Genomic DNA, 72,089 nt, shown 5'->3' on the forward strand with positions numbered 1-72,089 from the left:
CTGGTGCTGAAAAGGCAAGCATCCCTGGAGAGGGCATTTAGCAGATGAGACATCAGCACCAAAATGGACATGGACTGTGGGGCAAAGCAGGATACAGAGGGGGAAGCCACGCAAGTTATTCATGTGTCTGCCCACTTCATATAGAGTGATAGCAACTTGCTGAAACTAACAGGTCGGAGTCCAGTCAATGCCTAGATGGAAGCTATCCTGGGAACATTATATATGTTGCCTTATATTTCATCATGGACTAACGGTAATACATCAACAAACCTATTGGATTTTCTGACAGAGGATTTTCCTCATCTCCTTCACCTTGTATGGCTCCTATGGGGAAGGTGTGCCACAGTTTGTATACCTTAGGATTTGAAGCCACCATAAATCAGCAAGATTGGCAACCTGTCCCTTTGGAACCCAAATCTGTCCCACCATCCCCTCCCTTGGCCAAAATGCACATCCGATGTACAGTATACATGAAAAAAAAAATGAAATAAATCGAAATACTTTGCTTTGTGGTTGCAGCACATTGTAACCCAAGATCAAATGACTCCATTCTGTTATTAGTCTGTTTTAACTTTGTGAGGTCATTTTATGAACTGTGGTCAGGCAGAATGAGTTCCTTGCATTCCTTATGGCTAACTGGAGAAGAGAGCTGATAGTCCCACACTAGACAGATAGCTTATGGAAATCTGGCCATGGAAAAACTGACTAGTCTTGAAAAACCTGCAGGAGACATGTCTTGCTACATGATTACTCTTTAAAACTGCAATAGGTGTCTGCGGTTACACAAGACTTCTGCAATTCTGCATTGTGAGGGAGCCAAGAAGTGAGCTTTTCCTGCATTTTCCAAGCCGAATGATATTTTGCTTCCTTTGAACTTTGCCAAAAGTTTATGGATGCCTTTTATCCTTGCTCTCCCTCCACCCCTGGCCTTCCAGGTCTGGGGTAAGCAGCAAAAAAACTACCAAGCACGGCACTTGGAAACTCTGGCTTCTTGGCGCTGAGAATTTTTTTGTCACTTAGATGATCTGACACGACTTCCGAAGAAATGTAAGTTCAGAAGCATAATTATTAATTTTCTTTACGGGGTGGGGCTTGCTAAAAAATTATGATGATAAGTAGGACACATCCTCATTAACAAATGATATTTGGAAAGCTGAGTAAGAAAACCCCTTATTAGGCTTGCCAATTTGTATGGCGGTCTCTTGCCAGCTTAACAGCTGTGCCAATCAGAGGTTCAGCAGCTAAAAATGTCTATCTTTGCAAGGGAAAGCTTCACCTGTTGAATTTCTCCTGCGAATTTTTAACATTTGCGGGGGGTGATACCCCCACCACTACCTTCAAAAATTGCTGGGCAGAAATACTTTGGCCCAGCATGATTTTTTAAAATTTCTATGGCCAGAGTGTAACACACAATGTGACCTTAATTCAGACTCCTAAATGCTTGTTGGATTAAATTGCTAATGAGCTCTGTAGGAAGACCCTGTGAACAACTGAGTAATGTTTTCCATGCCCCAAAGACCATGGCAAAGCATCCCTGAAGTCTCACATTTGCCCTCCATTGTATCATAAAATAAATAGACTTGCTGTCCTTGCAACTGATAAATGGGCCCGGGGGAGAAGGCTGTTAAAGAGGAGGACGTGTTGGTCCATTCTTAATGTTGAATGGAGAATATTTGTTTAGGAAAGACCAAATACTCCTGCTGTAAATTTAACTTCTTATTTTCCCTTTGATTTCGCAGTTAAGACCAGCGCACACGGTCTTCTGAAAACGGCCTACAGAAATCTGTGCAGAGGGAGGTCAGCAAAAAGGCAGTGGTTAAGTGTTTTCATTAGAGGGGATTCAAAACACACAGGGCGAGATAAGGGAGATTCATATGCTCAGTGGATTTCAAACAAGCACATGAGTCACCGGCCAGCCATTTGGTAAGCAAGTATCTTTCTCTTTCCCAGCAGTATGATAAAACTCCAAGGTGGGGGTGGGCAGTGATGCCTTGATGTTGGGAGGCCAAAAAAGATGTGTGTGTGAACCTAGAAAGTTCCCACTGAGCGGAGGGGGAGAAAGCCAGACAGCCATTTATTTCAACACACTGCTGGATTTACTTAAGTTTGTCATGCAGAATATCTAATATAGCTACTACTTGGATACTTAAAGAGAGAGGACGCATTTCAGGGATGTTCACGAGGTGTGTTTTGACAGACATGTCCCTAGTCAATAACATGGAAATTGGATCAGGGGGGATGAAAGGTTAGCTTGCTGTTTGGCTGCCCAGATACTAAATATAGACTCTTGACCTGGAGTGACACACATCGAGTTGTATCATAAATGGGCAAGACAACATGAGCGTGTGTTGCTCTGACACAGCTAATTTTCAAGCTGCAGGTTATTTGCAGCTTGGAGAATTAAACTTCACTTTGGCGCTCAAAATACTTACAAAGCAAATATAACCAAAATCCCTAATGTGAAATAAGAGTAGTAGATTTGGCTCCAGTCTAGGGTAGATTGCTGTTTCGAAGCTGCTACCCTTAAGAACAGGGATTTTGAATTTTGTGGGGAAGGGGTAGGGAATAGCATGTGAGTTGATCGTTACTTGGACAATGGCTACCTTGCTTAAAAGAAAGACAGTAAAGCGTGGAGTGTAGACTGGAAAGATATAGTTTAAAATTCCTACTTGAACAAGAAGCTCACAAAATGACCTTGAACGTGCTACCTCTGGCTCTTGGACAAACCTACCGAACATGTGGTTGTGACGATAGAGAGGGGATGATGACACAAATGCTGGGTGGGTTCAGGATTCATAGAATCATAGAATCATAGAGTTGGAATAGACCACAAGGGCTATCGAGTCCAACCCCCTGCCAAGCAGGAAACACCATCAGAGCACTCCTGACATATGGTTGTCAAGCCTCTGCTTAAAGACCTCCAAAGAAGGAGACTCCACCACACTCCTTGGCAGCAAATTCCACTGTCGAACAGCTCTTACTGTCAGGAAGTTCTTCCTAATGTTTAGGTGGAATCTTCTTTCTTGTAGTTTGGCTCCATTGCTCCGTGTCCGCTTCTCTGGAGCAACAGAAAACAACCTTTCTCCCTCCTCTATGTGACATCCTTTTATATATTTGAACATGGCTATCATATCGCCCCTTAACCTCCTCTTCTCCAGGCTAAACATGCCCAGCTCCCTTAGCCGTTCCTCATAAGGCATCGTTTCCAGGCCTTTGACCATTTTGGTTGCCCTCCTCTGGACACGTTCCAGTTTGTCAGTGTCCTTCTTGAACTGTGGTGCCCAGAACTGGACACAGTACTCCAGGTGAGGTCTGACCAGAGCAGAATACAGTGGCACTATTACTTCCCTTGATCTAGATGCTATACTCCTATTGATGCAGCTCAGAATTGCATTGGCTTTTTTAGCTGCCGCATCACACTGTTGGCTCATGTCAAGTTTGTGGTCACCAAGACTCCTACATCCTTTTCACATGTACTGCTCTCAAGCCAGGTGTCACCCATCTTGTATTTGTGCCTCTCATTTTTTTTGCCCAAGTGCAATAGTTTACATTTCTCCCTGTTAAAGTTCATCTTGTTTGTTTTGGCCCAGTTCTCTAATCTGTCAAGGTCGTTTTGAAGTGTGATCCTGTCCTCTGGGGTGTTAGCCACCCCTCCCAGTTTGGTGTCATCTGCAAATTTGATCAGGATGCCCTTGAGTCCATCATCCAAGTCGTTGATAAAGATGTTGAATAAGACCGGGCCCAAGACAGAACCCTGTGGCACCCCACTAGTCACTCTTCTCCAGGATGAAGAGGAACCATTGATGAGCACCCTTTGGGTTCGGTCAGTCAGCCAGTTACAAATCCACTGAGTGGTAGCATAGTCAAGACCGCATTTTACCAGCTTCTTTACAAGAATATTGTGGGGCACCTTGTCAAATGCCTTGCTGAAATCAAGGTAGGCTACATCCACTGCGTTCCCTTCATCTACTAGGCTTGTAATTCTGTCAAAAAACGAGATCAGGTTAGTCTGACATGACTTATTTTTCAGAAATCCATGCTGACTATTGGCGATCACAGCATTCCTTTCTAGGTGCTCACAGACTGTTTTCTTAATGATCTGCTCCAGAATCTTCCCTGGTATTGATGTCAGACTGACTGGGCGATAATTATTTGGGTCCTCTCTTTTCCCCTTTTTGAAAATAGGGACAACATTTGCCCTCCTCCAGTCTGCCGGGACTTCGCCTGTTCTCCAGGAATTCTCAAAGATGACTGCCAGTGGTGCTGAGATCGCATCTGCCAGTTCTTTTAATACTCTTGGATGCAGTTCATCTGGCCCTGGAGACTTGAATACATCTAAACTAGCCAAGTATTCTTGTACTATCTCCTTAGTTATTCTGGGCTGTGTTTCCTCTGCTGAATCATTTGCTCCAAATTCTTCAGGTCGGGCATTGTTTTCTTTATCGGAGAAGACTGAGGCAAAGAAGGCATTGAGGAGTTCAGCCCTTTCTGTGTCCCCTGTTTGCATTTCACCATCTTCTCCTCTGAGTGACCCCACTGTTTCTTTGTTCTTCCTTTTGCTACGGACATACCCATAAAAGCCTTTTTTGTTGCTTTTAACCTCTCTAGCAAGCCTGAGTTTATTCTGTGCTTTAGCTTTTCTGACTTTGTGTCTACATGGGCTGGCTATTTGTTTGAATTCCTCTTTGGTGGTTCCCCCCTTTTCCATTTTTTGTACACATCCTTTTTTAATCTTAACTCAGTTAAAAGTTCTTTAGATAGCCACCCTGGCTTCTTTAGGCACCTTCCATGTTTCCATCTCACTGGTATTGCCTGAAGTTGTGCTTTTACTATCTCCCTCTTAACAAACTCCCAGCCATCATGAACTCCCTTTCCTTTTAGTATTACTGTCCATGGGATCTCACCCAGCACTTCCCTAAGTTTTATGAAGTCGGCTTTCTTAAAGTCAAGAAATTGAGTCCTAGTATGCTTGGCTGCTCCTTTCCGCTGTATAGTAAACTTCAGAAGAGCATGATCACTCGCGCCTAATGATCCTTCCACTTCTACCCCACTAACCAGGTCATCAACATTGGTTAGGACCAGATCTAAAATGGCTGTTCCTCTTGTTGCTTCTCCCACTTTCTGGACAATGAAGTTGTCTGCAAGGCCAGTGAGGATACTGTTTGACCTTATGCTCTTAGCTGAGTTTGACATCCAACAAATATCCGGGTAATTGAAGTCCCCCATTACTACTATCTCCCTTCCTTTTGCATGCTTGGCCATCTGTTCCAGGAAGACATCATCTATGTCCTCCGTTTGGCTTGGGGATCTATAGTTAACTCCCACAATGAGGTCTCTGTTATTCTTCTCTCCCTTAATTTTGACCCAAATGCTCTCAATTTGGCTTTGAGGTTCTAAATCTTGGATCTCTTCACAGGTATACACATCCCTGACATATAACGCCACTCCTCCTCCTTTCTTGTCTGGTCTGTTTCTCTGAAATAGATTGTATCCCTCCATTATTACATTCCAATCGTGGGACTTATCCCACCAGGTTTCAGTGATGCCTATTATGTCATATTTAGTTTGCTGTACCAAGAGCTCAAGCTCATCTTGTTTATTTCCCATGCTTTGTGCATTAGTGTACAGACATTGAAGTCCATTAATCATTCCCCCATGTCTCTTATTTAAGGATTTTTTCCTCCCACCACTAGGTCTGCGTGCTGTTTGCTCCATTTGGTCTATGACATTTGGATGATCATCTTCATCAATTGATAGACTCCTACCTTCAGGAGCACTGTCTCCCTCCCCCACATCAGTCAGTTTAAAGCCCTCCTGATGAGGTTTCTGAGATTTTTGGCAAAAACATTCCTCCCAACTGTTGTGAGGTGCAGCCCATCGCTTGCCAGAAGTCCATCTTCAAGAAACTGCAGTCCGTGATCTAAGAATCCAAACCGTTCCTGTTTACACCATTTGCGAAGCCAGCTGTTCACTTCCACTATTTTCCCCTCTCTCCCTGGGCCACGTCATTCAACTGGGAGGACAGATGAGATGGCAATTTGTGAATTTAATTGCTTCAATTTCCTGCCCAGAGCCTTGTAGTCTCTTTTGATCTTCTGGAGGCTATTGCTTGCAGTGTCATTGGTTCCCACATGAACCAAGAGGAAGGGGTATTTGTCAGTGGGTTTTATGATTCCTTGCAGTCGTTCAGTTACATCTTGGATCTTAGCCCCGGGGAGACAGCACACCTCCTGAGACATCTTGTCAGGCCCACAGATCACTGCTTCTGTTCCCCTCAGTAGGGAAGCCCCTATCACCACTACACGCCTCCTCTTAGGTTTGGTCGGGGTTCTTCCATGAGCTGTCGGTTCCAAGGTCACCTGCACATTCCCTGAGGACTGATTCTGTGAACACTTCATTGCAGGATGGGCTGGGTCCCCACCAGTTTGAAGAAGGTCAGTGGGGTGGCCATTCTGGGGTGGGGGGAATGCCCTGGGCCCAGAGGTTTATGCCAAACACCTCCAGATCACCTATATACTTTTCTTGGGCAAGATGACTGAGAGGAAGATGGTTCAGCTGTAGACACTCTTTGAATTTCTTGATCCATTTCAGCCTGGGTTGTGGCCCAGTTTTGAGACAGAATTTGCCTTGGTTGCCCACATGGATTGCCTACTTTGGGAGAATGACGAGGGGATTGTGACCTTATTAATCCTCCTAGATTCCTCTCTTTGAAAAATGAAATTGGGGAAAACCAAATAAGTTGCTCTCTCAGCTTTAGCAAGTTATACTGCATAAAGGAGGGGATAAAAAAGCAAACTACTGTGTGTTCAAAACTGCAGAGGAATGGCAGGACAAACATTTTCAGAAGATATACAGAAGTACATTTAGACAAATATGAACAAATCTACAGCATCATTAACATTAACACACCTCATTAAAGTTATGGGTGAAATAGTATTTTAACCCTTTTAATGGTCTCTATAATGCACAATTCTACTAATGACAGTTGCTGGAAGTATGGGAAAGGCCAAGTGAATTTTATCCTCTGTTAGTAGGCCAGCCCAGAGGATATTCATGATGAGAACTCCTGTTCATGAAGCCGTGATCTAACCACCTGCACTCATCTGCAACGGTGGTCTTAAACACACACACTGGTCTTAAATATTAAGTGAATGAAACTTATGTTTTCTAGACAGATTGAAGCTGGTTTGTGAAAAAAATGTATCAAACACCAGCAGTGGCATAGCGTGGGTTGCCAGTGCCAGGGATGGGCAAGTGTGTGTTCCCTTGGTGGCCAGTGCAGCTGGGATAAATTCCACGAGGTACATGACTGCCTGTGCTGCCATAGCTGGTGGCAATGACTGCACACCTTCTTGGCTTGGCTTGACCAGCCCAGAGGTGGGGTGTTTGGACATCCCTTCACTGGCCATGAGGAGAAGGAGGCACTGCCTCAACCCCAAAGGCCTGGTCCGTGTGCAGCTTCCCTCCTTGTGGCTCCAGGAGGAAGCAGGAGTTCTGCCACGTGGCCTCGACAAGGGAGCCTGTTTTGGGGGCATCTGGTTGTGTCCCTCTCAGAATTTTATGCTCAGGGTCACCACCCCTCTGAGCCCCCTGACACTATGCTACTGACCACCAGAATTTCTCAAGAAACTACAGGATTGATAGGGATCAGGGCTAACATGTACACAGTTTCAAAAACTAGTAAGGGGAGTTTACTGCATTTGGAGTAAGTTGTAATGCATGCACACCCTAAGTGGATGGACAGCTGAAGTAGAATGCCATCAACTTCTTTAAAACTGTAGCTTATGCACTTTTCATTTTATTTTTAAAGAGCCCCAATCCTTCCTCTCCATCTCTTTCCTTCCTGTCATTGAAACCACCAGAGATGCTTCTCTTTGATTATTCTTCATGGAACACTTGTAACATTTGCAAGTGTTTTGCTTGCATGTTGTTCCCATCATGTAAACGGACTATCTACATCAGTGCAAGCTGCTTCCATGAATGACAGGACACATGATCTGGAAATGTTCTGCTGGTATGGAGAAGCTCTATGTGGTTAGAACAATATACAGTGGTACCTCGCAAGACGAATGCCTCGCAAGACGAATGCCTCGCAAGACGAAAGAGTTTTTCGTTTTTTGAGTTGCTTCACAAGACGAATTTCCCTATGGGCTTGCTTCGCAAGACGAAAACGTCTTGCAAGTTTGTTTCCTTTTTCTTAAAACCGTTTCCTATGGGAAACCGTGCTTCGCAAGACGAAAAATTCGCAAGACGAGAAAACTCGCAGAATGAATTAATTTCGCCTTGCGAGGCACCACTGTACAAGAGAAGCAAAAGAGGAGGCATGTTAGACAATTACCATAGGACTGGGGTAACATTTTGGGTCAAAGCTCAGCATAAACAGTTTTTCACAGAGGCTTAAATCCTGTGGTGTGGAGCATCTTCATTGTACTTGGTGGTACCGGTTGGTGGACTGTTAGAGCTATTTCCTTCATGGGCTTGCAAGAAGCATGTGGTTGGTCACAGGGGAAAACAGGACAATTTATATACACTTCCCTGGGAGGAAGCCCAGTGGAACCAAGTAGAACTTACTCCCTAATACAGTGGTACCTCGGGTTACAAACACCTTGGGTTACAAACACTTCGGATTACAGACTCCGCTAACCTGGAAGTAGTACCTCAGGTTAAGAACTTTACCTCAGGATGAGAACAGAAATCGTGCGGCGGCTGCAGAGATGGCAGCAATGGGAGGCCCCATTAGCTAAAGTGGTACCTCAGGTTAAGAACAGTTTCAGGTTAAGAACGGACCTCCAGAATGAATTAACTTCGTAGCCAGAGGTACCACTGTACAGATGTAATTAAGCAGCTATATATGCTGTCAGTGGACTCTGTGAGACTGATTCAACAGAGCTCTTACATTCTGTGCTCTTAGCACAGGCGGAACAGAGACGTTCCTCTGGTCAAGTGGTTGGGCAAGGCGGGTCTGTTCACAAAAAGGATTACCCAAGATTGCACAGGAGACTTGATGAGAAGGAGCTGTCAGGAAGAAATGTTTGTTTCTCTTCTGCAGGGTTGAGCTGTAACTTGGAAAGGTTATTTTTCTTCTGCATTTCCCCCCCCCTAATAATGCCTTGCAAGATTACATCTCTCTCCCAGCGGTCAGATGTACACGATGTCTGTGTGACCCTCCAGCTTATGAATAAAACCCATTTCCCCTTCTTAGTCTTCCCTGTCTTCTTCCTCTCACAAAACAATGGCACAATGTAAGGCTTAACCCATAACATCTGTAACTGGCTCAGCAAAGGCATCAACAACACTGAAACTGCGAGAAGAGAGAATAATGCTTGGGCACCTTTCTTGTCCTTTTACTCTTTCAAGAGTCATGCAAACGGCCTCTTGGCAAAAAGGTCTCTAGAATTTATATATCTATTATGATATCTATATAGAAATGAAACAAAACCCTCTTTTGATCACTGCTGGACTCTTATTCCTGCCCCTGCAAAACCTATTCAATGCTAAATTTTATTCAGGTTCCTTCATAAAATGTTGAATTGTCTTGGGAAGCTAATAAAGGCACACTGACGTCAAAATGAAACATAAAAGGCAGATGTTTCTTGTTACAATTATTTACCCACAGCCACTTTTCCTTGTTTTTAGACAGTGCAGGAGATTATTAAATGGGCCATGCTAACTTGCTAATTATTGTTTCCACCATCGTCCCTGCCAAAGGTTTTATAATAGACAAAGCTTTCTTCGACAATGTATGCATTATTAAATTCATTCCTTTTGTTTTTGTTAATGAAATTTAATTTATATAGATCCACAACACAGATGGTATTATTAGATGGCTAGATGACTTAGAAAGATCAGTCAGATGCATCTAATATTAGATCATTTCTTAGATTATATTGTGAACTTGCCAAAGGACCTGTGTTACGCAAGTATTGATTATCAAATTTATGTTTGTCCACATCACCTTATTGTTAATGGGATGCTATGCAATCACGTATCCAATTTGTCTAGATTTCTTTGATATCTAGATGCAGAAATGATGCAGAAATGAGATAGTTGCTTGAAGCAGTTCAGGAGATCAGTAGATTCAATAACTGGCCTTCTCAGAGGCTAGGAAATACCTGGACAGGGGCAAAAGGACCTCCTCCTGCCCCACTAAGCTGAGGATGTTGTAAATCAGGCATCTATGTAAAAAAAAACAAGAGAAAGACTGCAATTTGGGATAGGCAGGGAAAGACACAGGAGCTGAGTTAGGGCTCTGTAAGTATCTTACAGTGGTGCCCACTGGGAAGGGAAGGGAGGCCAACAGTAGGTGGAAAGGCAGAGTCAATGACAGGATTGTAAGTAAAGTACTGACTGGTTGTAAGTAAAACTGCAGGCAGGTGAGGGCTGGCTCAGGACAGATTGAGATGGGTAAGATATTGGCCCACCTGCCCTAAAGGACCAGCCTTCACTGCTTGGGGTGCTTCTTGTCCATTGTGGAAGCACTGTACTTCAGTCTGCTGGGCTATTTAAACGGTGCCCCCACCCACATTCACCCTGTATATGTGTAAATATCTGCAAACACTTCAAAATGCCTAAAGGCTCCAGGGACCTCCTTCTAAAGGACACCAAACCTGGGGAAGCACTGCATCCCTGGAACTTCTCTGACTTGAAGAAGTGGGTGAAGAAAAGAAGAGGATGCAGCCCAGTGCAGAACAGATGAGGCTGATCTCACCATCCATCCTTCACCCTGAGTATGTGCGCAGAGCTGGCCCAAGACCTTTTGCTGCCTGAGGTAAAGGGCATCAGAAGCTGATGGGGTTGGCAGTTGACTCTTATACCAATACTGTCAGTGGCCTAGTTTCGCCCTCTGGGAAGCTGGTAAGCAGTGAGGGTACAGAATGGGCTGTGTGGCACTCGCAGGTCTGTCTTCCAACAGGGACACAGGAGAAAGGGCTGTCTCTGGTGCCGCCTCCTCCCAACTGCTGCCTGAGGTGCTTACCTTACTCTGCCTCATGTTAGGGCTGGCCTTATACAACAACAACAACAACAGTCTACGGCCATACTACCCTGAACACGCCCGATCTCGTCTGATCTCGGAAGCTAAGCAGGGTCAGGCCTGGTTAGTACTTGGATGGGAGAACAACAACAACAACAACAACAATTTATTATTTCTACCCCGCCCATCTGGCTGAGTTTCCGCAGCCACTCTAGTCAGCTTTCAACAGAACATTAAAAACATAATAAAACTTCAAACATTAAAAGCTTCCCTAAACAGGGCTGCCTTCAGATGTCTTCTAAAAGTCAGATAGTTGTTTATTTCTTGACATCTGATGGGAGGGCGTTCCACAGAGTGGGTGCCACTACTGAGAAGGCCCTCTCCCTGGTTTCCTGTAACCTCACTTCTCGCAGGGAGGGAACCACCAGATAGCCCTCAGAGCTGGACCTCAGTGTCTGGGCTGAACGATGGGGGTGGAGACGCTCCTTCAGGTATACTGGGCCAAGGCTGTTTAGGGCTTTAAACCCCACACTTTGAATTGTGCTCGGAAACGTACTGGGAGCCAATGTAGGTCTTTCAGGACCGGTGTTATATGGTATACACATCTACACCGTCCTGGCCTTGCTCCCTCCACCATCCTCTTGCCCCACCCCCAAAAAAAGATATTAAGTGTATGCAACGCATTATTAAAAACAAAACAAACTAACTAGCTAACAAAGAAACAAAAGTTACTGAACTGCAGCAATAGAAGTCGTGTTTTTTTATTTTAAGAAATGCTTAGTCTTTCTGTCAACTTAAAAGCCTGCCATTTGCAGAGCTCCAGAATACAATTCATAAACCCTGCTAAGTGGCGGAACGGGCTTTACAGTATAGCTGTCGAGTCCACCCCCCCCTTTTCTTTACCCCTTTCCTCCCTAACATAATACATTTTTTTCCAACTCAGCAAGTTTTATTCCCTGCTGGCTGCTTTTGGCCTGCTATTATATTGCACCAATAACATGCCCACATGACACTGTAGTATCTTTTTACAGTATAATTGCATGTACATATTTTCATTCGTAGCCCGAAGCTTCATTTAAGGGCGCATGGTAAGAATCCGTGCTCCACCAGACACAGAACAAAATAATCAATAATTCCAGACAAATCTGTTTTTATAGCCATTTCTATAATAAAACAATATAAAGTTACAGCGTATAAGGAGACATATTAATGTGACTTTCCATATGTAGTGTAGCTTTTAGGTCTCTTAAACCTTCAAGTTAATAATGCCTAAGGATCCCACTGTGAGTTCAACTACACTTTTAAAGGCATGCATGCCTTAAAGTGTGCTTTAATAGTAATATATTGCTCTGCACACAGTCAAAGAAGCAATAGGCTGGATGTCACTAGGCTTCTTTATGATGAATACATGTAGAATATATATCGAGGACAGGATCCAATGGACTGTAGCCAGAGCTTCTGCATGAATTGGGATCTGGGAGGCCGGTCCCAACCTCTGACATCCTGTACATCCCCCACCCAATATATTCAAAGGAGAAGATTCTGCAGATTTGTGTTTGATGCAGAACAAGAAGCTGAGGAGATGTATCATATATTTTTCAGATGACTAGGGAAGAGGCCATAGAGCGCATGCTTCATGTGGAAGGTCCCATATTCCATACTGGCATCTTCATTTAAAAAGATTACATGGAAGGTTATGGGAAAGGCATGGCTGAAACCAAATGCAACCTGGTGGGCTCATGATGCCTCTGCAGCCCCCAATATCTGCTGGTTGCTTCCTGGCAGGCGAACTGGTGCAGGCAGGCAGCGGTAGACAGCAGCAGTGCCATCATGGGCAAGCCACCTGCCATTTTACTTTCATTTACTTCATTTAAGAGATCTGGAGTCCACCCTTCACCCAAGGGCATGAGGGTGGCAACAGTTCCTGCAGTGCCCCAACATCAGGGCTGGCCCACCTATGAGGCAAGGTGAGTTGACCTCCTCAGGCGGCAGGATCCACAGGGGCAGCAGGTCTGGCCTCCCAGGAATGCATCACCTGGTGCCACTGCCATAGTGGCAGCAAAAGCTGCAGCACACTCCTTGGGCAGCCTCCCGCCTCCCCATGCCGCCTCTGCAGTGTCTTGGAGAATAGGAGGCCTTGCTGGTCTCCCCCAACCCTTGTTTCTGTATCCCCCGCTTGATCTTCACTTATCCCATCTTCCCAGCTGGGGCTGGGAGCGCCATTTTGCAGTACCAAAATGTATTGGGCTGGCCCGTTCTAGGTGTTGTCAGCAACTTAAAAGGGCAGAGCAATTAAAACTCATAATAGAAGCAGAAATCTATTTCAAAATGCCCACTGCAACAGGGAAGTCATTGGAAAGGAGCCTGTTTAATATCAGCCAGGAAGGAAACTGGAGATTCCCTGCCTACTGTATTATGGCTGTTCCCACTGGGACTAATAGCAGCTTTAGCGAAGGAGGGGCAAATTTGTATCAGAAATGCGCCCTGGGAGGAAACTCAGCTTTACTGCTCCAATCCAAATCTGATTGCAGATCCTTTTCTTGCATCACATCTGCTCTGAGAGGCCCACACAAATAATTTCTTATCTTCCTCTTTTTCACACGTGAAGGGAGCTTCAGAGCTGTGACCTGCTGATATGAGGTTGCCCCACATGCTTGGAAAAAGGGAATGCTTTGTTGTTATTTGGCCTTCAGTACTGGAATACCCAAAGTGTGAAGTAGTTTGCTTTTTTATCAGTGAGATAACTGGCGATATTTTAGGTTGCCAATTAGCAGATTACCAATTTCAATTCAGTGGAGGCAGCTCATGGGAATTGCCTCATGTTATGAACCTTGGAAGCAGAATTGCCTTATCGCACTCATTGCAGTGGCAGGTTCTAATAGGCCTGTAAATATAATCTCCCAATACCTTGATGGCGATCTTTTCCTTAATTGCTATTCGGTGTGAGACTTCTTCTTTTTTGACACAACCTTTCCTTCATCAGTAGTCTAATTTTGGGATCCTAATCTACACGTACTGTATTACCAAAGGTGGGCTTTGTGGCATCTCAGACAGAGCAGTGTAAAGGCTCCCTGGCTATAGATCCTGTTCTTGAGCATGACTCCCCCTAGTGAAAACACAAAGCTTTGCATTACCCAAGTGTAATGTTCAAACGCCCCAAACCAACACCATGCCAAATTATTATTTTAAATCAGGCTTCCTCAACCTTGGCCCTCCAGATGTTTTTGGCCTACAACTCCCATGGTCCCTAGCTAGCAGGACCAGTGGTCAGGGATGATGGGAATTGTAGTCTCAAAACATCTGGAGGGCTGAGGTTGCGGAAGCCTGTTTTAAATCATAGCCTTGTTCATGAGTTCATTCTTTAAACAACTTGTCCAAGAAATGCAAACATCTGCACAACTGATACTGTGAGAAATTCAAATTGTTTGGGTTGTCCAATAGGTAATCAAGGTAGGAGATATCGCAAGATCTCTTTACCTTGCCCCTTGACTACCAAAAGAGATACTTTTAGGATTCTGTCCCAGTCCTTTTCTTCTAGAAAAAAAAAGTGCAGGTACTGTGTACCCTTGACTACCCCCAGAAACAAAGCACTGCCCCCATGATCTTGACTGCAATTTGCTTTAATGTATTTAATGCTCACTTTAAGGCAATGTCCTAAGTTCTTAGGTGCCCTATCTATAAGACTTCATTGCAAACAATAAACAGACCAGTCATTTTGAGTACACTGCCTGCCTTAAGTAGTGTACTCCTGGATGAGAAAATGTGCAACCTGCACTATAGGAATCAAAGGCAGAACTCTTCATAATACAAAACAATTAGATACTTTACCCTGTGATGGAAGATATGTATAGCCTTTGCAGAAGTATCCCAAGGCCTATGGAGTTGTATGAAATATTTTTGAGTAGCCAGACATTTTAATGATTGCTCTGTACTGCTTCTAAAGATCTTTCATGTTGCTGTTCACCAGCATAATGTTCTGTGAGAGGACATTATATAAAATGTGTGTGTGTGTGTGTTTCAAAATTAAAATTCCACCTTCAAAAAAAGGTAGGGAAACGGCATGTGGAAATCTCACAGAAATGCCAGCGGTTCCAGCAGATCTGGAACTGTAGTTTTCTTTCCTGTGGTTGGTTTGTCTCCGAATCCTCCCGGCTGGAATTTTGCCTGAGGTGGCCGGTGGGGTGGTGTGGGGGTAGGGGAGTGTGAATGTCACCACCTCCACAGACCTCACATGTTCTGTTGTAAAATGACACTTCTCAAAGTGTTTCATAACTTGTGTGCTGCTTCCATTTGGGCTCTCGCACACATTTGACTTCTCTCTCCCCCCCCCCGCTTCCTTTCAATTTTTAATCGGGGCAGTCATATGTTGTTAGCTGCTTTATCTCAAGGGCAGCAAGCTGGCTCAGGAAGGAAGGAAGGATGGATGGAAGGGAGGCGAGGTGACTAGACTGGAGGGTGGGCCTTGTCCATAATAATAATAACAATAGTATTAGTAGTAATAAAAATAATAATCAGCCCCAAGAAGTCAAGGAGGGCTTCCTACGATTGCAAAGCGGGATGCTGTTCCAAACAACAGACATTGGCTTTGCAGCGTTCAAGCAATCTGAGAAATACATAAAGTATTGTTATGAGTTTGAAGTGTTAAGCTGTGTGCCAGACCCCTCTAGTCCCTGGATCCAACAAGTGTTAGAATTTAATCAAGGCTTCTAATTCTTGGAATAGCCTGACTAGCCTCCTGCAGAGGTGATAGCCTGGGTGAGGGGGAATTAATGGGCTCAGTGTAAGATGGCAAATGGGTGGGACCATCTCCCTCAACAAGATCCATTTGAGTATTAATGCTGTGAACCCCTCCATCTTAGGCTCAGGTTGTATATATGTATAAATAAACCATATGTCATAAAGACACCACAGTCTCCGCTGTGCCTCATTCCCAAAAGGAAACACGAACCCTGGATAGCATGCCTGGAACCCCCTGGAATCTCTCACGACTCAGAGATTGGATGGTGGGCAACAGCACTGTATGTAAATTATGTATCCCTTCTAAAAAAAAACCCTCATTTAAGATTTAGAGCTGTGCGAAACATCCACAGACAGAAAGCTGGCTGCAGGAGACCTAGGATATATATGTATGCAATTTGTATAAGATGGTTAGACTAACACTCTTATGCCAACCATAAAAGAAAATAAAAAATACATTCAGTGGCAAAGTGAATTATTTGCCCCAGTTCAAGACCCCAGATCAATCCAGACAGAGCAAAAGAGTTGTAATTCTAGAGGACTGGGTTCATGACCAGTCGAAGGTGAACGAATCTTATGGAACAAATGAGCAACTGTGTGTGCTCATTGCTTGAAAAGCTGATAATGTGTAAATGTCCTGATTTCCCAGACAAGAAACCGAGGTTAATAGCTAATGCTGTTTTCCAAGGCATCCAATGAGTTACAATTTAAGAGAGGGTCAAGAAGATTTTCTAGCCTGTATCTGCTCCAGCAGTTAGTTGCGGCATGTGCAGCATATTCCTGAATTCATTTACTATGGAGTACCGTATTTTTCGCCCCATAGGACGCACCGCCCCATAAGACGCACCTAGTTTTTTTTTTGGGGGGGGGAAATAAAGAATTTTTTTTTATCCCCCAGCCCCCAGAACAGGCTGCTGCCTGCAAGCCTTACGAGCCCGGCGGGACCTCCCGCCGGGCGCACGAGGCTTGCGGACACCTTCCCGAAGCACGGGCGTCCTCCAGAGTGTGCCCCGTGCTTCGGGATGCAGGCTGCCACCCCAAGCCTCGCGCGCCCAGCTTGCGGACACTCTGTGCTCCAGGTTGCAGGCTGCTGCCCGCAAGCCTTGCGAGCCCGCGGGAACTCCCCCGGGCTCGCAAGGCTTGCGGATAGCTTCCTGAAGCCTGGAGAGCGAGAGGGGTCGGTGCGCACTGATGCCTCTCGCTCTCCAGGCTTCAGCGAAAGCCTGCATTCGCCCCATAGGACGCACACACATTTCCCCTTCATTTTTGGAGGGGGAAAAGTGCATCCTCTAGGGCGAAAAATATGGTAGTTCTTTTGAAGTTGGTGAAAGTTTTCCATATATTTTAAGGAGGAAAGCGGGACTCTTAATGTGATTAAACTGGAGCTCAGCATGTACTGAACTTGCTGCTCCTGGCATTCCACATTAAAGACACACACTGATTGGAGGACTAATCTTCATTCTAACACCTACCCTTAAAAACTCATGCCGTGGTGGAAGGAAAGGAAAAAAACACACACATGCATATTTAGAAGAATTTGCTCGTTGTACCAATGGAAAATTGAACTGCAGCAGCACAGTGAAATCCAAGATTTAATCTGGGTTTGGAAAACGGAGAAAGCACAATTGCTGAAGAAAATGCACTGGTTACATAACTGACCAAGCCCAGGCTTAAATCATTAACATGTGATCATGTGCGGTACACTTTCTGTTTCCAACAAACCGTTCTGGGATGCTTTGGAAAGGAAAGCACAACAGACCCCCATCTTTGTGGCCTGTTAATCTTCCTGAATGCATTTGTTTGGTTTCATTTAGTGTAGCAACTTGATGTATTTAGAGCATGAAAGGTGGTTGACCGAGCATGACTTGCAAGATCACAGCAAACAATGTTTTTCTAGTATTAAGCAAAATCCATAGTAAAGACATGAGACCATCTGATCTCAGGTTACTCAGCTAAGGAGAGGGGAAAAAACCCCTCTCCCTCTGCTCCCTGCTGATGCTGCAGATGCCAAGATGGGACTGGATCTCTTGCTACTTATTTGTGGGATGAAGTTGCGTACGGCTGCAACCATATTCACGTCTCTGCTGCAGAGGGTGGTGCTAGCACTCAGCAGGGGTCATCTTTGGATCTGGAATCGGTTTCCAACTCCAGGGCTGAGAAACTAAGCACTGGATGTGTACTGAATAAAACATATTGGAAACATTAAAACATAACTTGAAACCATGATATAAAAAAAGACAAAATATTGAAGAAGGGCGGGGGAGGGAAAAACCTTATCAAAAATAACTCATCTGCTCTCAAAAGCCTAGGCAAAGAGGTGCGTCGTTGCTAACTGGTGAAAAGAGCACAATGGTGGTGTCAGAAGCACCACCAAAAGAAGGAAGTTCCTTAAGCAGGGGGCCACCACTGAGAAAGCCTTACCACAGACCTCAGCAGTAACCAGCAGTACCAGCAGAGCCTCTTTTTCTGATCTAACATTCAGTCAGATCTATATGGACTTGGGATCCAAGTTGTTTAGGGCTTCATATGTTAACATAAGCACCTTGCGTTGTGTTATGAGAGAGGGAGAAAAGGAATTATTTCATTTTTCTCTAACTTGCTTTGTATTGTTGTATTGTACAGTGAAAGACAAGTAAGAAACCTTACAGATAAATAACTAAAGCAGAAGCCTAAACCTATATTCTTTTAAAAGTGTTTGTGGGAGGGGAGGGTTATTGGTCTGTTTTGTTCTTGTTTTTATTACGTATTTTGAGTTTTTATTTTTTATTTTTATGCTGTGAACCCCCCATCATCCGAAAATCTCAGTTCAAACAAATAAAAAACCCTAAGAGATCCAATAAAACAATAAAACCATTTGAAAGACTGAGCACATTGAAAGACTGAGGAAAGATGAGCAATTGCAAGATTGACTACTCCCTCACATAAAAACACCTATGCACTTCAGGGCAAAGACTATAAGCTGGCCTCTTCTTCTTAAACTAGCTTTCTGTTTTCAGAGGCTTCTGATGTGGGGAGCATTGGTGGTGAATGGTGGGGAAGTACAGCAGATTGTAAACCACATAAAGGGGAGTGGGCCTCTTGCCCCCACATAATACACAGTGGTGTTATTGGAGTCAGGGGGCGCTGCAACCGTATTGTGCAGGCAGATGGCAGCTGACTGGTTAGCAGTGACCCATCATCAGTCTGTGCTGCTGATGTCATCAATTCATGCCACACCTCACTTGCTGCTGCTATTTATTAATCCGCTCTAAATTTATTGTTAAGCTGCTGATGCTGGGAAACATTTGCACAATCCCCCAGAGAATAATTATTTGATCCTTTCTTTCCCCCTTTCGTCTACTTACTGACATAAAATGCATGGACACCCAGAATGAGGTCATGAAGAGAAAGTTAATGCAGTTCAGATGGATGTTTTGAGAAGCTGGTGGTTTACACAGCATGCAGGGCCCTCTAAGTTTGGCATGTTAAAATTCCCCAAATGTGCACCGGGATAATAAGGAAACTAAAACAATATTTTATGCAAACATCCCCTAATCTGAACAGTTCTGGCTCTAGGAGGTTATTGCGTTCCCAGAGAATTTGAATATGTTATCCAAAATGAGATGCTAGTTGCAAATAGAGAAAAACGGAGGTCTGACAAAGTGCAGAGCTCCGGAAACACAACTATAACAAGCAAATAATCAGCTCCAATTTAGCTGCAGGAGGCTATAGACTTGGTGTTTATGGTAGGCCTTGTCAATGCAGCACTGGCCCCATCAGCTATCAAAGCTTTAAATTTAGAATTTAGGGCTTATCTACACTCCCCTTTTACCCTGCTCTTTCCACGCAGAGGTCCACACTTTTACATTCCGTGTCCAAGCATTTTTCCTTGAACTTTCCCTGTGGAAAACTGCTCTTTAAAGCAAACGTCAGTTTGGGTTTTCTGTGGATTAACGTTTGCTCCGATGGAGCTTTAAAGAGTGGGTTTTCGTGAGGAAAGCTCGAGAGAGAGAGAGAGAGAGAGAGAGAGAGAGAGAGGTGCTCAGGCACAGAGACACAGACTGTGCCTGGAAAGAGCAGAGGAAAGGTTAAGTGTGGATAAACCCTAAGCAAATTGTTGTGCTATCTAACCCAAACAAAAGAATGCTGAAATTACATTGCTCAGTATTTCTTTATTGTATATCCCTGCCCACCTGCAACATGCCTTCCGCAATACACTTCAGATTTTATCTGGACACAGGTATGGCCAATATCAAGAAAGGGGATGGATCATTAACAGGTCCAGGGGAACTTGTGTGGTGTAAGAGGTGGTGCTCTTGCCATATCTTCTCACTAGAAGGTGTATTGTGCAGGTATTGTAAAACAACAACAACAACAACGTTTGTGGGCTGAACTCACCCTTGCTGTGTACAGTTTGTGCTCTGATCAGTGCTGCAGTTTTGGCTAACTCAACACTGCATGACTAATATTATTAGACATTCTTAAAACAACAACAATGTGCTGCAGCCAAAGGACAATGTCGCAGTGCTAATGCCGCCTAGGCTGATTAATTGAGCAGTTGATGCATAATTTGTCAATATTAAGACTGAATGTTCTGTCGACATCTGTTCCTCATTCCCCTTTGCCTGTGGTGTAAGTACATTAATAGTGGATGTAATACTGCCACCTTCTGGTTGCAGACAGTGGTAGGAGGCCTATAGCGAATAAAAAGTTTGCAATAGCAATAGGATTTGAAATGTCTTACATGTCACCACAGGGAACCCCAGCGAAACCCAGGGCGAGAATCAGAAAATTTTCCAGGATGTTGCATTGGATCCTATTTTTTTGTTCATGGTCCTTTTATTTACAAGACCATGTAGCTTCCATGTTACAGTGATTTATTGCACTTATCTATTTATTTATCCCAATGTATCCCACGGTATCACAAAGGAAATCTTTTTGGGTTAGAAGAACAGTAGTTCAAAAAGAACAGTGTCCAGTGGCAGCTGGTAGAAATTCTGGCAAGGCGAGTTTCAAATTATGCTGTGGTTGACCACTTGTGAATACTCATGCTTACATAAACACTGATGGCTACATGTGGCTTGTAATGTTGGAAGAGGCCTTGAACTGAACATACTAATTTTCTTCAGTCTTTCTTTTTATATTTTCAATGGTTTCCTTTAATCCATCTACTGGTGTAGATCCTAATCCCTCGCTGCTGACCTATTTTTGAATCTTCTCAAATACGCCTATATGTCATCAACAAAAATAAAGCTACAATGTCAGAATCAGGCCCTTTTAACTAGACACGGTTTTGTTTCATTTTTTCAAATTAACCTCAGCCTTCAATTTTTTTGGGGGGGTGTTATGTACTGAGTTGAATAGGATCCAAACTGCAGCAGTCTGATTGGTCCTAGAACAATAGGATCCAAAAGGCAGCAGTCTGATTGGTCCTAGAACAATAGGATTCAGAATGCAGCAGTCTGATTGGTCCTAGAACAATGCAGCACTATGATTGGTTGGCAGGAACCACCCAATCATGCTCCAGATAGAAGTGAATCCACAACCTGATTGGCTTACAGTAGAATTCCGGAATTAGCCAATCATGTGCAGCCCATTGTATAAATAATGTATATAAAGCAGATACTTTGAGGGGACATTCATTCATTCCTCCTCACCACTATGAGCTGAATAAAGAGCATGAAATCACTTTGCGACTCTGAGTATATTTCAGGGGGTGAGGTGGGTGAACAGGATCATCTTCCTCTTCTCTATTTCAACACAGCGATGGCAGCAAAAATTTATTTTCATGCGCCTATCTGTGAATCTAAAAGTCCCTCGGCAAGCTTTCACACTCAAGAAAGGATGTGAATTTATGACATCTCCCAGAGGATTCCGGCTCCATAAATTTAATAGGTTGGAACAGCTTTAATCCTTGCTTCCATATGTTTTCTGAAGCATGGGATGATATTGTAGCCGTTTCCCTCCTCATGGGCAGAGCAAAAATTCAAACTAAGGAAAGGAAGAGTTTTCCTCTGACAGCATTTGGCACTGTCCTTCGGTTTTTACCATTCTTTGAACCACAAAATGAGCAGCCATTACTAGTCTCATACCATTGTTGCTGTTGTTATAGTCACGTAGAACCATGTATACAGTTATGTATGCACAGTAACAAACAAAAAGACAGGTCCTTTCTTCATCCGAGGAGGGATGCCAACAGAGAGATGACAGGAAGATGGAGATACTGGCAATGGTTTCAGTTGTCGATACTCAATACGAGTTGCAGTGTGGAATAGGAACCAAGGGGTGAAGTGAAAGGTTCTGCAGAAATGGTGGGTTTTGAAGGGGCAGCATCACGCAGTTGCCATGGAAGGAAGTTCAAGGGATACAGAGCAGCTAGGAAGAAAGGGTAGAGTTTTTTGAGAAAGCAAGAAGGCCATTGAAAGCTTTGAAAATAAGGGTGATGACAAGTTGTGTACTGGGAAGGATGACATATGGTTTCAGAATGATAGAGAGGAATATCAGGCTTCTGAATGGAAGTGAGAGGACCAATGGCGTGGCAATGGAAAGTCCTATTAGGCAAAATTGGGCATTGCTTCACCCCAGTTCCATCTTACTGTCTCTGTCCTTCTCTATTTGATGGTCCCCCACACTCATCAATTGAACATGTGTTCCCCGCAGATGAATTGCAAAATTCGGCAAACTGCTATGACAATTAAGAAACGTGGATGCTTTTTGTCAAAGGTCATAAGGACTATTTCACAGGGTTCAGGCCAGTCAAACTCAGAATAGGATTTTTATTTTATTTTTCCGTATCAAAGATAGAGAGTAGTTGTTGAGGATTAGTCACATGCATATTGATTAGGGAATTTGATATGCTTGCCTGGCTAGGAAGGTGGCAGAGGAGCAGCAGGAGAGCTTGCATTTAGAGTTTGCAAAGCCAAGATTTCAAGAGGATTGGAAGAAATTTAAAATTTATCTTAAGAACTATTATAAAATTGATGAATGCTAAAATGCCGAGGTGTTGAGAGAAAAAGAGATACAGTGACATAAGATTAAGTTAAAGAAAGGACTAAATGGACACATACTTGATAAAATTGCTTAGAAGCTGCTGAAATAATTATGCAAATTGGGATGCAGAAAGGGGAGGTATGGGGGAGTCCGAGAAATGAGGGTTATGGAAAAAAGGTTATGAAATTATACATGTTTGTTTGTCTGTTTATTTGTTTGTATTGTTTAAAAAATGTTGTAAAACCAATAAAAATTTATATATATAAAAAAAAGATTTCATTCCTCTGGAGGGTCTTGTACTAGGCACAAAAACAGTTAAATGTGAACAAATCCTTAATATTTGCTGAACTGGCAGTTATGACCAGGATGCCTTAAAGGCTTTCCTCCTCCAGTTTCAAACATGAATTACAAACCACTTGAACAACGTTGAGTGTTGTCATTTGTCCCAAAACCTCAAAAGCCTCAGCCAAAGCCTATCCATCTTGCAAATTATGGAGGGAGAATTGGAAGAACCGAGTGGAGCCAGGGTATTGGCTATTACTTTCCCATCCTCCGCTCAACTATTTGTGATCCACAGCCAACATTAGTTATAGCTTGGTACAGACTGATTCCTATGGAGAGCGTTTGGAGAATAGGCACCTGGAAAGGGATCCCTATGCCGTTTTCTGTTTCCACCTCAATCATCTTACAGACCTGTGGGGTCTCTCCCAAAAGCTTGTCTTCAGAATTTCAGTTCAGCATAAAGGAGAGAGGAAAAGGTTTCAGTGTATGGATGTTCTGAATGTTATCATAATGATATAGTCATACACTATATGAAAAACAACCACTCAACAGTTGGACCTTGGTTTAAAAGGACATATGAGATTCACATTTTGAATATGTGATCTTTTTCTTTTGTTTTGCTCCTTTGCATAGTCATATGAGGCACAATATTTTCTTTCTGTGCTGTCTTAAGCTTATTTCACAGCTGAGATCAAGTGTGTTCTTTGCAAAACCCTTATGTATCATAGGCACAGACAAAGGTCTGATGGACACTGTTCATGCCCAGCCCACTGGGGTTGATTGTGGTGCTAAATCCATTTCTTCCAATGAGGGAGCAAACTTTGTTATGAGCACATTTGACACTTGAAATATGGCGACCAAGAGAGAAAATAAACAGCTAACCATGTATCTCAGAATTGTGTAAAATGGTCCTAAGAGGGTTTGACTTACACCGTGGGGGCTGCTGTGCATTTGAGCTGCTGGAGCAGGGGACCCAGCAGCTAACAGGAGGCGGAACCAGGGGTAGCAAAAGGCTGAGTTATCAGTGCTAAGAATCCTCCCAAACATTACCTTCTTCCATACTCAATATCCTTTTTCACAAGGACCACTGTTCCTAAACTGTTTTTCAAACCAGCAAATTTTCAGCTCCCGTACTTTTAATTCAGGCTGCGTACATGCTCCCCTTTGCTCTGTGTTCAGTGTGCTCCCAGCATTGGTTCCGGAAGCAGTATACACAAAATATTAGTCACAATCCATTTCTATACTGTATCTATCCTGTCATTTATTATGTTTTAACGTGTGTTTCCCCCACATTTTTGAACTGAGAAGCAGATGGAAGCTAGCAGGATTGGCACAGGTAACAAAGGCAAGAAGAGGAGTTGTTGCTAAAACCCCAACTTCCTGAAAATATACTATATGGCTGCTATCACTTATTCCTCTACTTTTTATTATGCATTGCAGAGCAAAATCATCAACCATGGAGGAAGCTTCATCTGAGCAAGCTTTAAGAACACAAAATTATGTGATCATCTTGTTTCCAGGATCCTATCTTCCCCACTTAGAGACATCCCACAAGAAAACCCAGCCCAAGAGTTATTAAGTCAACCCAACACATGGTACTATTAGTAGATGACTGGGTGCCTGCCAACAATAATGTCTAAATTGGTTATTTGAGTATAGCCCTGCACTGTTTAAGTAGTGGCTCATTGATAACCACTTGGAGTTTGCCTTTCCTTCTAAGCGGTTTCCAAGAAAGCAGGGAAAAAATGACTTACGACAAGAGAAAGTTCAGGGAGGAAAGTGTTCTTTGCAATGGAACAAATGTTACATGATTCAGAGAGTTTGGGGAGCCAATTCTTCTTGCATTTTAGAGGCAATTTTGATTTTTTAAAAAAATAAATATTAGAATAGACATAGCACATATCCAGGACACACAAAAGTATTTTGGGTGCTTACTTTTTATTTTTAAATATTCATATTTAATATTCATACTATGGCATCACTCAGTTTTAACACATTTCTCATATTTATCCTGAGCTATATTTTTTCTCCATGAATATTTTATACATTTTGAAACAATTTGTATAGCCATAGCATATATTCCTACGATCAACTTGCAGAATGTAGTATCTTACTGTGGTGAGTTGGTGGTGATTGCTTTTGAATAGGGCGGTCCAACTTTTCATGCCAAGTGGGCCACATGAGTACTTTGACATGGAACCCATGGGACACACCCTGCCTTGCCATGCTGGGGGGAGGCCAAAATTTGATGCCCCCCTCAGCCCTTGCACTGCCTTCCGAAAGCTGGGTAAGCAAGTTGCGGGGCTTTGGGAAGGAGGTGTAGGGCTCTGGCAGGGTCATAGAATTTGTCAGCCTCCTTCCCAAAACTGGGAAAGCACTAACGGGGCTTCGGAAAGGAGGAAGGAGGACTCCAGGACACTGTCGGAGAACTTATGCCTCCTTCCCAAAGCCCAGCACCTCACTTACCCACTTACTTTTTTTGGGAAAGCAGCACGAAGGCTGGAGGGGGATTGTCATGGGCCAGGAGATGGCTTCACCTGCTGAGCAGCAGCCTGAAGGAGCAGAAAGCAAAGTGACTCCACCTGCTGCTGATCAGCCTTCTTGCTCCTGATGTGAACCAGCTGGTTCCAGCTTTCTTAAGCAGGGTTTCCAGCCTCAGTTAGTTGCTGGAATGAACATTTGTCATGCCTGGCCAGATCTTGCTTCTTCTTGCTTCTTGTGACCTTGGACCCTCTGCTTTCCTGACCCCCGGATCGTCTCACTACATGAACTGAGATACTCCTGCCCTTAGGACTGGACTGAGCCTTGCATATGGCCTCTGCCTCCAGGCCAAGAGTCCCTGAAACTTGGCTGGTTGGCTGGCTACTACCTCCACTGAGCTCTGCCGTGGCTGGCAGCACAGGACTACGGCAGGCATCAAATGTTGCCAACAGCCACCAAAAAAGGCATTGAGGGTCACATGTTGGACCTCATGTTGGAGAACCATTCTTTTTAGAAGTTGTCTTCACTTTCCCAGGGTTCTCAATGATCACCTTAAAATTCTATAATACAGAAGCCTCCCAAACACTCCTTGCCAATGGCATTATGTAAAAAATTAAAGTAGAGCAAGTAGCAACAACCAGTTTGCATAGAAGGGATCTGCCACTGGGAGGATGCAGTCTGGATAAGGCCCTCAAAGTTGGGTGGCACAAACAAATAATGGTTTCCAGTTGTAAAAAAAGGGGTGGGGTGGGAGAAAGGGTGTGTGCAAAGAGATTCCATACGCTACCAACAATGGCCCTGCGACACAAAAAAATGAAAATGCTGAATAGATGAGGCAAGTTACAGTGGTACCTCGGGTTAAGTACTTAATTCGTTCCAGAGGTCCATACTTAACCTGAAACTGTTCTTAACCTGAAGCACCACTTTAGCTAATGGGGCCTCCTGCTGCCGCTGCGCCGCTGGAGCACGATTTTTGTTCTCATCCTGAAGCAAAGTTATTAACCTGAAGCACTATTTCTGGGTTAGCGGAGTGTCTAACCTGAAGTGTATGTAACCTGAAGCGTATGTAACCCGAGGTACCACTGTATATCCAATCAATCCCTTGCTTATCCTACTACTCTTTCTTTCAATTCCAGTTGCCAGTATCCACCACTAGTCACAGTGCTTGTTACCTGGGTAGCAGGAGCATGATTCAAACTGCTTCATTCAGAGGATGTCCTGGGCCATCTTGCAATGCCATCATATAGAGATTGCCAGAGCCACCCTATTTGCTCGATAGTGTGATTCAGCTTCATAATGAAACCAGCACCATTGTGCAGTAAGGCCTTCACAGCCATAGAGTGTGTGTGTTCAGGCAGAGCACAACAGACAATTAGATAAACATTGTGTACTTTTAAGTACAAAACCAAAAAGAGATATATAACCTCAGCTATGGGGAACTGCTGGCCCTTCAGATGTTTCTGAACCACACCTACAATCACCCCTGGCCACTGGCCATGCTTGCTAGGGCTGATGGGAGGTGTAGTTTAGAAACATCTGGAGGGCCAAAGGTGCCCCAGCTCTGCTTTAAATCCTAGGGGAGATAATCATTGAAAAGTGTGTGCTACTTCTGCCCAAGCTCATGAACTGGGGGATAGCCATAGAAGAAGAGTTTGGATTTGATATCCTGCTTTATCACTACCCAAAGGAGTCTCAAAGCGGCTAACATTCTCCTTTTCCCTTCCTCCCCCACAACAAACACTCTGTGCGGTGAGTGGGGCTGAGAGACTTCAGAGAAGTGTCACTAGCCCAAGGTCACCCAGCAGCTGCATGTGGAGGAGCGGGGATGCGAACACGGTTCCCCAGATTACGAGTCTACTGCTCTTAACCACTACACCACACTGGCTCTCAGAGGGCTGAAGCTGAGCAACACACGAGCTGTTCCCCAACTGGAGGGAAAGGTGCCCTTTCCTTTTGCTCTCTTCCCCAAATACAACACAAGCAATTACTCGTGCAAGATAAATTAAGACCCAGGATGGAGTTTATCCATTGCTGCCTCTCTGAGCACCCTGTTTTGAAACGTGGCTCACATGGGAGTTCTCCTTGCTTGATTTGGCTCCTTAATTTATGGCATAACGGCATGCGGTAGATAAGAGAATTCCCATTAGGACTTCACAGAGCCCCTCTCCCAATTTTTCTCTGTATATTCCAAGTTAAGGTGGAGAGGGCAAAGCTTTGATGAATAAGGCATATTTTCTCACTAGCTTCTTTCCTTAACTAGCTCAGGTTTTTGAAATAACATGGAATGACCACCGAAAACACTTCTTTGATAGTAGTGAGGAACTTAAGATAAAAAGCAGCTGGGTAGGAGGGTTCCTTTCCTTTTTTTTCTAAGACAAAAGGAAACAACTTTGAACTTGGTAGACAATGTAGTTTAAACCCAAACAGATGTGGCGTAATCTCCTTTTTTGATCCTCTTGTAGGTTTCCTTTTAAAATGCGTACATGTGCGTTGAAATGATGACTTTCAGATGTCTCAACGTAATTTGTCTCTGTTGGAGTATCACCTTGGTACATAGATCATATGTGCCGAATGCTTAAAGTCTTTGAACATGAACTGAAGGGAACCGAGTAGAATTTATGTTGGTCTTTTAGCTCCTTTTTGGTGACCATGTAACAGAAGCAGTATAATCACACTAATGCAGAAAGTTTGAACAATGACACCCACACCCACGTCAATAAATCCTTTTACCTTAAGGCTTTCAGATGTAACTAAGCTAAACTGATCTAAGTTAGAAAATATGACGTTTGAGACCATGAAATGGTAGACTAATGTGCCGTAAACACCCTAGCTTTTCTTGCTTGATTGACATTAGTTAACATGAGGTTTTCCTGTGTGCATGGCTATGCTATTACCACCCTAGCTACCCCAGTGAGATACCACAATTAGGAATCAACAATGGAACAGATTTCCTTTCAATAGCCATTCCAATGCACTTACATGATAAATGTGGCAATGACACCGTCCTTCTGCGTGTGCATAAATCTACTTCCAACTTCAAAGAGTTGTAGATTCATGGCCTAACCACCTTCTGCAGGGGAGAATATAAAAGGCTGGATATACAGAGGAAGTGGCAACAGAAATATGTGGTGCCCAGGTGTGAATAACAATTATAATATCAGAACTGCATGTCTGGGAATGATAAAGTGAAGGAGGAAGTATGAACCCAAACTGGTGGGAAGACTGCAATCAAATTCTCTCTCTCCTAGCACTGATATGATGCTGCCTTCAGGCCCAAAGACATCCTTGCTTGAGTTCCAAATACGCTGAGGATCTTTCTTCTGACCTTGGCTTAGCTCCACCAAATTTTCTGTTCTGCAAAATGTGAGTTATGATCTTTAACACCTGTGGCTAAGATTTAGTTAATGCAAGTATAGGAGAATCTTGGAGCCTTTAGAAAACGTTGTTTATATCTCTGAACATTCCTCTTTCTTGAAAAATTGCTGGTTCACTAGCCATTTCTCTGCTCCAAATCCATTCAGAGCACGCCTAGTCAAAAATTTACATCCTTAGTATTTCAGTACTTGCTCGAAAATCTCTTATGCAAAAATACTGTCACCCTACAATTCTCCTCTCCCTTAATTTTTGACTTGCCATCTTTCTGAAGAAACATGTACTTGTTGAAGAACATCTCCCATGAAATCATTCCTTCAAAGACCAGTCTGGCAAGAAAAAGGACCATTTCAGTGTGTTTTGTTCTTTTTTTTTCTTTAAAAAATGGCCAACCTAGCTTTTGGTCACTAAACTTCTCAGTGCTCATGATGAACGATTCAGTTGACTGATTCACCGCACACAAATTCAACTTGTGCTTGGGGAGAAAAGTTAATAGACCATTCATGGAAGTGTGTGACTCAATAGCCAGTACCCAGCATTCTTATTTACATTTTTATCCCACCCTTCCTTCAAGGAGTCCATTGTTCTCCCCTCCTCATCCATTTTATCATTACAACAAACTTGTTAAGTAGATTAGGTTTAGGGTGTGTGACTAGCCATGATGTCTATGCTCTGTCTCCACAGTTGGAGGCAGCAATGTTTATGAATACCAGTTTCTGGAAACCAAAGGAGAGGGGAGTGCTCTAATCCAGCTTCCCTGTTTCCCACAGGCATGTGGTTGGGCAGTGTGAGAACAGGATGTTGGACTACATGAGCCATTGGCCTGATCCAAGAGGCGCTTCTTAATGTCCTTGTGTTCTAATAACACAAGCCCAAGGTTATCCTGTGATCTTTGGGGCTCAGGAGGGATTTGAACCCAGGTGTCCTGGTTCTGGACTGACATTCTGACCACTACACCACCTTGGCTCTCACTGAATGTGGTAGCAGACTTCTAGGAAAACATCATAACATAGACTAAAACAAAAAACCAGCCAGGTTGTATTCTTGGGGTTTGTGTTCTGCTGCATAACTTCTCTTTGCCTAAATGAAGCCAAAAGCAACATACTGAAGCTGGAGGAAAGATGAAGCTGACACATTTCTATAAATCACAGAAGTTGTACCTTGACAGAATTCTGTGATACTGTCCTATGTCATTCTAGGGCAAATATCTATTTCCAGCTGTCTGAGAGTTCTACATTAATTTCCTAGATGGTGTGTGTGTGTGTGTGTGTGTGTGTGTGTGTGTGTGTGTGTGTGTTTTAATCCTGTATATGGGTGGAGTTCTGAAATAAACCAGATATTTCCTGCTTTCTCTTACATGTCTAGGTCAAAACTTTAATATCTTTGCCAACACTGTCACTCCAAGCACAGCAAACTGATGCTGAGATTTAAGGGGGGGAAACACACCCCAACCCCTCCAAAAAGAAAATCTCCAGATAATGCTTTCACATGATTCATTGTGAGATAAGAATGTAGTATCTAATAAAGTAAATACAGCCGTACCCAAAAATGTGATTTAAACAGCTGTTGGCTTAGAAGGGGGGGGGCAGAAAACCAAAGGCCGTTATTTCTCAGGATCTTGTGGTAGAAAGTTTTGCATTCATGAAGCTTTAGAACATCTCTTCCACCCACCCAGTGAAGCTCAGCTGTAATTTCAAGTTTTCTACTCTTCAAGTTTTATTTAAGCAGCTATAGTTAATGTCCTTCAGATGTTAAGGAACAATACAAGATGTGCTGCTTATAACATGTCTTAGCATATTGCTTAACCAACCACTATGCTAAATATTCCTTAACATAGATTTCCTCCTACTCCAAGGAGGAATCTTACACATCCTGCCTATTTCCTTGGGCTAGGTGGTCTGTGTGCCCTGCCCTGTTTCCTGTAATCAGAATAGGTTGGCATCTTACCCATCACATGACTGAGGAGAGTGGTCTTATAACCAGGAGCTATATTTGCAATTTTCCAGGACATTTTGCCGATTTCTGCTTGCGGCTGCAGTATTCTGGATATGTCTGGGAAATTCCAGGCGTATGGCAATCCTACTATAAACAATGCATGTACAGAGAGCAGTGGGGTCTTTCCCATGGCCCCCACCACTATGCACAGTCAGGATAATGTATTGGGATGCCCCATCTTGGCCTTCAGGCTTGACCACCTCCTGAACATGCTGCCTAGATACCACAACAATAGCATCCCGTGTGGCCCCAGAAGTGATGGGGAGGAAGTTCCAGGTGTATTTGCTGCCAAGGAGTGTGGTGGAGTCTCCTACTTTGGAGGTCTTTAAGCAGAGGCTTGACAACCATATGTCAGGAGTGCTCTGATGGTGTTTCCTGCTTGGCAGGGGGTTGGACTCGATGGCCCTTGTGGTCTCTTCCAACTCTATGATTCTATGATTCTATGATTCTATGATTCTAAGTTAAGATCTACCTGTGTTTTTGTCTTCCACTCCAGCAATAGAGTAAAGGCACTTGCAGCTTTTTCAATGGTCTCTCGTCTCCTTCTGCCCCATATACTGGACATCCTTAGGTGGGAACAGAGAGATGCAGAAAGGAAGCTATAATTTGTAGCAGCTGGATGAGGCTACAGCATCCTTGAAATACCGTTCCTGTTGGGTGATCTCATCAGATACAGTACAAGCACCACCACACCTCGTGAAAGAGGGCTTATTCCTGTACAGTGGTGCCCCGCAAGACAAATGCCTTGCAAGACGGAAAACTCACTAGATGAAAGAGTTTTCCGTTTTGGAGGTGCTTCGCAAAACGAATCTCCTATGGGCTTGCTTCGCAAGATTAAAATGTCTTGCGAGTTCCTGCTGGTTTCCCCCCCTTTCCCCCCCTTTTCTAAGCCGCTAAGCCACTTATCAGCTGATCCGATAAGCTGATAAGCCGCTAAAAGCCACTAAAAGCCGCTAATAGCGCTAATCCTCTAATCCATCAATGGGCTTGCTTCGCAAGACAAAAAAAACCATAGACGAAGAGAATCACAGAACGGATTCTTTTCGTCTTGCGAGGCACCACTGTAATTCGTTCTTTGTGTATATTTGTAAACAGATACAGCAAACTGTATGCCTGTTGCCTTTGTCCATGGAGTTTTCTTGGCAGGGATACTGGAGTGGCTTGCCGGTTCCTGCTCCAGGTGGATCACGTTTGGTCAAAACTCTCCACTATGACCTGTCCGTCTTGGGTGGCCCTGCACGGCATAGCTCATAGCTTCTCTGAGTTATTCAAGCCCCTTCACCATGGCAAGGCAGTGATCCATGAAGGGGAGAGAAGACTCCCTGGAAAAGACCCTGATGTTGGGAAAGGTGGAGGGCACAAGGAGAAGGGGACGACAGAGGACGAGATGGTTGGACAGTGTTCTCGAAGCTACAAACATGAGTCTGACCAAACTGCGGGAGGCAGTGGAAGACAGGAGTGCCTGGCGTGCTCTGGTCCATGGGGTCATGAAGAGTCGGACACGACTAAACAACTAAACAACAACAACAACAGCAGCAAACTGTGTTAAGTCTCTGGTAGCATCTCTTACCACCCTCAAATTTTGATGACTCCTCACATTTTGTTCTTCTCAGAGTGAGCTCGTTAACATTTGTAAATTTTTATTACTTATTTCCTAGCCAGAACATGGTTAGAAATCCTCCATGGAAGCGAAGAAAGCAGTTTCAGCATGTGAGTCTCATCACTCATGAGTATTTCTTATGCTCGCCCCAACAATTTCCTGATAATAATTGTTTCTACTAAAGTTCAGATATTTGGTTTCAATTAAGCTTCTATTGGTTCCAGCCAGATAATCTTCTCCATCACTCTGCATTCTGTGTGATGAAAGAAGTACACCGAATTGCACTTCATCAGCAGCTGAATGTTTAGTTTTAACAGAGCCCCAGGCTACACTATGGTTAATCTAAACATACACATTTTGGACGAGTCAAGTGCTTTATTGTAAGCAATGTGGAAGTGGATGTGTTTGCAGCTGTTCTTCCAAATGGGACCCCAAAGGTGGGCCTGGTGCGCTGCAGGTGTCTCACAGACATCTGCCAACAGTTATAGCTGTTGGAGTCAATGTTACATAAAGGCCTAAGTGGGTTTCATTTCTGGGTGATAACATTATAGCTGGCAGCTCAGTCTTGAAGAAAGATGAAATTCAGTTTGAACAGGTCACTGAAATAGATGTCCAAATGAAGATTCTCTGCCATTACGTCTTCTACTGGTCACTACTGCCTCATAGAATACTTAGGTGTTTTGTTGCTTCAAGAAAATAAAAATTGGTGGTGCTGTGGCTTCAGAAGACCATTTGTGGGTACGTGGAGTCCACCTGGCCTATATAGTCTAATTTTAGAAAGTTCACAAGTTTCAGACAAGAGACTTTCCAGGTCCTAACTGACCTTTTGCATGCAAAACTGAGCTACAACTCTTCCTCTGAGCATGGTGTGGATTCTTAAAAACTCCCAGTATATTAGTTATATTTTGCATAATACAAAGAAGAGACAAGAGTTGTGCTTTGAAAACCACCTGAATTAGTTACAAAAGCTGTGCATAGACCTGAATCAAATTTATTTCTGGCTAGCTTGTCACCCTAAACTTTACCTGCTTCACTAGAAAGAAAAGTAGAAGCAGCTACCTTCAATTTGGCACTGCCTTGAAACCTGGATAGCTTGTCCATTAAAAGCACAGGGTGTTCATTGCTGCTCTGTTGATTTATATTGGGAAGCTGGGCATGGAAAGAAGATGTATGAGCAGTGTAAAAGTAAGCAATACTCTTTGGCAGTAAGACAAATACCTGTTGAAGTGTATGCATGAAAGTGTAAAGGTGCTTCTCGTGCACAGAAGAAATGTTTTAGGTGAATGCACCACATCATCTTTCCATTCTTTTCGAGTGGATCAATATGTAACATCAAATGAGGTTTATTTCATGCGAGTAAATTTTTACACTCTTTGGTAACTAGGCTCTGTTGGACCTGAATAAGGCAATTTGAGCTCTTGGTAAGCCCATCTGCATGCAAGCTTGACAAACGCTAACCTTTATTAAATGGACACTCCTAAATTCAGGCTAACATAATTGAAACCAGTAGGAGAATTAAATTATAACTAACCTCATAAAAACGTGTCTTCAAGCAAGGCATGATGCTGAAGAAATTGAAAAATGAAACATGTTGCAAGGTACTCCAGCTACTGCAAGTCTCATTGTTATTTTAGAAATTTGTAGGTGTCAGCCTTCAACTGTAAAAGAATGACATCTTAGGGTGGTATCAATGCTAGTCTTATCCAGTTTTGGGAAACACTTGCCTGTGAGTGCTCCAATTGGAGAACAGCCTCTACCAAAGGTACCATGTGCTTTGAAGACACTCAAACTCAGGACGCAAGGGAGAAACGTGCTAAGAGGAAGGCACGCTTGGCAAATCCACAGCATGATCAACTCCCACCCGGAAACCAATGTCCCCACTGTGGAAGGACGTGTGGATCCAGAATTGGCCTCCACAGTCACTTACGGACTCATTGTTAAAACCCTGTTTATGGAAGACAATCTTACTTGGCTACGAGTGATCGAAGAAGAAGAAGAAGACCCAGTTTAAGTCAACAGACATGACTAACTATTCTAAGTAGGACTTAGCTGATCCTACACACAATAAACTGGCATAAAGCAAGATTGTGCAAGTAAAGTTATGCCAGATCCAAGCTCCATTAAACAGCAAGGCTACTGCTTGCTGAAAACCAGCCTTTAAAATAGTATTTGTGTTACTTCATCTTCAACCCATGTTGGGTTGCCCTGTCATGTGACTGAGCTCAATGATCTTGGAGTCCAGTCTGACTCTTGCTTCTTTGCCACACCCCTGGAATGCTCTTTCCTCCAGGGATTACACTGGCTTAAGAGCCACCAGGGTCAGCTCTGGGCCCGAGCTGAACCAGGATGGAGGCATATCTCCAGCTGAGCATGGGTTGAGGGAATGAAGGCAGTGTAGCCCAGTTGCGCCAAGATCCTTTTGGCTCAGCTGAAGATCCACTGGTTCCTAACCTGCTCATCCTGGTGGATCTTTTCGGTAGTGGCGCCCGCCCTGTGGAACGCCCTCCCATCAGATGTCAAAACGATAAACAACTACCTGACATTCAGAAGACATCTTAAGGCAGCCCTGTTCAGGGAAGTTTTTAATGTATGATATTTTAGTGTTTTTTGGGTTTCTATGGAAGCCGCCCAGAGTGGCTGGGGAAACCCAGCCAGATGGGCAGGGTATAAATAATAAATTATTATTATTATTATTATTATTATTATTATTATTATTATTATTATTATCTTGCTATTGGGTTGCTCCCTACCACCCTTAATTCTGTGACGGTTTAAAACGAAGCCTGGAACATCATGAATGTAACAGCTACCTGTTTCCCCACCTCAAAATGCCAAAATTTTAAGTCAGGTCATGAAATTAAGTTGTTGTTGTTAAATGTCTTAGTCACCTTTCGCAAAACAACCCACGGCAACTTACAGAAATGTAAAAGATATGAAAGAAATGTAAACCTGATAAATGTACAGAAGTTAAAACCAAAACGTACACCACAATGAATCCATGTCATACTAAAAACACCCTGCATAAAAATGAGCAAAATCAAAACCAGCAGGATATGCAATTACCTAAAAGTAAATAAAAAACTAATGATCTGTAAAAACAGACCATCACATGCCATCAAATGCCTGAGTGCAGAGGCAAGTTTTAACCCATTATCCGTGTCAAACAGGTCTCACTGGGTAGAGCATTCCGTAGACACGAGGGCAACAGCTTAAAAGTCCCTCTCCCATGAAAATGTCCAGCACTGAAAAGACTAATCAGTTTGCAAAATCTAGGGCTGTAGGGGAAGAGTTTGTTGGCAGTGGAAGAGAAATTAAAGGATAGAAATACTACATTTTAAATCCACTCTGGAGAAGAATCCAGAGTTACATGACGTATTAATTTATGCTTAAAAAAATTACAGAAAAGTCCCCCTGGCCCCACTCATTGCTTTCTATTTCTTCTTAAAGTGTTCGGATTTGTAAATTGGAAATGAGTTCCCTTCCCAGACTAGATAATGTATTTTTCATAATTAAGATTCTAGTCTTGAGAATTCATGCAAAGAACAAGATATGAAGTTCCACATTACATGCTGTTTTATGTTCATTCAAAAACGTGATATTGAAATCTTCCAGAGGGTCTGGCTGTAATATGTAGAGGCAGACAACTAAACCAAGCATCTTAATTCCCATGAGATTTCAAAGTCTTCAAAGTCACGATGTAAGAAATAGAGGACCACTATTTTCCAGGGGCAGCTATTATTAGCAATCTTGCAGCCATTAAAACATTTCCTTAAAAAAATACACTGCATTATATAAACTGTTGCTTTAATAGTGTCCAGAATAATAATCTAGTGAGCAGTCCAAAGTTTTTGTTTACTTTTATGCAGATTAACTTCCATTATTTTTGATATATATATATATATACACACACACACACACACCACACTATTTCTAAAAATCTAAAAAAATCTCCCAAAACTTTGAAAACTTCATTGGAACCAATCGACATGTCATAAAAATGTGCCAAGCTTTTTTTTTTTTTAAAAGAGTCATTCTTGATTGAATTGTGCAGTTTCATTTTTTACATTCATTGAGTGAAGTTCTACCACAGTCCAAATGAAGGTTATAGCTCACAGCCATAGAAATATGTGCTGAAGCTTCCATAAATTTTTATGAGATTAGGATTCCCATCCACATTTTACTCATAACAACCATTTCTCACCCCTTTTCAAACTTCAACTCTCTTCAAAAGCAAACGTGGAAGTATTTATGGATACATATTCCAAAAGAAAATGGACGAAGCAATTTTTCCATCGTCTCTGTCGTGAGATGTGGAAAATCTTTTCAAATAGTTTCAGTTTGCCCTTTGATCACTTTTCCTTTTTTTTTTAATGGCATGATGCCCGGTGTGTTTTATTTCGTTGATTTCCACCTGCTTTGCGTTAGCAACTGTTGAAAGCTGGAGCATGATTTTGATCGTGACTTGGGAAAGTTAGGAAGTTGATCCATCATACATGGATGGGTTCAGTCAGCAGATCAAACAATTCCTAGGCACATCACTTGTTGCTGAAAGTGAGTTCAGTTCCCATAGATTTCCAGATGGATGGAGAAACGCAACAGTGTTCCCTTGTTGAAAGCAATACAGTGGCCCATTAGCAAATATATGTGTGGGTGGCTTCCGTGAACTGTTCTCCCTTTTCTCTTAAATCTCCTTTGTTTTTCTAACTCATGGGGGCAGTAAGATTACCTCAGACGCAGCCTGGAATATTCCCTGAGGGTTGCCTTGGGAGACGGGCACCTTTGTAAAAATAACAGGTGTATCTAGATAGTTTTGGTCCTGGTATCTTCAAAGGGAAACCTGCAAAGCAGAGAGGGAAAATGGCAAATCCTGACTGCTGTTAATTGTTCTCCTTCAATAAAAAAAGCATGGCTTGTCTATAGATTCCGTCTAGTATCTCTTTCCAAATTAGGGACTGGCCCTCTGTGCTTTATTATCTGATGTAGATAAAGCCGCCCGTATCTCCAACTTCAAAGAAGAAACCTTTGGCACTGTCCATTTCAATTAATCACGAGAGAAAAGAGTTTTTAAGTAACTGGAAACATTTATTCTAATGTATGAGAAGATTTCTTACAACTAAGCATTTCTTTTAAAACGCAAGGCCAGCACAAGTGCTTAGCAAAAAGACTTTCTTATCTTTATACACTTTCATTCTCGCTAATCAGCAGTAACAAAGACGTGGCTAATTTTAGAAGATTTGTATTTGATGTCCCCCTCTCTCTGTGCTATCCTTCATTTCCTTTTTTTTTTTGGTTAAGAAGAAGGAAAAATAAATAAAGGTAGAAAACTGCAGGATACAAAACAGGAAAATAAAACCCCAGAATTATTGTGTGTAGCGTATGCTCACAGAACTATGCAGTGGTGTATGGGATGTTAGGGGACGGGTAGTACCTCTTTTGCCCCCACCTGGCACCCAGCTCTCACCTGTGACTCCTAGAAGCTGTCAGCATGCGACAGTGGCCACGCCCCAACTAAATCAGATGAGGATAGCCAATGGGTCTCAAACCCTCAGTGAGTTAGGGAGTTCCCCTGCAGGCAAAGACAGGCTCCAGCAGATTGAGCAGATGAGAGAAATAGTGGGTCCATTGGTTAAGAAGGTGGTTTCTGCACTTGCTGTAGAGGGAAGTGAAGGGCAGAGGGCAGAGGGAAGTGAAGGGGCTCATCAGCCTGGGAAGGTAGTCCTTCTAGGACAGGGGTCAGCAAACTTTTTCAGCAGGGGGCCAGTCCACTGTCCCTCAGACCTGGTGGGAGGCCAGACTATTTTTTTTGGGGGGGGGAATGAATGAATTCCTATGCCCCACAAAGATGCATTTTAAATAAAAACACATATTCTACTCATGTAAAAACATCAGGCAGGTCCCACAAATAACCCATAGATGCATTTTAAATAAAAGGACACATTCTACTCATGTAAAAACATGCTGATTCCCGGAGCGTCCGCAGGCTGGATTTAGAAGGCGATTGGGCCAGATCCGGACCCCGGGCCTTAGTTTGCCTACCCATGCCTTAGCCTTTCCTTCTCCTGCAGATATCCCAAAAAGCAGTGGCGGTTTAGCAGGCCAGATTTAGAAGGTGATTGGGCTGGATCCAGCTATGGGCCTTAGTTTGCCTACCCATGTTCTAGGAGAAGGAAAACATGATCCTAAACCTCCACTGCTTTGTGGGATATCTGCAGGAGAAGGAAAGGCTAGTGGAAAGCTGATTTAGATAAGAAAAAGTGAGTTAAGTATGCTTCCTCAGCACCTCTGTTCCAATGCTGTTCAGAAAGCGCCCCCTCCAAAGGCTACTTTGGAATAAATATTATAACATGGTGGAGGGATCAAATCCCAGGTATTGATCATAGCAATCCCACATCATTAAGAGAGGCCTGTTTTATCAAACTCCTGGTGCCATTACTTTTAGGGCAGGTTTACACATTACCCAGTAAAATGCTAGCTGCTGGAAAATGACACCAAGTGGTTCAGATGGGAGGGCAATAGACACTTTTCATGTTTATCCTTCTAATTGTGTGTAGTCTCTCCATGCCAGAAACATCATGTTCCAAGGCTGTCATGGAGACTTCTTTTTGGGGCAGAGTCTCTTTGCCAACACTAGCCACCTCAAGAATGTATGGCTCGGGCATGGAAAATCGGCACAAGATTTTGGAGATTACCGAAGATCACTGGCATGCTTTTTCACATGCTAAAAATGATAGGATTCCTTTCAGATTGTCATAGACTAGTATTAGATCAGTCTATGGTAGAAAGCTAAAAGTTCCATGTAACATTATACACCACTGACAGGCTTTACTGTTTGCTAAAGTTTCCTGAACCTCTGTACTGCTGCTGTTTTCCCCATTTAGAGAGTGATATACACGAAAATGCTTATTCCAGAAGTGGTAGGACATTTTTTTTTTGTCACTAAGGTATTGAAATTAAATTAGAACAGAAGAGAAATGGTCATTGGCCTGCTAAAGAAGGACCACATACACATGGCTAGAAGATTAGTTAAAAACTGGTTTGGCTGCATTACGCATTAGAGACAGAATGCCATCATTTCACTCCTGAGCAATGATACTTTTTCCAGATTGTCAGAGGGGCAGAGGTGTTCTGGGGAAATTGCTTCCTTGACAATGCAACTAGTATCTATGTGAGACATATTCCATTCTTTTGCCATATATGTGCAAGCAGCTATCTTTCTGGGCCTGAGAAGTATAGTGTGCCAACTTGAAATTGCTTTAATTAAATAACTTCCATCATTATGATGAGCAAAAGAAAAGCAAAAAATATCCAATTTAATGTTGTTTAATTTCAAAGCAGTTAAAAAACCCCTCCAAACAGTAAGAACTTGAAATCTAATCAGTTACTTTTCAGGCATCAGTCCCTGAAAATATATTCTTAAGATTCAACTGTCATGATATATTTGCTTGGCACGAGAAGGTGCTTGGATAAGGAACCAGAAATTATGGGGGTCCCTGAATGACATTCACAAGCCCCACCCACTGACTCCTTCCAATTTTAGCTAAATTATACCCCTCCCAAGTATGCTTCTAAAAATAGTAATTAAGGAGGCTGGAACAAGAGGAAGACAGACCCTCCAAGTGTCCCTATTTTCCAGGGACGTCCCTGATTTAGAGAAGCCATCCTGGTTTCTGATTTGATCCTGGAATGTCCCATTTTTCCTTAGGATGTCCCTAATCATGGTTCGTTGAGTGATTAGCATCATGGACTGATGAAGATTGCTGCAAAACCTGGATAATAAGAACAGGTCTCATCTGTTTGGCTTCAATTGATCATTTGGCTTTGCGCTTCCAGCTAACGACCACTTGAAGAATGCTTTTTGGTAACCACTCCTACATTTATTGCTTTGTGCTTCCAGTGTACAACTATTTGTTCCAGCTGTGTTATGACATATTTATCACATACATAACCAGTACAGCAACGAGAGAGACACTGGTGTTAGAATTCCTGCTCTGTGATTGCAGTCATAGGATTGTTGTCCATCACATGACGGTGTATGTTTTGACTCCACAGAGTGGGAAGTGACGGAGACAGGATGTTTGTGTTTCTGTGTTCTGTGAAGTGGGACTATTGTCCTTTGTTCTTTTCCTCTCTGCTGTCTGATGCTAGAGAGAGAGGGAGCCATGTTGCAGTGCTCTGTGTGTGTTTATATGTAAAGAAAGTAGATTAGCCAAAATGCTGAGGTCTGTTACGCAAACTGCGAACACTCTGTGGATCCCTAAGTGTGCCGGTGTCTGTTGGCATCGGTTGCTGTGGTGTTCGGGCTGAAGAAAGCTTTTGAAGCTCCCGAACGAATGACCAGGAGGGAGAGAACATGCCAGTCGGGCATGTGTCTCTACCAGGGTCCTACTCGAGTGTAGGATGAGCTCCTGACAACTGGTACATTCTATGTTCATGAGTATCTCCAGGCACTTTAGTTTGCTCATTGTCTAGTTGGTTTATGAAGGTATATATTTACGTATTCCAGTAAAATTGTTCTTTATATTCATAAGCCAGTTCTGGTGTTGTTGGTTTGTTGTTCAATTATTGTTATAACACCTGATATTTTTGTGTATACTTTGTAGACATGACTGTTCATAAGCACAATCTCTCGAATTGTAGAGCTAGCTCAGCTCCTTGGCTTTCTGAGAGCCAGGAACTGCAAGGCGAAAGTGGTGCCAATGAGGTCAAAACCTGATGAATGAAGCCAAGAATCAGAGCCGAAGACACCAAAAACACACCAAGGCCCAGAAGATTCTGCTTGTTCAAACAAAGTCTCAGGGGAATCCTTTTATAGTCTGTTCTGTCTAGCAGGGCCCTGTCACCAGCCTGAATGGGCAGGGCAAGTTCAGAGCATGAAAATCCTTCATTGCCCTGGAAGATACTCCAAACTGCAGTTGTGATGATTCATTGCAGCTACATAAAGAGCTAAAGGTTCCTATTCTAGCTGACATGTGGGGGTTTTCTGACACAGAAGGAGTAGTTGGTAAAGTTGCTTTCCTCCTGCAGAAAAAGCAGATTCTGGACCAGATAAATGCCAGCAGAAACAAAGAATGGGTGTGTCTACTTAATTTTTGGTGCACATTCCATTTGTTTCAAAGTATGTCTGACATCAGATTTCTGGCAATCCACACTATTTTTAAAGGGGGAAATATATATGTTGACCCAGATTTATTTTGCAGCAAATCTTCATGATATGAGGTTTTCTGAAAGCCTTATATAACCTGTGTTGAATATTACGAAATAACCTCCACTGATTCTATTAAATTGACTTGAATAGTATATTAAGCCCAGTGTTCAGGGGCTTAGGAAGAGGGGTGTGGGGGTGTGGGCCACTCTGGGTGTTATCCTGAAGGGGTGTGGCATTCGCCCCCCCCCCCCACGAAATCCCCAAGCCCAGTGAGTGGCAAAGCGGCAAGCGGCAAAGCAGCTGCTACAGCTCTCCCTCTTTCCCCGGTTTGCTGTAGGCTTGGGGTGCCAGAACACCTAGCTCCGCCACTGCCAGTGTTTACATGTTGAAACGATATGTGGCATGGCACCATTTGCCTTTTCCATTAATGTTTACTGTCCCCCCTCCCATCCTAGTTAAAGCACAGACAAGAGGAGAAGAGTTAACTCCCATAATCTGCTGCAACATCAGAAAGTTAGATACATCATGGCCGTATTCCAGTAGAATATGTATTAGTTTTAAAATCATGGGGAACATTAGCTCTGCCATAGACCATAATGGCTACTGAGGAACTCCATCAACCAATCCTGTGCCAGCTAATGAGTCTGAAAGTCTACGGAGGATGCATCAGAAAGAGTCTTGTGGTACAGCAGGACACAACTCATTTGATGTAATATTATCTTTAACAGACGCTGGGTAGTTAAATTTAGAACCAGTGGAGAAACTGATTCATTCTTTTCAGCCATCGTCTGATTTACTTTACATCCCTTGCCAGTGAGGTGTGGCCACAAACTCTGAGAAGCTTAAAGCAATATATTTAGATTTTTACATCAGACATAATAGAAAGCTAAATTAGTTAGTGAGTTGAAAGTCAAAGACCAAAAGTGCATGAATTTGATTAACCAATTAGCCCCCTTCGAAGAGTTTCTTTGTAAAAGAAACCCTTTGGCTTATTCATCCTGATAAAATGTAACCTGGGAAAAGATTTGAGGCAAAGAACTACTTGATTAATAGTTACCCAGATGACAATTAGGAACATGAATATAGGTGGTCAGGCCTCAAACATTCTTCCCCATTGAGTATTAAAGTAAGCTGCTGAGTTTGCTGTATCTAGGTCAGCTCACCATATGTTTCCTGATTTGGATCAACGTTCTGAACAGCTGTAAGATTGCAGGTCTTCAGTTTTTAAGTATTGGGTATTTCTTGAGACCGATCCAACTGACTGATGAAACTCACTGCCACAGGACATGAGACTGCACAATGTAATTATTAAAATTGTTTACAAAATGAAGGATTGCTCATCTGAGTTGCCTGTATTGGGGCCAAACTAGATGTGATGGTGTGGAGATGTCTTTTCATTTTCCAAGTAAGTTTAGGTTTACTGAAGTTATGACTCGCTTCCCACAACACAAAGAACTGAAGCAATTTGAAACATGAATAAAATGCAGACATAAAAACGGGGCACCAACTTTAGAGGGTTCTGGGTGCCTGAGCACCCACACCACAGGGCCCCTAAAAGCACTTCTGTTGCCTTGCAAAGCACTGGAAGTCATGTCCAAGGCCTTGCGAGACCTCAGAGATGCTTTCGGACGTCATGATGTGACGTCATGATGTCATGTCACGCACACTGGGCACCCATGACCTGGAGCCCAAGTCAGCTCCCCTGCATAAAAATGCATTAAAACATTAAAAACATAGATTAAAAGCACCCAAAACAATTGCAATATTGGCAGCAGGGCATTGGGCAGACCTCTCTGAGGAATGCATTCCATGGATGCAGGATTACTACAGAAAAGGCCCGTTCTTTCTTGTGCATGCACGCATATGTGTTCCAATCCAGACTGGGAGTGTGGCACAGAATTAAGGTATTGTGGTTGAGGTGACCTCAGATGATATGAAAGCGCCGTCTGCAATGTTTGATCTTCGATAGCTTATTCACACATGCATATAATGGTTTCAAACTGCTGTTACCAAGTTACCAAAACATTCTGCTGTATAAGCTTATACACCAATATAATCAGTAACAGCTACTATTACATTGTTGAGAAGGCATGTATAACTCAAATTAAGCATTTCCTAATCATGCCCCTGATCTAAAAGCCCTTAACCTTAATTCCAGATGTGTGCAAGCTGATCGTGATTACTCAGTGGCATGGAAAATATGCATGTGAGCTATTATAATTTCTTATTTCTGGGGCTAAGCCGTAGTACTGCATGCCATTCAATACTTAATTTGTTTAAATCCTGCCTTTCTTCCAAGGTGCTCAAGGAAGCATTCCTCGGTTCCCTGATTTTTTTACTTATTCCCTGGAATCAAGTGCCATATCTAATGCAGGTGACACCTCTATTTTGGCCATCGAGAGCAATGGCGTCCCTGCAGTGAACGTGTCCTTTCCTAATTAAAACAAGCACTGGGAAGTTCAAGGTCAAGCCCTCTCATGGTTACAGGAATACCTCTTAAAACACAGTGGTGAACCTCCAATCCACAAGAACTATTTGACCCCAGCACGTGTTCCACTTTGGCCCACAGTCATTTCCCCAAACCAGGCCCTCCTCCCTTGCTACTGATGTCGTATGTGATGTTAGCTGCTGGGCCAGTAAATGTGCTGCTAAAAGTGAACTCCCAGTTGTTCTTCTACAAGCAGTGCTTACTGATGGTGCTGATCTGCAGACTGGTGCTCCACTGAGATCGGCTGCACAAGAGAGTTTCCCATTGGGAACTTCCTAGTGCGGCTGAAGGGGCTTGCTGTCAGCGTCAATCGTTACAGTCAGTGAGCCCCTTTGAAGGTACGCTCCATTGACAGCGCAAATTCAAAGGAGCTCACGGCAAGCTCTGCTTTGCCCACTTGCAGGAAAAGTGTTTGAATGTGAAGTGTACCCGCAAGCAAAACTCCAAAGGGGCTCAGCTGGATCATACATGACAGATGGCCACCCAACCTCTGCTTGAAAACTTCCAAGGAAGGGAGAGTCTACCACCTTCTGAAGGGGTTGGTTCAATGGTTGAACAGCTCTTACTGAATCCCAATAAGAGTCGAATCAATCCTGGCACCCACATCTTCTGGTTCTTTCTGTCCTGCTCTACTACGCAGTAAAAGTGTAATGTGGAGACACTTTTCTGTCTTGCTCTTTTGTAATGCATTAGAATAGGCGCCTGCAACACATTGTAGACTGGGGAAAACACGCCACCTTCAGGTAAACGACTCTATATTTTTCTTGAAATATAAAGAGGAAAAAGGCAGACGAAAGTGTCAAAGACAGTGTAAGATTGTGTAATGGGGATTAATTATACATGCAAATTTTGTATCTTATCAGGTTTATTGTTGCAGTTTTTAATTAAAATTTAATTAATTATGAAACTTTGACATACGATCTTAGGATCATATCAGAGGACCTGGTGTGGTGGGTGGTAACTGGGCAGACCCACTTTTAAATCCCCACTGAGCCAGGAAGTTTGCTGCCTTACCTTGGGCTAGTCTCAGAACCTAACTTACCTCACAGAGCTGTTGTAAGAATAAAGTGGGGGAGGAGAGCCACATACATGGTCACAAATTCCTTGGGGTTACAGTTTGAGTGTAATAAATGATAATAGGGCAACAGGAAACACAAGGTTGAATGACTTTTGATGAACACTGCGATACCAACCAAGACTGGGACAATTAGGAGCCCAACCTTCATAGCCATGACACTAGCATTAAAATTGCTTTCTAAATATTAAAACAAATGGCAGAAACTTAATTTTCCTCAAAAATATTTACTGAGTCTTTTCATGTCTGCGCAGATGTGAGGATCAGATAACTGAACACTATAACACTTCCTTCCAAGTAGGACTAGACTGCGTAATAGTTATTAACCGTGTAATCCTACACAGGTATGTTCAGATGAAAGTCCTGTTGACTTCAGTGAGGCTTACTCCAGGAAAATAAATATTTCACTGCAGCTAGGAATGAATGAAAACAAAGATTGCCATGTGCACCACAGTTCGGTTTAGAAACCTTCTAAGTTTAATGAGGTACAGTGGTACCTCAGTTTCAAACGTCACTGTTGATGAACATTCCAGTTTTTGAACACCATAAACCCAGAAGTAAATGCTTTGGTTTTCAAATAGGCCTCAGAAGTAGAACATGCCACATGTATTCCGTATTGAGTTTTCGGTTTTCGAACATTTCAGAACTCGAACGGTCTTCCAGAACGGATTACGTTCGAAAACCCAGGTACCACTGTACTTTTAAAATTATATCTTATCTAGTTTATATTATGTTCCCAGCTAATTTAACTGTGCTTATTTAAGATCACTGGTTTTAATTAAGGAACTGTTTTGGCACTTTTATTCTGTAAACTGCTTTTAACTCAGAAAAGCACTGGCAATCATGTACGAGTCTTCTGTTCCCATGTATGGGATTTAAAAAATATTTATATTTTATTTAGAATTAGAAGCATTTGCTAATTTTCTCTGATAAGTCCCCTCCTGCCACTGGTATTCTTCCTCACTGGTCCCCTCCTCTGGGTATAGATTCAGAGCAGGCCTTGCACAAGTCTTGCACATACATACATACATACATACTTTAGAACACAAGGCATGAACTAGAATGGGTCCACCAATAAGAATTGCATGCACCTAAGAGGTGGTTGTGGCAGATCTTTGGGTGCCTCCTGCTCAAGTGAAATGCCAGGGAAACATTCACCAGTTTTTAGATTGAGGAAAACCTGAAATTTCTAGTGGCACAATTCTAGTCACAGCAGGCAAAAGGCTACCTTAATTTGATTGAAAAACTAAGCACTGCTTGGCCACTGGAGGGCAGCAACAGCCAATACAAGAAGAGCAACATTTCAACACCCCCCCCCTTTAAAAAAACCACCCTCCCTCCACACTCCTATAAAACGAACTGCTCATGCCAAGCTACTGCAAATATCTCCTCCCTTTGCAGATTAAATTGAATCTGCCTTGCCTTGCATAATTTGGAAATTCAAAAGACCAATTTCTGAGTGTAATTGAAAAGCACATTTCAGGATTATTCGCTGAATCAATAGTTCCAGCTAGAGTTCATATTAATCTATATACTGTTCAACAAGATAACAAGGGGATAGTTATATTTACTCAACATTTCAACTGTTCTATTGAAAGAAAATAGTGGTATCGTGTGCGTGCATGCACGCACGTATGTGCAGGTGCATATTAAAATCATATGAATGGAATATACCCTACTTTAAAGGAAATTAGCATCTTTATTCTGGGTGGGCGGGCGGGCTGCTGAGCGCCTGCTGTGCTGAGACAAACTTTTAATGCTTAATTAGCAAGTCATTCAGTTACCATGTCTGGGTAGGGGGGCAAGGGTGCCCGAGGGTGTAGAATGCTGAGTTTAATCATGTGACGCCCACATCCAATTACTGGCTTTGGTAAAAAATCAGTTCTTTTGCACTTAGCCTGAGCTGACTGGGGTTAAATGAGATCAGAATGACAAATCACTCGGCACACTCAGATCTCTTACTTACTGGGGCAAATTATAACCCAACTTTAACATAAGCACAGAAAGGGGTTGAGCAACTGACCAGGAAATTGGATCTTGGGGTTTTGTTTGGGGTAGCTTGAGGAAAACGCTCACCCAGAGTGTCCAAGCTGTGAATTTAATGGAAATAAACTCACAATCCTGAGGGGAAGTTGGCACCCCTCTGATGGCAGGCCCTGCCCATGGACTTCCCAGAGGTCAGCCCCTATAGGAAACACGATGAGAAGACAATATATCCTTTGGTCTGATCCAGCACGGGCTGCTCTTAGGTTCTTAGGATAAGTCACAGAAGGCAAAATGGAGCATTAACATTCCCTTTGCACCAACTCCTGTGTCTGGTCTCTTAGGTGGAGTTAGGTTCAGAGTTGAGTTGGCAAACGCCAGAAACTTTTCAGTAAATTTTGGATTGATGCTTGGTTGTGGGGTTTTGTTTTTATGCTGGTTACCCCCCCCCCCCGCCGCAACCCCATACCCCAGTAAGGTAAAAAGAAGTTATGCAGCATTTATGCATGTTTTGAATGCATATAATAAAGCACTTTCTCCGTTTTCCTAGGATAAGAAAGGCAGGCATGTAACCCCTACCACTTCCAGCAATCTGTTCCTATAGTGGGAACTATGGTACCCGGGGTTAAAAGGGGGGCAGGGAATGCCAGGGCCCTAAACTGTGTGCCTGCGAGGCCCTATATTTCCTGAAGGCAGACAGAGGAAAAAACCAGTGGGTAATATATCAGAACATTAAAAAGGGAGCTAGGATTTATTCAGCAGGCAGAGGAAAAAAGAGGAGGGGGCCGTCTTTCAGTCCAGTCTCTTCAGCAACACTGTCTTGGGATGGGCTGCTGCTGCCACGGTGGGCTTCAGTCTGACTGTGGAGCTGTGTGAGGGGAAAGAGAAAGCTGCTGCAGTTCTCCTTTTTACTCCCTCAGCTTCTTTCATCTCTCCTCCCTGAGGAGCAAAATGTGCTTTGCTCTTATTCAGAAGCATGTTGTTACACTTTCGGTTTTTGCTCATTAGCATGTAGGTGTCTATGTGTGGCAGCACTGAGGGAACACTTGCCCTCTTCCTCCACCCTGAATTGAAATGGCCTTTCCTGTGTGGAATTTGACTCTGAATCTCTCCATCTGGTTCCCCCAGAGCTCTCTCACATTTGCCTCATCCCCTTCCAGAAGCTCTTCTGAGGAAAAAAACCTTCAGTCTCCTAGAGCAGTTCTCAAGCCCCCCACCCTTGCAAAAGCTGTCCCCCAATGCATATTTCCAAAAACGCATGTTTAGGTATGATTTTAAATTAATGGTATGGGTTTTTTTGGGTGGGGGTGGATTAAACTAAAATATTCAAAGTTCCTGCCAACCTAGTAGTTTGAAAACACGTCAAAGTGCAAGTAGATAAATAGGTACCGCTCCGGCGGGAAGGTAAACGGCGTACCGTGTGCTGCGCTGGTTTTGCCAGAAGCGGCTTAGTCATGCTGGCCACGTGACCCGGAAGCTGTATGCCGGCTCCCTCGGCCAGTAAAGCAAGAAGAGCATCGCAACCCCAGAGTCGTCCGCAACTGGACTTAACAGTCAGGGGTCCCTTTACCTTTATTCAGAGTTTAATGTAGAAATGGAACGAACAGATTTAGGAGTGAACACCTGCAACAATGATCTGGACAATAATCAAACTAAGACTGCAATCCTTCACATAGTAACAGGGAGTTAAGTCCCGTTGAACTAAATGGGATTGAATTATGAGCAGATGCTTACAACGTTGCCGTGAAATTCTTCCATCCCTAGCTGCTGTACACCTCTGCAGAGCTGTCTCCTGGGCTGATGGCTGACTAGCGTAAGGTTCATGGCATAGGGTATGGTTCTCTGTCATAGCACATTTTGGTTATAATCCAATGCAGAGCTAAGAAGAGCCTGACAGGTCAGGCCAAAGCCCATCTAGTCCAGCGTCCTGTTCTCACAGGGGCCAACCAGTTGCCCATGGGAAGCCCACAAGCAGAATCTGTGCACAACAAAATTCTCCCAGCAACTGGAGGGAGAGAGTGGAGGCAGAACATAGCCATGGTGCTACAGACTAAGCAGGACAGGTTGGGGTGACCACCAACATATGTTTGCCCCCATTCACCTATTAAGTGCTTTAGCCCAAGGCTCTCTGCAGTTTTCTCTGCCTGGATCTGATACCAGGCAAGCAAATGAGGGAGGGAGAAAATTGTTTAAGTCTATGGAGTGCTGTGAAGTAAAGTGGAGAGGAGGGGGTGAGCTCCATGATTTTCTCCCACCCCCTCCATGATTCGTACCTGTCTGCATTGGCTTATTCCAGCAGCACCAAGATAAATTGGTACCCAGGTGGATTCTTCCCAGGTCTAAAGTTTGGGCCAGTGACATAACTGCCAATTTCTTTGTGAGGTATACCAGAGATAAAAATCTTAATTAGTGACATTTTACTATTTCCTAGGGGGAAAACAATAGGGCAGATTGCTCAATCTCAAAACATACTTTCAATTACCAAAGGGACAATGACCTCCCTTTTCTGCAGCTGTTACAGAGACATAGCTTTGATGGACAAATTAGCTTTGGGAACTAATTTCTAGAAAGATTAGCTTCTATTTTAAGATATCACAGACTGTCAGAGTTATGACCTATTACAGGAAACAGTGACTCCACTGCAATTTTGAAAAGTCTCCTCTCTTTCCCCCTCCCCTGCTCACTCTGTTAGGTTACATACCCCAATTTTGTAGCCCGTATTCCAGCTCTCATACTTTTTCATCCAGCTTTCCACATAACTCTGTCCATGCTGGTTAGATGAAGGGTAGTCTCCTTATAGCACCCACTACCCAAAGGCTGGTCCTGCTCAACAAAAATGTGCTGATATATGATATTAATCATTTGCTATCCTATACCTCACTTTCACAGGTGGTAAAACTTTGCCCAAACTGCACCACTTCAGGGTAAGGACTCACTTGTTTCCCCATGCAAAAAACCAAACATACAGATCCCCAAACAATGACAAATAGATGCCACATTGAATGGTTCTAGACTTAGCAGACATTGCAGTATGAAAGTGCAGGATTTCGATATTTTGGTATGGAAGAGTATTTGAGGTAGCAGAGCCCTTTCCTGCAATCTGAAGCAGTACGTCCCAAACAGAAGTTTACAGCATCACCTGCTGTGTATAATAACCAGGCTGCAGTATGCGCTCACACTTTCAAATCAATGTGTATGTTTGTATGCGTGTACTAGGGGCCACATCCCTGCTTGCAATGCACACCATCTCGGCCTACAACTTTACTTACAATCCACCCCTGTCAAACTCCCCTCACTCCCTAGCCTAGGCATAGGCAAACTTGGCCCTCCAGATGTTTTGGAACTATAACTCCCATCACCCCTGACCACTGGTCCTGTTAGCTAGGGATGAAGGAAGTTGTAGTCCCAAAACGTCTGGAGGGCCGAGTTTGCCTATGCCTGCCCTAGACTGTGCCAACCCACACATCCGTAGATGTCACCAACTCATGCATCCATTTCAGTTCTGGACTAGCAGTATGACAAACAAAAAAACAATATGAATTTACTAAAATGGGTACACCTCTATTGGGACATTCTTTATGCATATTGGTTATTGAAGTCTCTCTATGTGGGTCTCTATGAGGCAAGATATGGTGATAACAGCAAGAGACTTTACTGAGCTAACAGAACAACAAGGGCAAAGCAACTGCTTATATACGTTTCTGAAGCCGTGGGCCACTCCTACCCTCAGCATGATTGGCTGTCTAAACCCCCAGGCTGCGAATTGTAACTCAGAGTTTAAGAGCCAATGCCAGTAGCCCAAATCCTTATATTACCACGTGATTGGATATCATGTATCAAATCAGAACACGGGCTCAGAATCCTTAGTCCAGACTGAAGCTCAGGTGAACACAGATGACTGAATATGTAACAGTTATTGGTCTTTGAAAGTTTTATTTGATCAGGACAGGAAACAGCTAAAATGAACACCACACACAAGCATAGTTCCAAGCATAACAGCTTATATATATACAGTGATACCTGGGTTTACAAACTTAATCCGTTCCGGAAGTCCATTCTTAAACCAAAGTGTTCTTAAACCAAGGCGTGCTTTCCCATAGCAGCGGGGGACTCAATGTACAAATGAAACACACTCAACAGGAAGTGGAACATGTTCTGCTTCCAAGGCAAAGTTCACAAACCAAAACACCTACTTCCGGGTTTGCAGTCTTCTTAATCCAAGTTGTTCATAAACTAAGCTGTTCTTAAACCAAGGTACCACTGTAAATGGGGCTGCAGAAGACAATGCAAGGGTGGCTAGGAAGTCAGCTACTCCAAAGGCACTTGTAAGCATTTCTAAAAATACTTCCAACAAATCACTTCCTCAACTGGAAATAATTTTTTTACTGCTAAGATACTAAATCTTCCTACAGTTATGAATTGGATTTTGGAAGGGTTGAAAATTCCATTTATCACTGGCCTAGTTCATGGACACCTTCTTGAAGTGCTGAAGGGGAAAGGAAAGGTAGACAGGGAGGCATTTAAAGCAAAAAGCTTTGTGTGTTCTCTCTCCCCGCCCCCTTTCTCTCTCCATAGTGCTCCTTATCTTGGAGGGGAGAGCAAATGCATGTGAGAGATACTTTTAAAAATAAAGTACCGTATTTTTCGCCCCATAAGACGCACTTTTCCCCCTCCAAAAATGAAGGGGAAATCGGGGTGCGTCTTATGGGGTGAATGCCTGCAATCCTCGCGCGCCCGGCAGGAGGTCCCACCGGGTGCGCAAGGCTTGGGGCGGCAGCCTGTCGCCCGAAGCACGGGGAGCCCTCCGGAGGGCTCTCCCTGCTTCGGGCGAATGCCTGCAAGCCTCGCGCACCCGGCAGGAGGTCCCGCCCGGTGCGCGAGGCTTGGGGCGGCAGCCCGTCGCCCGAAGCACGGGGAGCCCTCCGGAGGGCTCTCCCTGCTTCGGGCGAATGCCTGCAAGCCGCGCGCGCCCGGCAGGAGGTCCCGCCCGGTGCGCGAGGCTTGGGGCGGCAGCCCGTCGCCCGAAGCACGGGGAGCCCTCCGGAGGGCTCTCCCTGCTTCGGGCGAATGCCTGCAAGCCTCGCGCACCCGACAGGAGGTCCCGCCCGGTGCGCGAGGCTTGGGGAGGCAGCCTGTCGCCCGAAGCACGGGGAGCCCTGGGGAGGGCTCTCCCTGCTTCGGGCGAGTGTCTGCAAGCCTCGCGCACCCGGCAGGAGGTCCCACCGGGTGCGCGAGGCTTGGGGCGGCAGCGGACTGCTTGCGCGCACCTAGAAGCTTGGGGCGCGCTGAGCTCAGCACGCCCCAAGCTCCTGGTGTAGCGCAGCGATCCGCTAGCCCTGGGAGAGCCCCGCGGCTATCCCAAGGATAGCGGACTGCTTGCGCGCACGCAGAAGCTTGGGGCGCGCTGACCTCAGCTCGTCCCAAGCTTCTGGATTAGCGCAGGGGTCCGCTAGCCCTGGGAGAGGCGCCCAGTTCTCCCACGCTAGCGGAGACCTTGCCTGCACGCAGAAGTTTGGGGCGCGCTGAGCTCCGCACGCCCCAAGCTCCTGGTGTAGCGCAGCGCACCTGGGGGGGGGGGAAATAAAAATTTTTTCCTTTATTTCCCCCCCAAAAAACTAGGTGCGTCTTATGGGCCGGTGCGTCTTATGGGGCGAAAAATACGGTATATAAAAAAAGTTGCTTCCTTTCCCCCCAAATGCTATGCTGGTCAAGATGGTGCTGTTTTGTTCTTTTCTTTTCTTACATTTCTGAAAGCAAGTATATAACATTCCAGGAAATGCATCTGGAATTTTAGTAGGCCATGTTTCTAAATAGCATCTGCATATGATCAACAGGTGATATGATCAATCAGCCCTGAGTGCTCACTGGAAGGACAGGTCGTGAAGCTGAGGCTCCAATACTTTGGCCACCTCATGAGAAGAGAAGACTCCCTGGAAAAGACCCTGATGTTGGGAAAGATGGAGGGCACAAGGAGAAGGGGACGACAGAGGACGAGATGGTTGGACAGCGTTCTCGAAGCTACCAGCATGAATTTGACTAAACTGCTGGAGGCAGTGGAACACAGAAGTGCCTGGCATGCTCTGGTCCATGGGGTCACGAAGAGTTGGACACAACTAAACGACTAAACAACAACAACAACATGATCAACAGGTGATTGGAATGTGCATACATGCACAGTGGTTTTTAAATATGGCATTTTATCTGCTTTTGCTGTTTATTTGACTGGGGGTTGTATTGTTTTAACTTTTTATCCTGTAACCCGCCCTGGGATTGTTACTTGATGACAGAAAGACTAGAAATCTAATGAATAATATGCACAAATGTCTGATTCTCATGATTCTTCCCACCACATTGAATTGGGTGCATGTATTAACAGGGACACGGGTGGCGCTGTGGTCTAAACCACAGAGCCTAGGGTTTGCCGATCAGAAGGTCGGGGGTTCAAATCCTCGCGATGGGATGAGCTCCCATTGCTTGGTCCCTGCTCCTGCCAACCTAGCAGTTCGAAAGCATGCAGTGCAAGTAGATAAAGAGGTACCGCTCTGGCGGGAAGGTAAACGGCGTTTCCCTGCACTGCTCTGGTTCGCCAGAAGTGGCTTAGTCATGCTGGCCACATGACCCGGAAGCTGTACGCTGGCTCCCTTGGTCAATAAAGCAAGATGAGCGCTGGTCGGAGCGAAACAATATAAACTGAAAGCTTTTGCAGATGATTTGGTTTTAACATTACAGGAGCCAGAATCTAGCACAAAAAGAGTTTTAGAACTGATTAACGAGTTTGGTCGGGTGGCGGGATTCAAGTTGAATAAGCAAAAAACCAAGGTTCTGGGTAAAAACTTGACACCTTTAGAAACAGATGAGTTCCAGAAGGAAACAGAATTAACCGTGGTTAAAAAAGTGAAATACCTGGGGGTCAATTTGTCTTCTAAAAATTTGAATTTATTTAAGGACAATTATGAAAAATGTTGGTTAGAAGTTAAAAAGGATTTAGAAATTTGGTCAGGATTGAAACTTTCCTTGTTGGGTAGAATTGCAGCAGTAAAAATGAATGTATTGCCAAAGATGTTGTTCTTGTTTCAAACCCTTCAGATTGTGGACAGAGTGGAATGTTTTGGTAAATGGCAGAAGGATATTTCGAAGTTTGTTTGGCAGGGCAAAAAGCCCCGAATAAAATTTAAAATACTAACTGATGCAAAAGAAAGAGGGGGGTTTGCCCTGCCAGACTTAAGGTTATATTATGAAGCTGCAGCCTTCTGCTGGATGAAAGATTGGTTACTTTTAGAGAACACTGATGTCCTAGATCTGGAAGGGTTCAATAACTCTCTAGGATGGCATGCATATCTGTGGTACGACAAGGTAAAGACTCACAAAATGTTCAAAAACCATATTGTCAGAAAAGCAATATTTATGGTCTGGACAAAATACAAAGACTTACTAGAAAGTAAGACCCCGAGGTGGCTATCACCAGTGGAGGCCAAGGCCCGAAAAAAACCCAATATGGAGGCCGGTTGGCTGAAATATGGGGAAATAATAGAAAAAATAGGCAACAATTGGAGGTTACAGAGCTATGAAAAATTAAAGCATAAGGTGCAAGACTGGTTTCATTATGCTCAAATTCAAGAGGTTTTTAAGTTGGACAAAAAAACAGGATTCCAGGTGGAAAAATCGAAATTAGAGACAGAACTGTTAGAACCAAAGACTAAGGTACTTTCGAGAATGTACAACTTGCTGCTTAAATGGAACACTCAGGATGAGACTGTTAAATCAGCCATGATAAAATGGGCTCAAGACATTGGGTACAACATCATGTTTGAAGACTGGGAAAGGTTATGGACCACCGGTATGAAATTTACGGCATGTAGTGCCTTGAAAGAAAATATTATGAAAATGATATATAGGTGGTACATGACCCCAGTCAAGCTTGCTAAAATATACCATTTGTCTGATAATAAATGTTGGAAATGTAAGGAGGCTGAAGGGACATTCTTTCACCTCTGGTGGACATGTCCAGGGGTGAAGGCCTTCTGGGAAATGATCTACAATGAGTTAAAAAAGGTATTTAAGTATACCTTTCCCAAGAAACCAGAGGCCTTCCTTTTGGGCATTGTCGGCCAGAATGTGTTAAAGAAGGATAGAACATTTTTTATGTATGCAACAACAGCAGCAAGAATACTTATCGCAAAGCACTGGAAGACACAAGATTTGCCCACACTGGAAGAGTGGCATATGCAATTGATGGACTATATGGAACTGGCCGAAATGACTGGCAGAATCCGTGATTTGGGAGAAGAGACAATGGAGGAGGACTGGAAAAAATTTAAGGACTATTTACAAAAATATTATAAGTTATATGAATGCCAATAATTTGCATGAATTGAAAAAATTAAGCTCCAGCAATAAGATTTTGTATATTGGAAATTAAGATATGACTATGAAAGGACTAAAGTTTAAAATGATATTGTGTTTATTCAAGGGCAAAAGTAAATTGATAATAAGTATTTTGAACCCAAAAGAGAATTATTTGAAAGTATTAATAACACATGAAACAAGCTATTAATTTGCTGATATTTTTATTGTAAAGAAAGCAGGGTGAGGGAGACGTGGGGAAGTCCAGTCGGTTATGGAAAGATGTAATGGAAAGTTGGATTTCTTTTGTTTTTCTTTTCTTCTTTTTTTCTTTTTCTATTTGACTTTATATTTATATCTGGAAAAAAGCAATAAAAAGATATTTAAAAAAAATAATAAAGCAAGATGAGCGCTGCAACCCCAGAGTCGTCCGCGACTGGACCCAACGGTCAGGGGTCCCTTTACCTTTACTTTTATTAACAGGTGTACAAGTATAGGCCTGGGGGGGTATCACTTTGCATTTTATTATGTGTGTGCATTGTACAGAATTTATGATTAGCGAGTATATGAATGAGTCTTACTGAAATATGTGTTCCTGTAAATCTTATGTTTAGAATCAGACAGCATGCCTCAGTGGATTCTCTCTGCAAATATCCCTGTTCTAGAAACATCCTTCCACAGATACTCATTTTCCCCAGAATCAAATAATCCAGTATTAGCTGCCTTGTTTGCAGTTTGACACAAATCTGCAACAGCTGTTTATTTATGGGTTTCTTCATTTTTTAGAACAGTAAAAAAAATTGTGTAAGTTCTACTCCCTTGTCAAAGATATGTTTAAACACAGTCATGGATCTTTCATCTTGTGGTTCTGCAAAGTCATATTTATTTTGCACACCCTTTCCAAGTGGATTGAAAGCTAACACATTCCTCTATTTTTCTGACCCCGTGTAAGGCATGTTTCCAGAACTTCTTGTTCAGTTTTTGTCGTTCCATGTTTGAAAGTCTGCATTGTCTTATTAAAATGGAAACAGTGCCTTTAAATGACACTAAATGCAGCATCCAGAATATATGGATGTGATATGCACACATGGAAATGCACAATTTTGTAAATAGATTGCTTTTTGTATTCTAACAATAAATAAAAAAGTAATAAATAGAAAGATGAGTTTTGTAGCCTTGCTAATCAAAGTTACAGACTTGCCTTGCCTTGAGCAGCTCCAATTTGATTAGTTAATTTTTCTGCAAATGTAATTGACCAAACTCTTGCATACTGTGCATCCAAAGTGAGATTCTCTGAATTACGCCAGCATTAAGCAATTTTCATTCAAGCTGCAACAAGAAAAAAGCTTAATAGGACTTTATGTGTAATCGATCTTGGAGGTTTATCTTCCTATAACCTGAGCAATGCCAACATAAGAGACATGGTAATATTTGTCTTGAAAATGAAGCTTATTTCTCTGAAAACATGAGACCAAGAGTTGAAAATACGAGTACAACTCCACCACATATGAAAACAGGACCCTTGACCCGTACACCCCTTCCAGCAGCTGGGATCTACATTGTTAGTCATGCAAGACAATCTTAAAGGTGTGAGATACCATCTATGAAGAAGCTTTAACAAGGTTTCCCTCATTGTAGCCAAAACCGATTTTAAAGGTCTCTTTTTCTGCAGAGCATGCCATTGCTCATTAGTAATTTCAATAACCAAGTCAGTCTCCCATAAAATCACCATGTTCAGTTTCTGTCATAAATTTATACCTTACTGAAACCATACCTTTAGATGACGGAGAAACATTTACAATAGTATCTTCAAAAACTTCAAATGCCTGAGCAATCGCCTCTGACTTCAACAAAAAAAATACATTAATTGGATAAACGGGAACCAGGAGCATAGGAGATTATTAATTTTAGCTTCGATCTGTTCCCTCCACCTTGGGATACCATTAAGGTACAAATACTTTAACTGGTAGCAGTCCAGCCTACTCCCAACTGTCCCAATTTAAGGTTTCTCCTTCGTCTTTAAGCACTAGATGGAAACAAATTGGAACTAAATGAGAAATTGGAGGTGCTAGTTTTAAAAAAACCAAACCATTCTCCAAGCACCCATAGTAGCTTGAAGAAAAGTTGTCTCAGTCTTTGATACATGTATGCTGCAAGTTTAAAAATGGGTTGGTTACCAGTATGTTGCCTGTTGAATTACCGTTTCAGGCTCCATACAGGTGTTAATAACTCAGTAAGTTTATTAAATTGGATTACATGCAGCTCCCTGGCAGTGCTTAGATGGGTGGGGCAGAAGCAGGACTTTTTTCCCAGCAGGAACTCACTGGAACTCAGTTTCAGCACCTCTTAGGTGGGTGCCATGGACATTGTAAGAAAACAAGGGAGCCGTTCATAGTGAGTTGTGGTACCTCTTTTTCTAGAAAAATGGCACTGGGTACAAGTTGTTGTTGTTAACGTGCAGTCTGGGAGCACAGAAGTGGATCTCAAAGAGAGAAAGTCCTCAAAATGAGCACTTTCACAGATTCCCATTTTTCTTTCAGTTTAATAGTCATCCTAGCAACCAGGACACAGGAACTGGTATACAGCCACCAAATAATATTAATAGGGTCATAGCCATTGAACCTGTGGCAAGGAAAGTGGGGTATCTCCTTATTTATTTTATAAGCAAAACCCAGCTTCCACTCCAATAGTTTTCCTAAACTCATATGTTTGCCACTATTTAAAATCACCTGTACCCTTTGAACCCTTAACTTACCAATAACCCTGGTAACTGGGGGATATAGTCATGGTATAAAACCAATCAGATACAGTTACTATGTGTGACAAAGATATTAATGTTTATTTATTACAAGATTATGCAGTGGGCTAGCTTCCATAGTTACTTTAATTTAGAATTTAATTTAGAATTGTCTCTTTAAAAGGGCACATTTAAAATGTGTTACTCAAATACACCTTATTTTTTTACAATTACTAAACTGAGACAGCTTTCAGGAACCTTGTTAAAACTCTTACGCCGGATTGCAAAGGACTGCAAATTTTATTTACTCCACCCCAGTTAAGCCTCAACAAAACACTGTGAGGATTTTGACTGAAGCCTCTGTTTCATCCTCTGTTGACCTACTAAAGCACAGGTCTGCTTTTGCTGACCTGTCCTGGGATCTTTCTCTGTTTCTCCTACCCATATTACCTTTCATTTTTTCTCCCTCGGGCCTGGAGACTCCTCTCCTCAGGTCTTCAGCCTAAAGTAAGTGATTTTCTTGATGAAGGAGAACCCAGACAGGGGAAAGAGGAAAGAAACCGTCCCCACCTTGCTGATCCCCTGCAGTCTTCTTCATTGTTTTCAGGGGTTCTCTCATGAAAACATTGCTTCAGACTTCCTTGGAAGGAAAATATATATGTAGGAACAATGAATGGGATGGCTGCCATTTGCCTGCATTACCCAGGCACCTCTACTGGCTTCTCCCCAGCAACTCCACCAGCAGGCTTCAGGCTGCCAACTCCCACAGGTTTCATCTATCCACAAATACCCACCAATTTTCTTTCAAGCATCACATTCATTCTGCATCCTAAGACCAATTGAGGCCAGCCTCTGAACATGCATACATAGGCAATATACTTTGACCACATCCTTATACCAGCTGATGGCCATGAAGAATGCCAGCAGGCACATTCATTGATCATTCAGTTCATTCAAAACCTCCTTATGCACACACAAAAACGTACATCATCCTTGAAAACCCCCAGCAGACACATTGTCATATTCACTCCCCATTCGTTCAACGCATTGTAAGTTGTGTAAAACTGTTTTAAATATTGTGTTTTTATGTTGTAACCCACCCTGGGACCTTTGGGTGGAGGGCAGGCAATTCATAATAATAATAATCCCATTCACATACACAAGCACCAGGAAACATCCAGAGGTCATATTTATTCATCATTCATTCAAATCCTCCCATTCAGGCACACAAACATATGCTAGCCAACATTCAGTGGACACATTCAGTCATCATTCACTCTCTGTGCATTCCAAACTTCCCATTCATGCACACAAAGATACAGTAGCCAACATCCATAAAGATTCATAAAGAATGGCAACCAAAATGGTCAAAGAAATGGTTCTTCATCAAAGAAATGGTTCTTCATCAAAGAAAGGGCAACCAAAATGGTCAAAGGCCTGGAAACGATGCCTTATGAGGAACAGCTAAGGGAGCTGGGCATGTTTAGCCTGGAGAAGAGGAGGTTAAGGGGTGATATGATAGCCATGTTCAAATATATAAAAGGATGTCATATAGAGGAGGGAGAAAGGTTGTTTTCTGCTGCTCCAGAGAAGCGGACACGGAGCAATGGATCCAAACTACAAGAAAGAAGATTCCACCTAAACATTAGGAAGAACTTCCTGACAGTAAGAGCTGTTCGACAGTGGAATTTGCTGCCAAGGAGTGTGGTGGAGTCTCCTTCTTTGGAGGTCTTTAAGCAGAGGCTTGACAAGCATATGCCAGGAGTGCTCTGATGATGTTTCCTGCTTGGCAGGGGGTTGGACTCGATGGCCCTTGTGGTCTCTTCCAACTCTATGATTCTATGATTCTATGAATGCTGGCAGGCACATTTGCTCAAAACCTTCCATTCCCTCACAGCAACATACACTAGCTAACATCCAGTGGGCATATTCCCTCATCATCTACTCTCCATTCATTCACCGTCATGCCCTGCCTCCAATCCATAAATATCCACTAGCTTCTGTTGGCCAGCTTCTGAAGGAGAACTTCAGCTGACAAATTTACAAACATCAGCCTGTTTCAGCTCAGGTTGCCATATTTCAAACAGGAAAATCCAGAGAGAAGAGTTGTTGAACATTTTTGGGCAAAGTTGTTGAGTTTTTCGAGGGAAGGGGGGTCAAAGTTGTTGAGCGTTTATTATTTTTGCCCAGCATGGGCTGCCAAACATCCAGATTTCCCTAGACATTTGCCTGATTTCCACCTGGACACTGCTGCTGACTGCAGTATTCTGGCTACGTCCAGGGAAATCTGGATGTATGGCAACACCCTAGTTTCAGCCTTTCAACATCACCATCTACCTGCCAACATTTGCCTGTTGCCAGACATTAGCCAGCTTCAAGCCATGGATATCAGCTACCGTCAAGCAATAAACATACCACCACCTCGGCAAGCGAACTTGCCTTCTCATTTGCTCCACAGCATCCTACTACTGAACGATCGTCTCCTTGCATCTGCTAATTTGCCCAGGAAATGCTGAATGTCAGAGTTCTTGCCCACTACGTTCTCTTGACACAGAGAGAAAGGGCTTCACTTAGTCTAGTGGTTTCCACTAGGTCTCTCTGGCATGGACTTCTGAGATGGGGAGATAACCAGAACAGTTTGGCCAAACACCCATGACCCCATTGGCCATGTCCCATGATCTCATTGGCCGTGCCCTTTGACCTCCTAGTTGCCCTACCTACGTCTAGTGGGCACTAGTCATGATTGCCAGTTATGCTGGTTTCATGTTGCCTACTCCCAATTTGTATCTGAATTGTTTCATTTAATTCTTCTATCGTACCTCAGTTTCTAACTTTTTTCTTTTTGTACAAATACATTACTGAGTGCAGTCTAAGTTGCATATTTTACATTGTTTAGACCAGACACCAGCTGCACAGTTAATCAACCAAAAGTCTTTTTTTTAAAGCTGAAGTATCTGAATAGAGGGGACATAAAAGTATCTCAGGAGCTTCTACCCTTACATCAGTAGGCTAGATAATGTAACCTTGAAAAGGTATGTGCGTGCTGCGGTGTGTGTGTGTCAGGGGGAGCAATGTGAGAGCATCAATGATTTTCAAATGAAAAGTTGGACTCTGAAAGCATTCCTGCCAAAGTTCAACAGCCAAGGTTAATTCATCAATGTCAAGGCAATGATGGAGTAAAGTGGAAATTTCAGGTGAGAAAATGAAAACCTAAGGAAATAAAAGAATGAGGAGAACTAGTCAGAAAATGAACAACATAAATATTACGAAGCAGGAAAGAATGCAGAATGATTTAACACATAAGTGGAACGGAGTATTTTAATGGCTAGGAAAACAAATAATGTAATGTCATAGCGTTCTTTCATTAGGGAAGAAAAAAACTGTTGTTGAGGGAGTACGGATTCCCACTGAAAAGTACTGTATCACACGGTTACATTTAGAATATGAAATATAAAGTGAAACAAGTATATCAAATTATACACTATCCTCTTGGGCACACACATGATAAGTTAAATAGAAAGCTGTTATAAGGTGCCCAGAATTCTGCCTACCTTCTCAGTAGGGGTCCAGCCTGCCACCAAAGCAGCTCTATTTTGGGTCTTCCAGCCGGAGGGAGACGAAGCAGCCCTATCCCTCCAGCTGGGAAAGTCTGAATTCAGCCTGCCTGATAGGCTGACCAATGGCAAGTGGGCTTGGGGTGGGATTCACTCTGGGGGGGCTGGACCTGACTGGGTCCCCATGAGGACTTCACTCAGGTCTGCTCCCCAGGGATAAAAATGGACCCACCTCACACTGGGCACAACAGACCCTTTTAAAGATCTCACATCCACCCTGCCTATAGTATCACCAACTTCAGAATATGGAAGAGTATGTGGACACCTTTTCATCCTGAATTTCTGGAGACAATGGTGCATATTTTAGAAATTTCAGGGCTGCTAAGATGGACCAAGATCTGCCAGTTATAATATAATATCAGTCTTACGTTTCTTCCAGTCAGTCTCATAAAGGCTTACAAAATGGCTAGGATGTGCACAAATCACAATGTTTTTAATCCAAAGTAGAGATGCTTTTTGAATTATGGTGCTGGAGGAGAGTCTTGAGAGTCCCATAGACTGCAAGAAGATCAAACCTCTCAATTCTTAAGGAAATCAGCCCTGAGTGCTCACTGGAAGGACAGATTGTGAAGCTGAGACTCCAATACTTTGGCCACCTCATGAGAAGAGAAGACTCCCTGGAAAAGACCCTGATGTTGGGAAAGATGGAGGGCACAAGGAGAAGGGGACGACAGAGGATGAGATGGTTGGACAGTGTTCTCAAAGCTACGAACATGAGTTTGACCAAACTGTGGGAGGCAGTGGAAGACAGGAGTGCCTGGCATGCTCTGGTCCATGGGGTCACGCAGAGTCGGGCACGACTAAATGACTAAACAGCAACAACAAGAGATGCTTAGATCTAGTTCTGCAGAACTAGGTTGATAAAATAAAGGTTTCTTCCAAAATCCAGAAAGTGACCCTCAACTCACTTTGGATTCTGGATCCCAGCTGCATCAGCTGCTCCAGGGGCTTCATGACCTGGTCTGGACAGCATCCAATATGTTATTATTGTTTAGTTGTTTAGTCGTGTCCGACTCTTCACGACCCCATGGACCAGAGCACGCCAGGCACTTCTGTCTTCCACTGCCTCCCGCAGTTTGGCCAAACTCATGCTGGTAGCTTTGCAAACACCATCCAACCATCTCGTCCTCTGTTGTCCCCTTCTCCTTGTGCCCTCCATCTTTCCCAACATCAGGGTCTTTTCCAGGGAGTCTTCTCTTCTCATGAGGTGGCCAATGTACTTGGCATCCAATATGAGCAGTACTTTGGCATCCAATATATATGTGAGCAAATGTGCATGTGAAACCTATGCACTGGATCCAGACTTATTTTCTGGAGTGTGGCGTTACTCTTCTGGAATCTTCTGAGGTTCCAGTCCAGTCTAGGACTCTTGCTCAATTTAAAGGGAAAAAATGCAATGCCTCTGATAAGTTTATAACGAATGAAGATGATACACACAGTTAAAGCATTGTGCCTTAGCAACGAAAAAGGGGCAGGGAACGGAAAAACTACTGCTACATTTCAATGTAAAATTAGCAACTCTGAAGGAATTTACTTTAAAGTTCTTTAGGCATAATAAATATTTTTAAATAAGTAATTGTGGGAACAAAAGCACAAAAGCGATGTGTACCACACAGTATGAAGAAAATGTAGTGACTTGCCAGGATGAAAAAGAGTCAAGGAGAGATATTAAAACTCACAGAGCAGAGACCATAAATCAGAAACAGTGAAATCTAATAATATCCTAGTAAGCAAGTGCCTTCTTCTTCTTTTTTTAAAAACTGCATTATGATGGGCCTGTCCTTAATCACCTTCTCTGCTCTGGCCTTGGACCATTTCATATGTGAAGTGAAAAGTCAAAATCATATGCACCTTTCACTGGACTAGAGCTCATTTTTTTAAAAAAGTGACCCCCAAGAATGGAGATCAGAAGCAGGAACATGGGTGTCAGCTCTGGAAACTGCTACCTGGAGAGATTTCTTCGTGTAGTTTCAGGCCAAACGTGGCCTTCTGTATTCACCCTGCTTTATTCTCTCCTTTCATCTATCCCTACCGCTGGAGCAGATTCTCTATGTGTAACCCACCCCAATGTATTAGGCAATTTGCTAGGGTTGCCATATTTCAAAGCTGTTGAGCTCTTTTGGCAAATTTTCCAAGAAAAGAGAGAAGTTTTTGAGCTGTTTTTAAGGGAAATTGCCAAAAACGACAGTGCTGACATTGCTTGCCATACGTCTGGATTTTCCCGGACATCTCCAGCGATTTCCAGCCCAGACACTGCTTCTGACTGCGGTGTTCTGGATATGTCTGGGAAATTCTGGGTATATGGCAACCCTACAGTTTCCCAGTTGATTTGGAGATGGGGAGCAGGGCTCATGACTATCTATGTACCTCTCAGAGCAAGGGCCTTGGGCTGGAATCAATGCCAGTGGACCCTGAGTGGTGCAGAGAGCCAGTGTGGTGTAATGGTTAAGAGCGGTAGACACATAATCTGGTGAACCGGGTTTGTGTCTCCGCTCCTCCACATGCAGCTGCTGGGTGACCTTGGGCTAGTCACACTTCTCTGAAGTCTCTCAGCCCCACTCACCTCACAGAGTGTTTGTTGTGGGGGGGGGGGGAAGGGAAAGGAGAATGTTAGCCGCTTTGAGACTCCTTCAGGAAGTGATAAAGCGGGATATCAAATCCAAACTACTACTACTACTTCTACTACTACTACTATTCTTCTTCTTCTTCTTCTTCCTCAGATGCTGCCAATAGTGCTAGGCTCATACCAGTGTGGTGATTGCTCCCCTTGGGCAACAAGGTGGCCACCTGCTAGACCAAGCCTGCTCTCTCGTTCTCTCTCCCAACCCCCCATGCTAATCATGATCACTCAGTCAGCATTATTTACTGCCCAGAGTTGCTCTAATAAGAGAGGGTGGAAAGCTGATCAGCTGCTGCCTGTGCACGTCTTCTTCTGTGTCTTGGCAACTCTCATGGTGGGGGGAGGAGAGAGAAACAAATCCCCATGGAAAAAGCTTTTAGTAGAGCAATGAGTCCTTTTGAACAAGCTCCTTTGTTGTGATTGACAAGAACCATCCAAGCAAGGGCACATATATTTATGTAAAGATAACTCTGAAGTGGCGCTTTTGTGGCTGCCGTCCAAAACCAACCTTCCAACGTGTATTTCCAAGTGTTTGTCCATTGATTGGTTGCGTGCCTGCTCTGTGTTCATTGTATGCTTGCTGGTTGAGACCAAACGAAGCAAGGCCCGGAGAATGAACCTGGAATCTTATTTACTCACAAACAAAGCAAGGCCAACAGCAAAACAACAAGTTTGTTCAGAGTGCCATGAGGGGTGAACTAAAGTTCCCAGGATTGTTGGGGGGGGAACCATGTGCCTTAAATGTGCTTTAAATCTATGATGTGGGTGCAAGTAAAATAATTACCCAAACATACTTCTTTCTTCCACATACTCTCAGTATGTACCGGTACTTAACTGCACATCTGGAATCTTTATTCTTCAACCTTAATTTTCAGTTTTGTCTGCAGCCTTTTATCACACATGTTATTTTATTCCCTCTGCTTAAGCCATGCCCTTTGCACCTTGTTTCTAACCTTTGGCTTTCTACCTGCATCCTGCTGCATCATAAACCTAAGATATTTAACTTCATCCGCTTTTCATAGTGGTTTATTTCATCTCTTTAGACCTTTCCTTCTTCACTCTCTTCCCTTGCCGCAAATAATATATTCTGTCTTCTATGTATTGATTTTTAGCCTGTTCTGTTCTGTTGCCCCAAAATACCACTATATGTTCACCATAGCACACAATATCACCTGCAAATAACATAGTCCACCTCTGTCACAATCCCATCCATTATTGTGGGGAATGGCTACTTACCCAGTTAACAGGATGGGTGGCTGTGACAGCCCTGGGAACAATGCTTGATTCAGGTTGCCGGCAGATGGGGAATCCACAGGCTGACTGCTTTGGTTAGCGGGCTTACCCATTGGTGAAGTATGGGTGAATCCAGGCTGAGGTGTGTGGGCGGGGCTTGGGAGTGGACCAGAGTGGACCAGGCTTCACTCCAATCCTCCCCCAGCTGATAAAGGTCACCTGTGCCCTACCCCAGGGATTGCAGTTGACAGAAGAATACCCCTGCCTTAAGCACATGCATTATTGTGTGGGATGAGAATGGATATGTTTTAGTATGTTTCCTTTGTCACTGGAAAATGTTTGGTCTGCTAAATCTGAAATAATAATAATAATAATAATAATAATAATAGTAGTAGTAGTAATAGTAGTAATAATAATATTACTTATACCTCACCCATCTGACTGGGTTGCCCCAGCCATCCTGGACTGCTTCCAAAATAATAAAAATACAGCAAAACAGCAAACATTAAAAACATCCTGATATAGGGCTGCCTTCAGATGGCTTTGGAAAATCATGTAATTGGTTATACAGTAACTTTGACTTCTGATGGGAGGGCAATCCACAAGGCAGGAGCCACTATCAAAAAGGCCCTGTCTGGTTTCCTGTAACTTCATTTCTCGCAATGAGGGAACAGCCTTTTGATCATAACTAGATTTCTGGCTAAGTATGGATTGGAACCTAGGTTCATGTCAAACTTCCTATCCAAGGGGACAAATTAGTTCTAAAGTTTCATTGTCTGATGTTGTTCCACAATCTTTCCCCAGCTCTTCATTTCAACAGTCCTTGATCTGGAGCTTGGGGTGGAGGTAGACAGATAGAGCTAGGGGACAAATTTCATTTTTACTCGCCCATTAGAACTGATTTAGCCCCTGTCTTCTGCTTTCCTCCAAAACAAATAGGGCATTTTAAGTTTTTTAAGTTCCTGCCACACAGTTTTCTGTTGGTTTTTCTTCATAGTCTGTGCAGCTTTGGCAGAGAGAAACATGGAACACACAAAAACCTGCCAAATGATCAGATTCAATATATTTGTCCTTCCCTTAACCCACAATATACTCAGAAGTCTGAATTACACTAAATTCTACCTCTTACACCTGGAAAGACAATTTGGTGGTGATAGCAGCCTCTGTTATAGTATTATGTTCTCTGCCTTAAATTGTACCAGCTTTTCAACAGGAATTTCCTCTCTGAGGGGTACTTTGTACAGTGAGACTGGATGCATTCTGCCTCCAATTTATTGCTGCCTCTAATCTCACATTTTTAAGAGTATTACTGTCTTAGTTTTGGGATAGGGAATGAGAGAAAATAAAAGCTGTGTGTGTTTTGCAAAGAAAAGAAAGGAAGAAAAACCCCAAAGCAATAGAATTTATCTGAAGTTCATTTTAAACACCTGTTGAAGAAAACATGCCATGGAAAACGAGACCCCAAGAGTCCCGGTTGAACCAGGATTCAAAATAATGAATTTTGAATTCATAACAATATCAAAAGCATCAATGACTTTTAACGCTAGCTCTGATTTAGGACTTTAAAGTGTGTTCCAGCACATTCAATCAGCTGTCCCTCCCCACCCGTGCCTTCTAAAAGCAGGCAAAATAGTTACCGGTAGTTACCTGTTGCTCTACCTGGTGAAGCATACAAAGGGAACTGAACAGGAAATGATGTCGTGATAGTGCCACCATGCAATACAGCATGTACATTAGCCGGCATAACCAGTTCTTTTTTTGTTGTCGTTGCTTATCTTGCACAAGACTAAATTTAGATGCTCAAAGTTACTTGACCGTCTTTTTGTGACATATTGTGCAAATCTCTCTCTCTCTGCCAAAAAGGAAAATGGGGCCAGAAGGAGGAGTGAGATGATGACTATTGCTAATAAAAAAGCATAGTCACCTTATATGCTTCCAAAGTTCAATTACTGTCAGTCCACGCTCCTCAGATAACCACAGTTGAACTTGGCGAAGCTTGACAGCAATTGTTAAGATTTTAGCCTGGGTGTTATTGGACGCCATTTCCTTTCACATTTTAGCACAGTGATTTAGAACATCAGTTCTGGTATAGTGTTTAATTGAATAATTACAAGATGGGAAATGGTTAGGGGTGTTTGGAATTGCATGATCCTGTTAACTTCAGGGATGGTAAGAGAAAATTAGTTGAGAATGAAAAATGTGGGGCTAACCTTGTGCCTTATCTGTGGATGGGGACAGGCTCTAGTGCTCAAACGTTTGCTCTGGCTGCCCATGTAGTCATGGTCCAGGTTCACAGTTCTTGTATTAATTTACAAGGCCCTTAACAACTTTGGTTCAGTATACCTCAAGGACCCCAAAATTAATCAATTCCCTACCACTGAGGTTTTCGAGGACTCACTGTGAGCTGTCTTCCATGGCTTGGCTGCACAGCTCATATCCACCAGGATTCCTGTGTTAAGTATTGTGGGACCATTTATGAAACTCCCTTCCACTTACAGTTAGACAGGCCCACTCCCTACTCCCTACTGAACTTCCAGCACCTACTGAATACTTTTTTATTTAAAAAAATCCAGCAGGCATGTACTCAAAGCTTGATTCCACAGCCTTAACCATTTTTTAAAAAAACTTTTTGTACTGTATCCTTGTCAGCTGCTTAGAGACAATTGTAGTTATAGTTGCTGAAAAAAACCAAACACAAACATGCTGCAATCCATCTCCTCAGTAACAGCATGTGCTACCAGTGGTTTTAAAGTTTGAGGTGAGCTCTGCTTGCCATGCATGGAAGTCTCTTTTGCTGTCAAGTGGTGCCATGCTATATCAGCCAAGTTGGAAGAGAACTCCACAAATTAGTCCAAATGCCTATTTCCCCTAGTTCCATTGCTTAGTTGTAGTTTTTCTGCTATTCATTCATCAACAACATGTTTTCTAATTCACTTGACATCCTGACCTTTCAATACGAGCTTTCAAAATGGGCATTAGTAAACTCTTGGGAATAGTGATGTGATGTGATTTGGGTAACCCTATGGCTATTTCCAGTTCCTGTCCCAACGTAACTTGCACTTCCATCTGGTGAGATACCTTTGCCCACTTCCCATTCCAGTAGGCCTACATGGACTGTCCTATTGATCACCACTTCCTCATTTTAGCTGAGTGTCTAAGTGACAGTCATTCCTAATATTGCTGTTTGGTTTTACAGCTTCAAGTTATCTTCAGTTTATTTGGTGCTTCTGCTACCTATAACATTCAGTATCCAGTTTTCATTTGCATTTGAGCAGAATTGCCATATTTCAACAAGTGAAAATCCAGACACAAACAAATTGTTGAAAATTCCCAAAGTTGTTGAACTTTTTTTTTTTTAGAAAAAAACACACAAAAAGGCGGGCAGGATTTTGGTTAAATCCAGGATGAGCCACCGCTTTTGGAAAACCCAGATGCATGGCAACCCTACATTTGAGTCAATTAGAGCAAGTTTCTTTAAGGTTCTTAATATCCCACCTTCTCCTGCATCAGATCTTATAATTATTGTGCAGGCTTTAGTTCTTTGAGTGAAGTTATCCAATTCCACCCGTCTGAAAGCTTGGGCCAATTCACCTAGCACTAGCCCAGCTCCTGTACAGAGTATGGAACAGGGGTAAATTGCACTGGCATAAGTTACCTCAGCATAAATGATTGCCTGTCAACTAACAACCATTCAAATAAATCTGTAAGCCATTGTGGCTAATTTATACCACAAACCTAAGCATGTTTACATGCAATTGTGTTATTCTGAAAAACTAGGGTACTTCCTAGAATGGAAGTGTTAATCCCTCTACTTATTAGAGTACCTGGGCAAAAAGAAAAGGCTCTCTCATGGGCCCTTTTGCCCTGGTTTAGTGTGTTTGATTTTTTATTTGATTATTGAGCTGTTCTCCTTTGCCATTAGGCCCACAATCTGCTTCCTCAAGAAGAGTACTATCTCAATGGTTGCTTCTTTTTACCACAGCCCTTGGCATAAGCTCTGATGATGCACTTTGAAATCATCTTAAGCCTGACAGTGCAGCGACCTTTTTAAAAAAGATCAGGCACATGAAACAGAAAAAGGTTTTTTTTTTTTTTAAAGTGCAGTCAATGCCCCTGGGTGCATCTATTTGTGAGCTAGCCTGTATTCGTCTTATGTAGGTATCCCATCTGCTGCTGCATCTGATTAATTTGACCTGCCTCGACTGTATTATGAAACCAGCAGGCATTTCTCGGCTGCTTGTTTAAAAGCAGCAGTTGTTTCTTCTTGCAGCCTAACCATGTCGCGGAACATGACTCATCCAAGTTGCAAACAAAAGCGGGGAGGTCAGGAAGCATCAAAGCCCGAGGAGGAGATGCACATATGTAAGACTTCCTTCTGCCAGTACTGCAAAGGGAGTCACAATGCGGTCATCCGCTTTCACTTGTAAAATTCCAACAGTTATTAGCCAAATAGGTGGCAAATCTAATGCCAGAAGAAAAAGACGTGAAACAGAGCTTCAGTTGCTACCTCGTCTTGCTGTCTTGCCAAGTTATAGGGGGGCTGGCATGGTTGCTTCAGAATACAACAATAGCTGCTCCAGAATACTCTTGTGATCCAGGATTTTCTTTTTACAGTAAGCTAGAGGCAGGTAGCTATTTCCTTTGTGCCATATTTAACTTTTATAGAAGACAACATGGGGGTAGAGGAAATTGGCCAGGAAAAAAAATTCTTTACACAGAAAAGCAGTCTCCTTTCTTAAAAGCGATGCACAAAAACTGTCCCTTTGCTTTTTTAGATATTCCTGCTGAGGATATTTATCCACAACAGTATTTGCTAGGGGTGTGGATGGCTCACAAGACTCACTTTGTATCTGTGCATTTTTTTAAAAAAATCCAGTCTGTTTCTGAGCACCGTTGTGCTCTCTCTGTTTCAATCTGTTTCACATTCTCAGCTGCTCCATATAAAATGAAGCTCTGTGTTTCCCATTCAGTATTATGAGGAATATGCAAAACTGCTGTAGCACCCCCCAACTCATTTTGGCCAAAGTAGATGAAATTTACAGTCACAGGAGCCCCTCCAGAGTGCAGATAAATTGCAGACAAACAGGTCTAGGGGCTGTTGTGGGGAAAAGAAAAGAGATTCACTTTCCACCATAATCCACCTTCCAGGTATGGACTTCAACTCCCATGAGCCCCAGCCAACATAGCCAAATGATCAGGGATGATGGGACTTGTAGTCCACAGAATCTGGAGGACACCACATTGGCTACCCCTACTCTGCAGATTAGACACATCATTTGGATCTTGTGTGCAAACGGGGAGGCCATCATTTTTAGGCCAAGAAGTTCCGATTCAGCTCTAAGGTCAGTGGAATGTGGTGAGGCACAGAGCCTTTTGCCAACTGTTCTGCTTGATGCGATTGCGAACAGTTGGCTGAATGGCTTGAGGGAAAACAGAACACAACATAATCAGTGCATTGATCATTTTTCCTGCTGCCTGGAGACAATGTTGTGATAACTATACATGGAAAACAGCCCCAGGCAAGCCCAGCATAAAAGCTCCTAACTAGACCAGAGGTATATTTAAGAGGTAATTATTGCCAATTGACAAGAGTATACAGAAAACACAAAGGCTTTCTGTTATCTAGACATCCTGATTTTCCTCCTAAATGGAATTAATCAAATACTGGCAAGCCCTGTGAAATTATGTTGCTGAATGTGCTGTTTTGTCCTTGAATAATGAACTGTTTGCAACCATTTGGCTACAAATCTCAGGGTGAAGATGCGTGGCTTCCTCTCCCCACATGCGGGACGGCTTCTAACAGGTACCTGAAGAGTCATGATGAAGCCTCCCATCCCCTGTTCAGTGTCATTCACCACCCCTTTCCAATGTGTCCTCATGGTTTGAAAATAAGGTCATGTGATTCCATCCAACCACTTAAGCATGGAAGAGCCTCCAAGCCTTCAGAGGTTTTGATTCCTTATGCAGTCTCACTTTACATTTCAGAGATGGAAACCTAATGTGACAAGTCATGGCACTATGCCTCACTAGAATCTCTTCAGGTCCCATTCCTTTCATCTGTCTTGACACAGCATCTCTCACCCATATTTATTACATCAGTTGATGCCTGAAGGATGCAATGTTTCCAAGCCTGTCTCTACTTGTTGTGTAAGTCTTCAATTTGCTCACAGGCATAATTTGTAGATAAGATGCACTGCGAACCCTGTTCATAGAGTTTAGTCCTTTGGTCTTCAATTGGTGGGTCACGGCCTGATCCACGGTGGGTCTCAACAGGAGCGCTACCATCATGAAAATATATGGCGAGAGATTAGGAAATGGGTCCCCAAATAAATATTTGGGTTAAAAGAGGGTCCTGGGTCTGAAAAGGTTGGAGATGCCTTGTTTAGTCTACACATGGCGGCAGGAGTAAATAAATAAGTTCTACAACTGTACGTTCAAATGTT

The 72,089-nt window shown here is 43.1% G+C and overlaps 1 long non-coding RNA gene across 2 annotated transcripts; it reads left to right on the top strand.

Moving 5' to 3' along the window:
* The first annotated feature begins 688 nt into the window (after positions 1-688).
* On the top strand, positions 689-40,933 carry LOC308581735. Of its 2 annotated transcripts, none has more exons than XR_014005227.1 (3): positions 689-1,047; positions 1,740-1,923; positions 40,111-40,933. It is a non-coding gene; the product is annotated as an uncharacterized lncRNA (long non-coding RNA). The 2 variants fall into 2 exon arrangements; XR_014005228.1 differs by lacking the exon at positions 40,111-40,933 and adding an exon at positions 24,401-24,864.
* The last annotated feature ends 31,156 nt before the right edge of the window (positions 40,934-72,089 follow it).

The sequence above is a fragment of the Podarcis bocagei genome, assembly GCF_964188305.1.
Source record: "Podarcis bocagei genome assembly, chromosome: 2".
Classification (NCBI taxonomy): domain Eukaryota; kingdom Metazoa; phylum Chordata; class Lepidosauria; order Squamata; family Lacertidae; genus Podarcis; species Podarcis bocagei.